This window comes from Crinia signifera, chromosome 1, assembly GCF_055691185.1.
Source record: "Crinia signifera chromosome 1, ASM5569118v1, whole genome shotgun sequence".
NCBI classification, from domain to species: Eukaryota; Metazoa; Chordata; class Amphibia; order Anura; family Myobatrachidae; genus Crinia; species Crinia signifera.
This window is the reverse complement of record NC_139217.1, coordinates 352,547,584-352,619,672: the sequence shown is the minus strand read 5'-3', so window position 1 is coordinate 352,619,672 and position 72,089 is coordinate 352,547,584. Positions and strand designations below refer to the sequence as shown.

General features: G+C 44.2%; 1 protein-coding gene across 1 annotated transcript; it reads right to left on the bottom strand.

Moving 5' to 3' along the window:
* Nucleotides 1–24,213: 24,213 nt before the first annotated feature.
* SPECC1L (sperm antigen with calponin homology and coiled-coil domains 1 like) lies at nucleotides 24,214–65,318 on the bottom strand. Its single transcript, XM_083148088.1, has 16 exons — nucleotides 65,161–65,318; nucleotides 52,079–52,256; nucleotides 50,450–50,597; nucleotides 39,824–41,406; nucleotides 39,492–39,699; nucleotides 35,559–35,632; nucleotides 35,136–35,311; nucleotides 34,885–35,051; nucleotides 34,690–34,799; nucleotides 33,389–33,479; nucleotides 33,172–33,258; nucleotides 30,501–30,660; nucleotides 29,887–29,989; nucleotides 26,686–26,802; nucleotides 26,495–26,554; nucleotides 24,214–26,384 (listed from the first exon to the last, which is right to left on the bottom strand). The coding sequence occupies exons 2-16, from the start codon at nucleotides 52,217–52,219 to the stop codon at nucleotides 26,295–26,297; spliced, it is 3,315 nt and encodes a 1,104-aa protein (XP_083004214.1). The 5' UTR covers nucleotides 52,220–52,256; nucleotides 65,161–65,318; the 3' UTR covers nucleotides 24,214–26,294.
* Between the last annotated feature and the right edge of the window lie 6,771 nt (nucleotides 65,319–72,089).

Genomic DNA, 72,089 nt, shown 5'->3' with positions numbered 1-72,089 from the left:
TTTCTAGCGTACAAGGGAAAACGTTGTGTGGGAAGTGTGAGACTAACACTTCGCCGACGGTGGTGCAGCCCAAAATGATTCAGGATCTCATGGATTGGATGAAGAAATCCTTCGTGTCCAAGGAGGAGTATATAGACTCTAACCAAGGGAACAAGAGATCCAGGGATCAAACTGACTTCAGCGAGGATAATGCCTCATCAGAGGAGTTAGTAGTAGAAGTGGAAGATGCCTCGGCAGAAGAAGGAGAGATCAAGGAAGAGACTAGGGTCTTTAACTTTGACAATGTAGAAAAGATACTAAAAGCCATATATAAGACTATGAATGTGAAAGAGCCAGCTGCCCCAGAAGGGGGAGAAAATATACTGTTTGAGGATAGATCAAAGAAGAATCGGCACTTCCCGGTTCATCAGGTGATGAAAGACCTGATATCAAAAGAATGGTCCAATCTTGACAAAAGGCAGGGGAAACTGGCCAGAGTCGAGCGGATGTATCCTTTGAAAGATGAACTGTTTCTGAAATGGTGTGATCTGCCCAAGGTCGATGCCGCAGTGGCAGAGTTGACTTCAAGAACTACGATTCCACTAGAAGACGGGGCTTCTTTCAAAGATTCTATGGATAGAAGAATGGAGGGGTCCCTTAGGAAGTTACATTTTTCCGCGGCAGTGTCCTTGAAGTCCGGAGTCTCGGTGGCCTCAGTGGCAAGGGCGTTGAGGCTCTGGGGGACGTCCCTACATAGCGATGTTGAAGATAAGATCTCAAGGCAATATCTGCTAAAAAACTTGGAGACGATGCAAAAGGCTATCGAGTTTATCTGCGAGGCCTCGCTGGATACAATATCTTTTTCGGCAAGGGCGATGGCGGCTGGAGTTTCAGCGAGAAGAGCTTTATGGCTGAGATCGTGGGCGGCAGACGCCCATTCTAAAAATCGCTTGGTGTCCCTTCCCTTCGAGGGGTCCCAGTTATTTGGCTCAAAACTGGATGCTTTAATCCACAGGATCACGGGTGGAAAGTCCCTTAGGCTTCCACAAGAAAAGAAGGCAAGATATCAGTCTCAGGACTCCTCCAAGCAACAGTACAGAGCTTCCAGAAGCTACAGACCAGGAAGACCCTATAACCAGAGGCCTTACAATCAAAGAGGTTCCTTTCAGTCGTCTAAACAGTCCTTTCGGCAGAACTTCAGAAGAGGTTATAGGCAATGACAATCACAGCGGTCATTGTGTGGGAGCACGTCTGTCGATATTCATCCTCAGTTGGAGAAACACCATTCGGGACAGATGGGTGCTGAAGATAATTCAGGAAGGTTATGCCATAGAGTTCAGACAAGTTCCAGAAAGAGATTATTTTCGGATATCAAAAAACCCAAAGAATCCATCAGAAAGGAAAGAATTAGAAAGCATTATTTCCCAGTTAAAAGAGATCAAGGCTGTAGAACCAGTAACACCTCATCAGAAGGCGAAGGGGTTCTACTCGAATGTCTTCCTGGTGAAGAAGAACACAGGAGGTTATCGTATGATCTTGGATCTAAGGAGATTGAATTCTCATATAGAAGTAAAAAGATTCAGAATGGAGACTCAGAAGTCCATACTAGCGGGAATAGAGGAAGGGGACTTTCTAGTTTCCCTAGACCTCAAGGATGCATACTACCACATACCAGTCAGGGGTCAGGACAGAAGATTTCTAAGGTTCTGTGTGATGGGAGAGCATCTACAATTTACCTGTCTTCCATTCGGTCTGACCAGTTCGCCACGAGTCTTCACAAAAGTTTTAGTCACACTGATTGCATACATAAGGATGCAGAACATTCGGATTTGGCCATATCTGGACGACCTGTTGATAGCAGCGTCATCAAGAACAAAGCTGTTGCAAGATCTGGCTACCGTGATAAGAATCTTGGAGGAGCACGGCTGGATAGTAAATTATCAAAAAAGTCAACTAGTACCATCAACATTAATCCAGTTCCTGGGATTGCTCATAGATACCGAAAGATTCGAGGTGAGATTGTCAGAGGAAAGGTGTCAAAGGATCCGGTCAAACTCCAGAAGCATAAGACTGGCAAGAGAGGTGCAGTTAAAGGCATGTTTGAAGCTGCTGGGGATGATGATGTCAGCCATTGGGACAGTACCCTGGGCCCACTGGAAACTCAGATCTCTGCAGTGGGCAATTCTACCGTATATAAAGAGATAGACAGATCCAGATATGAAGATCAAGCTTCCCTTCCAAGTGAAAGATTCTCTTACGTGGTGGACGAGTGCAGAGCTACTAGGAAGAGCAACGTCCCTGAGGCTCCCACAGTTTCTGGTAGTCACTACGGATGCAAGTTCGCTGGGCTGGGGAGCCCATATGACCAGCCTGACGGCTCAAGGAGTGTGGTCAAAGAAGGAGAGTTAGAAGTCGTCCAATTGGAGGGAGACAGAAGCTGTCTGGAGGACGATCAATTATTTCCAAGAGAGAATAAAAGGAAATCACTTAAGAATATTCTCAGACAATACCACGGTGGTGGCACATCTCAACCACCAAGGTGGTACAAGGAGCAGAGGCTTAATGACGATAATCAAAAAAATTATGGTATGGGCGGTAGAAAACGTTCCGTCACTAACAGCGGTATTCGTACCCGGAAAGGACAATGTCCTAGCAGACTTCTTGAGCAGAACAGAGATCTCGCCAGGCGAATGGGAACTGAATGTGGCGATATTCCAAGAAATCGTGAGAAGATTCGGCCTTCCAGACATAGACCTGATGGCCACATCTTCCAACAGGAAGGTCGAAACATTCTTCTCAAGATACTATCTTTACCAGACCTCTGCAGTAGACGCGTTTTCAGTACGTTGGACATGTCGACTGGGTTACATATTCCCTCCGTTTCCTCTAATCCACAGGGTCCTGAAGAAAGTCATAGAGGATCAGGTCGAAGTGATTATGATACTCCCCTTTTGGCCGAGGAGATCGTGGTTTCCGACAGTCCTGAAATTGGCCACACAGGAACCCTGGAAGCTACCCATCATCCCGGGGCTCTTACATCAAGGACCAATAGTACATCCAAATCCAGAGATACTATCGCTAAAGGCATGGAGATTGAGAGGGGGATATTGAAGAATCAAGGTTTGTCAGACCAAGTAGTAAGACTACTTCTTAATGCAAGGAAAGAGGTGTCATCGTTAGTCTACTATAGAGTGTGGCAGGCTTTCATTCGATGGAGAGGTTCGGATGTGGACATTACTCTCTCATCTACAGCCCAAGTACTACAATTCCTGTATTTAGGATACGAGTCGGGCTTAGCCAACTCTACGCTGAGAGTCCAAATATCAGCGTTGAGTGTACTGCTAAGTAGGAAGTTGGCAGAAGACGACCTTATAAAGAGATTCTGCAACGCAGTAAAAAGAATGAGACCAACACTCAGGTCGCTGGTAGCTCCGTGGGATCTGAACTTGTTGCTAAAAGCACTGACAAAACACCCATTTGAGCCTTTGAATGAAATCTCTCTGAAATATATGAATTGGAAAATTCTGTTTTTAGTGGCGGTCACTTCCGCAAGAAGGATCAGCGAGCTTCAGGCGTTGTACAGTGAAGAACCATACCTGAAGATATTTCCGGATAAGGTGGTTCTAAGGACTCATCCTGATTTCCTACCGAAAGTCGTCAGTACTTTTCACCTTAATCAGGAGATTACTCTTCCTTCGTTCTATCCAGATCCTAAAGGAGAAGTGGAAGAAGAGTTGCATACTCTGGACTTAGTGAGAGGTATCACTATTTACTTACAGAGACTGGCGGATACAAGAAAATCGAAAAATTTATTTGTGATCTCCGATGGTCCGAGGAAAGGGATGTCACCTTCCAAACAGACGATGGCGAGATGGATTCGTGATCTTATTACTTATGTTTACCAACAGGAAGGTCAGGAGGTCCCAGCTGTTATAAAGGCACACTCCACTAGGGCTATGGCGACGTCGTGGGCGAAAAAGGCTCAAACTCGATTAAAGATATCTGTAATGCAGCTACTTGGAAGTCGATGCACACTTTCTCCAGGTATTATGCGTTGGATGTGTCAAAATCATGTTTTGGAGAGCGAGTTCTTAACAGTGCTCTGATTGATTAAATATATATTTTTTCTGGCATGTATTGTGTCCCTCCCTCTTTCTGCTTTGGTATATTGTCCCAAGGTCTTGGCTGCCATGGGGATCGTAGAAGAAAGGTAGAATTATACTCACCGATAATTCCTTTTCTTCCTAGAGATCCCATGGCAGCCATTAGTTGCCCGCCCCTTGTGTTTTTTTCAGGACCTAAGAAAGGAGACACTCAAAAAGACAAGGAGGAAGGGGTGGAGAGTCCATTTATACAGGAAGGGGGAGGTCCTAGAAAAAAACAACCTGTCTATCTGAAGGGGAGAGGGATGAAATCCCAAGGTCTTGGCTGCCATGGGATCTCTAGGAAGAAAAGGAATTATCGGTGAGTATAATTCTACCTTTTAGGCAAGGGAAGAGAAAAGAAACTCCGGTGGGGTGCACGCTATTCAACAGGAATCTCGGTAATTAATATCTATAAAACATCATTTGATTTATACTAAAATACTCTCTTTCTACATATACATACAGATTAATTGGAAAATGCTCTCTGCTAAACTATTTTACAAAATATGGAATCAGAATCTGGTTGAATTCTGATAAAGCAAATAATTTCTCCGGAAGAGCTTATTTTGAGTCTTTCCTCTTACTCTGTACTCAGAAAAAATGACCATCATATCTCTTAAAGTGTTACTACCAATAATTGGGTACACTTGCCAAATCAGTAGGATTTAATCATAGGTCAGAGGATTTATAACTTAAAGATATTGTGCGGTATCTCGGTATGGTGTTGGGACGTAGTGGTTTGGGATATCCCAAGTCTTAAAAACAAGTAACTCAAGTAATTTGTACATAATGGCAGAACAAATGTGAGCATAAGATCTGGACATATATGCCTAAAACTTCTGCTGTTCACCTGTCTTGTCAAATGGTAAAGGACAGGGAATAAGTGAGTTCCGTGCTGTTCCAGATCGGAAGTTAAAGGAAAGAAGGAGTGCACTTGCAAGCATATGAATCCTCTGTCATAGGCAAACACAGGGGTTGTTCTAGTTGCACAGAAACCCATCCACCTCTTGGCAAGTGCCTTAAATTATGACAATAGCACTGGTATATAATATGATCAATAGAGCTGCCACCAGATCAATGTAAGGGACAAAGCAGAGCTGCTGCACATGCCGTGTGGGAGCAGCTTCTTCTACCAAGTTTGCTGTGCGTGTGTAGATCTGAGCTCTTAAACCTCACAATAGACTAAAGAGTAGCTAGAGGAAGAGACAGGACCCTTAACATGAGGTGGGCGAACGTGAGCTTATTCTGTCAGTGTATTTATTTCTTTATTATGGCATATTTAACCTTTTCCTGACCACTTATCTTATTTAAATGTTTGAAACAGCCTATACTATAGACGATCTGTACTGTTAAATATTAGTACTATATTCCATGCAGTATCCAGTGTATAAAAAGTCTAATTTTCAGGGCTGTTACACCTCCCCCAGACTCCCATACTTACTCCAATGTGCTGCAGAGTGGGAGACTTTGGATTACATCTGGAAACCCCCCTCTAACCATCGTGCGTTTGCCACGGTCTGTATATCTCAGTGATGCTGTATCTGCAGTGCAGGACAAATGTGCTGTGGATACTAAATGTGATTGTGCCCACAAACTAAACAGCAATTCATTTGTATGTGCAGAATCTTTGGAAATGTATAACGTCTTATAATTAGTTTTCACTGTTACAAAAACAAAACCATTGTGTTGTGGGGTTCCTGGGGGGGTTCTAGTTATCTCTATTTTCATGTATCGGTTTTATAGTTCTTTTGGTTCTATTACTTAACTTGTGTTAACTTTAGATGTAGTCGGTCAATTACGCTGATCTTTTTTTACAAACCTTGCTTTTGTGTGAGCATGAGTCTGGCTGTTACTTACACTGCTCGGCTATACATGTCCCTGTATTTGGCTATGTTACAGTTTTATATTATTTTCTGAAATTTATTTGGATGATGTTTCTGCGCTGGATTTGCAGTATTATGCTATGTTCTGATTATGCAATTCATGTATAAAAAAAAAAAACTTTTATTATTTCAGTGTAATAAGAAACACATGGCCACACAACATGAAATTCAGCTATTCGCACATTTAGTGTAAATGTTTGTAGATAGGAGGCAATCTATGGTGCCAGGGAACTGAGAACAGCAAAGAACATGTCTAGTATACATCACATAAAATTAATCTACTTTAATAGGATCGTAATTGCCAAATAGATGACAATTCTGAGATATGAGTCACCACTTTTTTTTCTGCTGTGAGATCCTGGTTATCATATTTGCATCGAATAAACAAAGTTTTTCCATTGTTTAATCTGTAACATTCTCCATTTTATTTTAGATCAATCAACTTAAAAGAATGGAACTCTAAATACCCAGAGGAAACTTCCATTAGTTTCTACATGGAATTATTTAATCTAATTTCATGAGCCGGATGTATTGCAGTGCGAACCGAAATGTTTTTAAAAGTGGCATTCATTTACAATGCGTAGTTTTGCCTCGTAAATGAATGCCACTTTAAAAAAAAAACGACAGAGTTCGGGCAACATCCTGCACGGAGGCAAGACTTGCACCGCATTACATCCCACTCAGTTTAAGTTTCTATGGTAATAGTCATTTGCTTTACATTGTAAATGATTGGAATTTACAAAAAGTCCATCTGAACCACTTACCGCATGTCTCACGGTCTCTCTGGCCTCAGAAGTGTGTCAAAAATGTGTACATTTTTACAAATATAAAAGCTGATCTGACAGTGGCATGCTATAGGGATATCAACCCATTTGATGTCCCAAATCGTGTTGACTTCTTGCCCAAGATTATACTGGAGGTCACGTCCCTGTTAACACTGAGAAATATATATATTTTTACCATTTGTCTGAAATATGAAAATATTTGACATGCTTCTAAGGCCGTGGTTCCCAAACTGTGTGTCGTGGCAGCCTGGGGTCCCCCCGAGACACTTGCAGGGGTGCTCTGGGTTTGTGGCCCAAGACCAATTCAAATTATTTATGATCAATGTAATAGGCAAAACCATTGCTGGTAGCAAATCCTGTCCCTTACCACAGAAATTACCCCAAGGATGACATATAAACACTATTAACGTTGTTTAATATTTTTGTTCTAAATTTCTCAATAATCAATATTTGGCCTAGGGGTGCCGTGAAAACATTTTGATGCTCTAGGGCGCTGTGATTCCGAAAAGGTTTTTTTGCTCAATATAAGATATTGCTTTACCAATGTATTACCATTCTTTTTTTATCTAAAATAAAATGCAGAATATAAAAAATAAGAGCAAGAAGAGACTCTCACAGTGAAGGTGTGTCAAACAGTCAATGGGAATACAACAAAGAAAAGAAAGTGGGGAAATAGGATTTGTAAAAGTGATGTATAATGGCTAGCATGTACATGTACTATTTTATAGATGTACCAGATAACGGGATATAATTGGTTGCAAAGCGGATGGTTTCCAGTCAGCAGATATTTGACAGGTCATAGCAGAAACAATGTGATGAGCAGCTTATATTGGTGCCGGGTGAGGAGAATCAAAGGAAGTAGGAAGTATTTGGGATCAAAAGGTATAGTGATGTCAAACAGTATGAGTAAGGCGATGACCTCTTATCAAATACTAGCAAGTTTCAGACAGAACCACCAGATATGTAAAAAGGTGCTCTCATCCGCGCACCCCCTTCAGAACCAGAGTGTCAGGAAATAGGGCTTTCAGTCAGACAGGCACATGAAACAAGCAATACAGCAATTTGTAAGCATGAGCTTTAATTTTAGAGTGAAAGTGCAGAATTTGTAATAAGGGGAAAAAATCAGTGTATGGGATTGCCATTCCATTATAAATGTAGGAACATTGAGGAATATTAGTATCAGTGGTGATATCATTAAGGTAACATATTTCCTAAAAGCCAAGTGGTAAGAAAAAGGATTTGTAGGATTATGAAATAGAAGATTCATAGGTGAAATAGAAGATTTCCCTTCTGTGTCACCCCTGTCTGTCTAACCCTCCCTTTTTAGAATGTAAGCTCTCACGAGCAGGGCCCTCTCCCCTTATGTGCCTTAGAATATATAAACCTCTGCCACCCTGATGATTGCTTCAGTGTCCTGTCCACTGATGCAACTATCCATATTAACCATGTACTTGTCCTAAACTGTCTTGTGCTGTAATTCGTTATGTGTTTTTGCTAATAACTATGCTCTGTAAAGCGCTGCGGAATATGTATGCGCTATATAAGAAACTGTTAATAAATAAATAAATAAATAAATAGGTGGCGGATTTCGGGCAAGATTAAAAATTTAAGTTAAAAATTTGGGATATTACTGGGTGGGAGAGGGCTGCTCGAGGGTGGTGAATCCTAGGGAGTCGCAACAGAGATGACATCTTAGCTAGTCCCTCTGTCTCTATATTCGCCCAAACCATCCTCGCGCCACCAGAGTTACACCATTGGGCACATGGAGAGAAATGGGCGATGTGATCATATTTTCTAAAGTCAGGGATTCCAAACCACCACCTGTAGAGGGATGGTGCAACAATTTAAGTCTAATCCGTGGATACTTATCTTTACTGAATGTATTCTACTAAGCCAAGGAATTAAATAATTAGATAACTTGAGGAGATCAGATACAGTATAATGCAGTACAAAAGGCAAGGAAAATTCACCTGAAACAGCTGGTGATGATGGTGGGTCAGGAAATAAAGGCCTCCAGATGCTGTCTTAGCGCAACGTAACAATCATTTATAAGCAAAACTGACCTGATAAATGTAACCTATTACGTGATAAATAAATAATATCCTTATTTAAAGCAGTGTACACCAGATTATTTTTTTCTTGGTCGTTACAAGCCAAAGTAAGCTTGTTACCAACAAAATGTTTCAGAAGTGTTAGTGGATTTACCTCTTATCTCTCCAAGCTGATGTAGAATTGACAGGATATGCTTTAAGTGGGAAGCTGCTGGTTGTGCCTCCTACACATTTTTCAGAAAACATTTTAGGGAGGTCATTGTACAGTTAGTTTGTAATTTGTGTGTTGGCATTGTAGTTTTCTTTACATTTTATGCTGTCACAAGTTCATTAGTACCAGGATACACCTGTCAGTGTTTGTAACCAAAGATGGGAGAACTTTGCAGATGGCAAATCTTATTAAGACCCATTTTGGGTTCATACATCAAATTTTTCAGAAACTACTCTTACCTAGTCCACACATGCATCCTCGCATGACAAGTGCCGTAGGTCATTTTAGTCATAAGGATGAGTGCTAGTTAACTTGGACAAATTGGGCTTTGTTCAGGCTCATGGGCAGATGTATTAAGCATGGTCAAGTGATAGAGTGGAAGGTGATAATGCCAATCAGCTCCTAAATGTTGTTTTTCAAACCCAGCTTGTAACTCGACACAAGTTGATTGGCTGATGCAATATCACCTTCCACATTATCACTTCTCCAGGCTTAATACATCTGCCCCACAGTCTGAAACGCGATGTGCAATTATCTTTCAATATCATACGTGATGTAAGACTGTGCAACTTGGTGGTTGAGACCAGGGCTGGAATAGATGTAGAGTTGCTGGAAGTGTGTGTGCAAGCTACAAGCTAGAACACTCATAGTGGAAGAACAGTAGGGATGTGGTGTGGGCATGCAATCACATAGGGCCTTATTCTGGTCTGTGCGGACGGAGCCGAATATGCGGCCAGGACCGTGCGTCCTAAACCCCGCCTTTCGTATGGATCGCTCACTCTGTCCGAATGCGGTAAGAAGCTGTCCGAACGAACCGCAAGTGTATTTCTCATGAATACACCTCCTCCATCTCAGGGAACCTCCCCTGTCATGCAGGACCGAGTGGTCAGGCAGCTCCCGCAAACCTCAGACCACACGGGCATTTCTCCGTGCAAAAGCAGGGATCTGGGCGGGCAGCTGACATCTGGCAATGTCATATGTCCGCCCCCTACACGTGCGTCACGACCGCATTACCATACGTACGCCCAGCGTTTTCATGGGAACGCCCATGAAACGCGGGGTGTAAACATATGGTAATGAGCCCAAACCGCCCTTCACGCCCCTCTCCACCCCCTGTTCGTAGTGTACACATTTCATGCGGAATTTGGACGTGCGTCCCATTCGCATATGCGCAGAGACGCCTCTGCACAAGCGCAGACACAAAACATTGGCGGACCGACCGCACACGGACATTACCGCACCAACCAGAATAAGGTCCATAGTGTGGCTAAAATGGACAGTAAAATAATCAGAAATGCAGTCCTCTGTCCAAATGAGTGTGCTCTGACACTGGTGGAAGTTTAAAGTTGATAGTAATGACTAAATGTGATTTGACACAACCTGTTAAAAAAAAACAACAACATTTATGTAAAGCCTATAAAACAGATGCAGCTGTTCCAGAAGTGGTTTTACACTGCATTATACTCAACTAATGCTTCTTACTTAATTGGATATATAAGTAAGCTCTATTAACCTTTCAGGAAGGTGGCGTTTTGTGGGTACCATTTAATGAAGCTGCCTGTTGAAAACCTATTTCTAACTAAAGACTAATGTACTTCTCTTCTTGCTCAGTTGTACACTGGGGCCTCCCACTTCTCTTTCTACTCTGGTTAGAGCCTGTTTGTGCTGATCTTTGAAGAGAGTAGTACACACCGTTGTAGGAAATGTTCAGTTTATTGGCAATCTCTTACATAGAATAGCCTTATGCCCCTTTTCAGACTGCACCTAAAAACCGGTATTTTGCCGATTTCTAACCTTTTTAAAACGGTAATCTGTACGGTCTGAATGGTGCAGGACCACTTTACCGTTTTACAAAAGCCGATTTTGTAAAACAGTTAAAATGGAGGGTCCTACCCGTTTCAGACCCGGTATTTTGGCATCAAAATCGGGTCTGAAACGGTCTAAATTCAGCGCAGTGAATATTTAATGAGCTCATTAAATATACATTGCACTGGAGCCCCCCGCAGCCGCCGCCAACACCCCCCCCCCCCCCTTCCCGTGCGGGTTAACATCCCCGACCCCCCCCCCCCCGCCCCGCATTGTGTTCAAGAAACCCCCCCGTGCAGCCGGTACCTCCTGAGAATCCTGGCAGTATGGACGGCTGGCTGCGCTTATGATAAAAAAAAGGGACTTTCGTAAAATGGCTGCCCCATAGGGAAACCAGTTTAAAAAAACTGTCTTTCGTATGGAGGCAGCCATTTTCCGATAGTCACTGGGGGGTTTCTTAAACACAATGCAGGGTGGGGGTCGGGGATGTTAACCCGCGCGGGGGGTGGCGGCGGCGGCAGCAGCGGGGGGTGTTCTTAAACACATTGGGGGGTGTTAACCCGCGGGGGGAGCGGTTAACGGGGGGGTGTTGTGTGTTCAGGGGGGGGGGGAGGGCGCGCTGAAGACTGGCTTTGACCCTGTATTTGGAAAGTTTCCAAAAACGGGTCTGCCAGTGTCCAAAAAAACCGCACTTAAACGGTAATATACCGTTTAAGAGATGTGGTGTGAAAGGGGTTTTACCTGGCAGACCCGTTTTTGGAAACGTTTTCAAATACAGGGTCAAAGCCAGTTTTGCGGTCTGAAAGCAGCATTAGTTTCGAAGAACAACAATAAACGGTTGAATTTCACATGAAAGTTCTCTTTTTCTGGCCATTTTAATCGAATCCACAAACGTGATGCTCCAGATACTCAACTAGCTCAAAGGAAGGCCAGTTTTATAGCTTCTATAATAAAAATTTTCAGCTGTGCTAACAAGGGTTTTGTAATCTGATTATGTTATCTTTATAGAAAAAAAACAGTGCTTTTCTTTAAAACATAAGGACATTTCTAAGTGAACCCACACTTTTTAACAGTAGTATGTGTATATTATAACAGCATTGTTATTAAAAAAAAAAAAAAACATGTGGTACTATTACATACCTTTGAGGTCATTTACTATTATTTTATACCTTTTCCGAATGTATACAAAAACTTTGCCACCAGCTGGCTGTAATCTTGTGTCACAAGTCACCTCAGCTACCATCTGGATATTTTTGTATGGACCGAACTGTGAATGGATGGCAAGGATATGAATGAATTTGAAAACACATTTTGTGATTCCAACGTATCCTGATTAAGGCCAGACACAAATCCCAGGAGCCTTATTTCACTACTTTAAATGACAGTTGTGGCTTTAAGCCCTCAGGTCATGGATGTTTGCATAGTGATACATATAAAACTTAAAAAGAGAAACATTTGCCATATAACTGAGAAAGATGCATTACCATCTCCCGTGGGGACGCCACATTACAGCTCGCAGAGCCATTTCCTCTTTTATAATGTGATGCAGAACAGACACAATATTAAAACTACATTTATAACCCTGTGTTATGCTGGGAGAGGGCAGACATTATGACATTTCAGGCAGCTAGTCGCAGAAACATTATCTGCAGCCTGGGACACAGGCGTGCTGTATTACCAAACGAAATGACCCAAGTGCAATAATGTTACGTGGACCCTCTCACCTCTAAAATATGGCGCCTGTGATTGCGCACTGAGCACAGAATATAGCAAAGGCTTGCTCTATTTGCATGACGTCTATGTGTTTTTACAACACTGTAACACTATCTTGTTTCAGCCAACAAACTACACATAACATCATTTTCTGTAAAGGCCCCCATCCACTAGTACGATTTGGCTTGTTTTAATGCCATTGTGACGCTTTGCTGCAATGGATTGCATGAAAATTGGTACATCGCAGGTGCTTTTCATGCGATTGCGATGCCAGGCGCGCTTCCATGTGCCTTGCATCTCAGGGGGCATGGCCAACAGCTCCCAGAGTGCTGGCCATGCCCCCACAGTGGTGAAAATAGGGCATGGCCTCATGGGAGTGTTATAATCATAGGCCACATCATGGTCCTTATTCTAAATCACTCTTTCTGGCAAATTCCTTCTTAGATGGACAAAACCATGTGCACTGCAGGTGGGGTAGATGTAACGTGCAGAGAGAATTGGATTTGGATGAGTTATTTTGTTTCTGTGCAGGGAAAATACTGACTGCTTTATGTTTGCACTGCAATATAGATCTCACTTTGAAGTAAAACCTCACCCAAATGTAACTATCTGCACAAGTAACATCTACCCCACCTGCAGTGCACATGGTTTTGTCCATCTAAGAAGGAATTTTCCAGGAGTGAAATAACCCATGTCTGCAAGTTCACACCCCCTAATTGCAGGCACACACATTACTCCTGCAAGCACACGGTGGAAAATTTGGAGGAACAGTATAATGGGTATGTTTGTACATATGGTTAGGAGATGGCTGTCTGGCAGTATTCACACCTCCAAATGTCAGAGAAAATATTTGTGGCCAATATGCATTAGCAACATAAATAAAACATACCACAATTATGAACTGTCAGTCTTGATTCTGCAACTGCAAGTTGCAAAATGAAGGTAAAAGTCTGATTTATATATGGGTTAAGGCCCATACACACTGGGTGACTTTGAGCTGAAAACAGCTCAGTACTGTCGTTTGAGCTGCTTTCAGTGTGTACGGGGCAAAGACGAGTAGTGATGCATGCTCCCGTATTAATAACAGATGAGCGACGGGGTGTGCGGCTTTCCATAGCGTCCTGCTAAATCATCCACTCCGGTGAAAAATCGCTTAAACTGGCAAAAATTGCTCAGTGTGTATGACTGAGCTATTTTCAGCCTTGCAATATTCCCCATCATCATAACTGTCGATACACGCTGGGCAAAATTGGCCAGTGTGTATGGACCTTTACAGTTGCATTGTGATTGAAAACTAGTATTTTGGTCCCAGCATACACAAGGGCCCTTATTCTGGTTCATTCGCAAAGGCAAATTCCTTCTCAAATTGACAGAACCGTGTGCACTGCAGGTGGGGCAGATGTAACTTGTGCAGAGAAAATTAGATTTGGGTGGGGTTTTACTTCAAAGTGAGATCTATATTGCAGTGTAAAATTAAAGCAGTTAGTATATTCCCTGCACAGAAACAAAATAGCACCCAAATCTAATGCTCTCTGCACAAGTTACATCTACCCCACCTGCAGTGCACATGTTATTGTACATTTGAGAAGGAATTTGCTTTTGCGAGTGAACCAGAATAAGGGCCTAGGTCTCAAGTTATCATGGCCTGCATTGAAGGGTCTCCCATCCCATATTTAATTTCTGCCACCAACCAAACCTACCTTCCATTTACCCTTCCCCATCTCTTACTTCTGTCCTCCTTACCAACTCATGTACCATTAATAAAGGTATTTGAACCTTCTTTCCACTAGTACTCAGAGGGTAAAGGTTTTGATCCCCTAATTTTCGCCGGATTACTCAGAGATTGTTGTTGTATAAAGTATTTGTTGTTTGTTTGCCTCAGATTATCTTAAACTTAAGTTGTATTAAAAGTTATATTTTAAATGAACAATATAACAATAAAGCTGTGTACACACAGGGGAGATAGGGGCTGAAATCACTGGAAATATGGTCGCTGGCGACCATATTGCCTGCGATGGGAGTGTGCACCGGCGATATATTGCCAGGTGCGCGCCCCCTGTTTTTACCCCTGTAGTGATCGCTGGTCGCAGGAACATGCTCCTGCAACCAGCTGATTACCACTGCCGGGCTCCCCCGGCAGTTTCTTTTTCATCAGCGACCATCTCTGGTCGCTGATGAAAATGAGAAACTGAGCAATATATTGCTGAGCAATATATCTCCCCCGTGTGTACGGGGCTTAAGAGTGCCCCAGCAAGGATTTCTATCTTCTGTGCCTTCAGAACTTTTTTTGCTTTTTTTTTGCAACTCATGTCCCTGCAATCTCATCTCAATCCCCTTATTTATTTACAGTGTCTTATATAGCGCAGCATATTCCGTTGTGCTTTACAATTGTAAACAAGTGATTAAACAAACTGGGTAGATAATAACAGACATGGAGGTAGGAGGGCCCTGCTCGCAAGCTTACAATCTATACTTATTCAGCCCTACATTTCTGCACATATGAAGCTAATCTTCCAGCAGATGCCATACAGCAGCTCCCTCCTTAAAATATTGCTCATCTATGGCTGCAGACACAGTCTTTCTTCACCCTGAGCCACCAACATATTTATAATGGGTGCAGTGTATTCCGCGCAAATAGGCCCGAGTCCACGGGTCCCATACCGCACCCGCTACACCCATTTCATTAATACCTCCAGAGTGCCCTGCTGGTGGCAGTAAAAGCACAAATGATCACCCGGATAACGGTGCAGTGCCATTTTCCCAGCATTCGCAGGAGAGAAATTGCCAGGAAAATTACCACCATGCCATTTTTGCAGGGAACCACACATGCATATTAGAGTCGGAGCCCCTAGTGCTTACACTATACCATGCTACCTGCTACAGAAGGACCCAGATGGGCCTCCTGCATTCTTAAAACACCCTGCCCTGAGCTTTGGGAAATCAGGGAAGCTGCATCTTTCCTTCTCTTCCCCTTCTACTGGAGGTGACTGTATTGGGCTGAACTGATGGGGCGGATACTGACTGTAATGAAGAAGCCCCACCTCCCACCCCTCCTATCCAGAAATCATGGGCAATCCTTAGTACCACCTCCAGCTGCTGTCTGATCATCTTCCATGATTTTTTTAAGCTATGTAAATAAAAGCTATTTAACCTTTATCCTATATAATAAAAGGGCATCACTGCTCCTCACCTCTATGAGGGAATTCAAGTTTTTGCTGCCAGCAGTCACTAGTGAGCCATCCAAATGATAGAACAGACCATAACAGTTCTGTACAACCCTGCATGTAGCAACATTTGATGTGCTGCATTCAGGTGTGCACAGCCACTGGCACAGACATTGTTCTGTTATTTTGATGGGTTGGTAACTAGTTCAGTATAATTTTATTAACAAATCTACATATTTATTAATAAGATTATATTAGATCAGGTTTAAATAGCTTAACACAGAGGTTCTCAAACTGTGGGTCCTGACCCCAAAGTGGGTCCCGACCGTCTCAGCATGGGGTCACGACTCCCATGTTGCTGACCATCAGGCTGATGACTTTTCTAATCTCAGTCAGTGATTCAAGGAGTCTGAAAGATCTGTTGAAGTGTCTGTTATGTTAGACTCCTCCCATCACTACGTGCCTCCACAATGCTGCCATGTATGTGCTGTCTGCTGACTACACATGTGATGTGATGACCTTCTGTGGTAACTTGCTGGGGTCCTATAATTAGTTTTATTGTCTGATGGGGTCCCAGAGCAAAATAGTTTGAGGACCCCTGGCTTAACAAAATCAGTTAAATAAATAAAAAGTACTAATTTTTTTTTTTTTTAAGACATATTAGCCAGTGAACAGGTTAACCATGAAGCATGTGGAAGAGGAGTATCAGCCATCACAGTGGTGTGAACTGTGCACCAACATAATAAATGCAGAGAACCACTCACTCCAGTGACTAGCAAACCTTGCCCTTTGCTGTGATGCCTTCTAACCCCACATGATTTGCTAGACCACAGTCCTGGCATCTGTTTCAATCCAAAGCGTCCCATGTCCATCCCTGCAGGATTCCCCTGATTGACACCTTCTTCCACAATCCATTGGCTGTGCTTCTGAGATGGGACGGCTTAGCAGCAACATTGTATATGTATATAGACATACCCATACATACCACAGAGTTCCATGATGACTACGCTCTGTATGACTTATACAGCCATTGTCCAACCACCCTAGCTTTGCCTCTTGGAATGTGACTAGATATGGGTTTCGCAAACAATCAGACCTACCATACTGTATATCGGTACCTCAGATAAAAACCTCTACATAAGTTCCACTTTCATAATAAAAACCGCAATCAACTATTCTGTTTGCAGGGTGTCATGGTCTGTCGCGTGAAGAATATAAAAAAAAAACTAAAGTACAATGTTTATTCCCTTTTAGATAATTTTGTTGAGAAATGGATTTAATTAGAGGGTTGAACAAAACCTGTTTGAACAAGATTGCAAATACAAGCTAGGTTTCCCTTCACCATGAGTGATTTGTTTTTTTAGCACTAGGATACAAATAGGAAGAAAAACATAAACGTCATTTGTTAAATCTCTACAAAACGTTGAGTTACAGATAGGTACTTTGCGCACACAGATAGGTTGGTGGTAGACATTGATGGCAGAGTGCAACCAGGTTTGAGCCTCCAGCAGAATACTGGAGTGATAATAAGCGGTGTTTGGAGACAGAAAAGGATATATGAACACTGATTTATGTGGTAATATGGCAGGAGGAACACTACAGTGCTCAGAGAAACAAACATTTAACAAAACAAACACATTCCACCCAATACTGTATGAGCTAGCATTCACGTCAGTGTGTTCTGAAGATTACTCACCTAATTATTGCCCAATAAATCTATATAGTTTAACAAGAAAACTGCCATATGCCCACCATAAAACTGCATACTTGGCTATCAGACTGTGGGGCTGATGTATCGAGCACATCAATATCGGTGCACTGTGCATGCCTACACAATGCAACATGCACGCGCCAAGTCTGTATTTGCAATACTATAAAGCAGTGGTTCCCAAACTTTTTAAATCATGGCACCCTAAAGTATCAGAATATTTTTCATGGCACCCCTAGGCCAAAAGTCGGTTACTAATTTCAGGAAAAATATTCTAGTTGTGATTTAAATGTTTTCCTTAGGTCCACTTATGAGGTGAGAAACATGATTCACTTCTGTTTACCCACATATTCTTAATTGGAAGCCACAAGCACTGATTTTGCCTATTTCATTGGCCATAAATAACTTGAATTGGTTCTGGATTACCAACCTGAGGTGCACAGTTTGAGAACCACTGCTATAAAGCCATCTGCGACAGCAGGAGCAATCGCATTTCATAATGAAAAAAAGGCGTGATGAAGGTATATTAATGGGATGGGTTCTCAATTTCTGCAGTTTTTCCGTGGGTGTTGCATTCACAAATATTGCAAAGCCAATAGTAGAAAATGCAAATGCATTGGTTGCACAGACTGAGCTACTGCGGACCATGGAAGTATGAGGACTGCTGAAAAATTATACTTCAACTCAGAATTGCAGCCAGCTGATGCTCTTCACACTACAATACGATCCACTGCCATTATCGCTAACGGCAGTAATCCTGGGTGAACGACATCAGTGAGGTCACCCGCCCCTCCACTCCCAGGACAGATTGTTTACGTCAGTGGTAGCCAACTCCAGTCCTCCAGAGCTACCAAAAGTTCACATTTTCCAGACAACCTAGCTGCTGCACAGGTGCTCTCATTACTTAAGCAGCCCATACACGGTCCGAACAGATCCGTTTGGGACTTAAATAGTACACATCGGATCGCATCCCTAGTGCATGCAGTGTGCATGCGATCCGATCCGATGTGTACCTAGTACAAAAAGTATGTGCAGCACATACTTTTTGTACCGTACTATGTGATGCGCGGAAGCGCGCATCGCATAGTACAGAACGGAGCCGTACACAACGGACCGTGTATGGACTCCATTACTCTAGCTGCTGCACAGGTGCACTCATTACTTACTGACATTTTAAAAGATCCACAGGTGGTGCTAATTTCATTGCTTGTGATTCTGTGAGGAGATCTGGAAAACATTACCTGTTGGTAGCTCTCGAGAACTGGAGTTGGCTACCCCAGGTTTACGTCCACATTGAGCATGCAGAACAGATGACGGGGAGGGATTTTTAAAAAAATATATTGCTTAGTGTGTATGGAGCTTCACAGCTGAATGCCAGATTACATTTATTAACGCTTTGCATTGTAAAAAGTATGTTGTCATAGCATTTTATCACAGTCATTTAGATAAAATCACTATTTTAAGTTTGTAGGAATGCCTGCGAGCTTCATTAGTGATGGTCACAGTGATCACAGATTAAATTATAGGGCTGGTTTGAATCGTTTGCAGATTTGCAATTAATGTGCGTTCAGCCAAAGCTGCAGTCTGTACTGAATAAGGTCCTAAATACATATATTCATCCTTCGGCACAGTTGTACGTATCTCTGCGGGTCTCCATACATTATTACTATAATAACACATACCTCCCAACATGACCCTCTCCAGGAGGGACACAATGCTCTGCTCCTGTGCTTCCCTCTTAATGTATGATTGCCATCACCTGTGTTGAACAGGTACACTGAAAAGCATTAGCATATACCGACATACAGGACCTCATACTTATACTATGGTGTGTGTGTGAGAGAGAATGATGCTTAAGCAGGAACATAGTTGCAACTAAACTGAAGCACAGAAAGAAAAGCTCACCCAGGGCCTGATTATAAGGTTCCAGGTGCCCTAGGGTAATACAGACGTAGCTCTCCTTGTAATGCTGCTAAACATACATATATTGGCACTTTATGCTGCCTGGCGGGCGCTGTAGCACAATGAACAAAGTAATGGCTCCATCAGTAAGTCACATTGGGGCAGATGTATTAAGCTTGGCGAAGAGATAAACTGGAGATACAGTGGAGAAAAAGTGGAAGGAGATAATGCCCCAGCCAATCAGCTGTGTTTGAAATATGACAGCTGGAAGTTGATTGGCTGGTACGTTATCTCCTTCCACTTTTTCTCCACTGTATCTCCAGTTTATCTCTTCTCCAGGCTTAATACATCAGCCCCATTGGCACAAGTCTCTGGCAGTATCATTAAGAACTTTACCCCCACAGAACATCAACACAGGTGATAACCAACAAGCATGGAATAAATCAGGGCTTCATTTTATTCCTTGGCTGTTATCTGCATCCAGCCTGTGGAATCACCATTAAGCCAGCCAAAAACAGTATTAAATGTACTGTATATAATTAAAAATATATATTTTTCAGACAAGTCTTGCAGACCCAGTGATAATTAAAACTATCCCAGAGTATAAGGAGACTGACTCGATTGCCACACTTATGTCACTAGCTCAAACGAGTATGTATAGACTGAGATACTACTATGCAGAGGCACTGGTCACCTCAGGTGAAAAAAAATGTAACAGAGCATTAGCGGCCTGGAGAGCCGCGGTACCCTCCACTCCTGAGTGTGCGGTGGTCCTGAAGCATTGCCAACAGACGCTGAAATACCTCCACTTGCCTCATTTCAGGAGGTACACTGGAAGGTTCTAAATAGAGCATATGTGGCGAGAGCACATATGATACCGGGGGAGCCTGATACAGGTGTCAAATGTGGCCAGAGGAGGGCCACTTTCTTTCATAATCTTTGGTGGTGTGGCAGGATCGAGGCATACTGGAACAGGTTAATTGCCTTCATAAACTCAACATTTAAGCTGAAAGTAGTAAAAAATCCTGAGGTTTGTCTGCTGTTGGTGATGGGTGGTTGGGATTGGGGCGGAAAGAAAAAGTCCCTATTGCCGATAGTAACGGTCATTTTGGGTATAGCAAAAAAACTGATCATGAAATATTGGATTAAAAAATCGGTACCTACCATCTTGGAAACCAAACAGTCATATATCGAGAGACAGGCCACGGTGCCTGATGTGGAACAAGGAGTGTTGCAATTCTACAAAAAGTGGGGTCCATACATAGAGACTCTGCCTAGCTCAACCCAGACACAAATTCTACGTTTGTATGAAAATACATCTTGGTATTTGATTAGACAACTCAGCGCTACATAGGAATTGTATGCATACCTACTAGAGACTATAGAGAGTGATAAGCTCGACCCACATTTGGATATTGCGATGTTTAACCTGATCTCGATGTTGCGACACAAATGTCTCACTACCCTTTCCCTTATGTTCTTCCCAATGTCTTGTCTTGTTTGTCTAGGTCTCCCCTATGTCATATCCTTGGATAGAGTTGAATAAGAGGTATGATATGTGTCATAAGTGACAGTTCATGTTACATTAATTAATCAAACACACAGGATAATCGAGATTCTCAATTTTCTAACGTGTCAGTTGATATCCTATAGAATTTTATAGTTGTTATTATATAATTGTATTGCGTTTTGTGTTAATATTATTGTTCTAGAAAAAGTGAAAATTGGTCACCCTGCGAGGTGGTTTTTGTCCAACAAGGTAGAATTGTCACCTTGATTTGTGCCTTTGATTTTTGTGATCTTGTCAATAAAATGTGTTTGAAAAAAAACAAACTATCCCTGATTGAATTTTTTGGCAGAAGATTCCACAATCCTCCTGGCCACTGTGATGCTATTAACTGCACCATAACGTTCCCATTTTACCTTTATCAGGTTCTGGTTGAATCCATGCAGTCTCATACTCTTTCACCATACAAATAAGGAACGAAAAGATCAGAGATGAGCAGTTGTATCTGCGTGGATACAGCTTCTCTCCTATGTGTGCAAGCGGGAGACCTCACGTAGCAAGATGTAGACTTAGGGAAGACCCACAGCAATAGGCCGCTGCACCATGAGTGCTGACAAGCATCGTCAGAGGGGAAGTTTTCACCCCCCTCACCAGCAGCCATTATATTATTACATCTTGGCGTTCGCATTTCCTACTTCTTTTTGGTTAAAAGGCAAATCAGGAAGAGCCACGCTGGTAGGTTATAAGCCAGTTTCATACACTTACCACCAAAATAGAAGCCAATCTGTTACCAGAATCAACAGTTTGTTTCCACTTCTGTGTAGGGAAAGTTAAGGAACATGGATAAATTATTAACCTCCTCAAAGTACCACACAAATATGTCTTTACTACTGTTCACTATGTTAACCAGATCAAATCGGTGGCAAAATGATTGTCAGGAAGAGGGCTTACCAAGTTTGGACTAATAAACATTAAATTATGGCCCCAATTTGAACAAAACCAAGAGCTGTCCAAACCCCATCATCCTTATATGCGCAAGTCTTCCAACTGTTTCCCAGGGAGTTTGAGATTGTGAGTGGTAAAATTACGAACATGGGCGTTCTATTGAAGATGGGGTGTTTCCCACTGCAACCAATCAGATTCTGCTTATTTATATAGCACCTTCTAGAAAATAATATATGGAATCGGATTAGTTATTATGACCAACATCCCATCTTCAATAGAACTCCCATTTTGGTAAATTTACCCCTAAGACTCCCTGACGGCAAGCCTTCGAACAGTTGCTTTGACCATGTTCACATCACCATGTTGACCCAAGGTGAGGCTAAATTGGGTTTCAAAGAAGCATTAGCCATTATTAAATTAATTTATGGTAGTCTTGAATTCTACCATACTTAGGAACTACATTGTTGTAAATAACATTTAACATTACATTTCCTTTGTAAGGGCTAGAACAGTCTGTAACTGGTGTGTACCTGAAACTTACATTCAGTTTGCACCTCGAGCTCTCCCGAGAAATTTCCAGACATGCCACTGATTAATAGGTGTGCGCCAATGGCAGGGGAGGGGGGGGGGGGTGTTCCCCTAGAGCAGGGGTGGGGAACCTTTTTCATTAGAAGGGTCATTTACAATATGTAACAAACCTTTGGGGGCCATATGCATATTATCCCAGGCACCTACTGTCAGCTTCTCCCGTCCCGTCCCATCCTCCGGCTGCTGCTGCTGAAGACTCCTCTCGCGAGATCTCCCAAACTCTCACAATAACTCCCCCTTCCTTTAAGCCCGAGCAAGCCGTCGGGTGGGGTGGCGCCCACTGACGCTGCCTACGGGGGCCATTTATGGACTTCCCCACCGCTGCCCAGAGGTGGTGCACAGCTGGAGGCACAACTGGCGCACACCTATTAATGGTGGCATGGGGGGGGCTGCCCTTAAGTTTTTTGGTGGGTTTGTCCTGCCCCAGAAAAACCAACCACTAAAGGGGTTAATGTCCAATTTTTACACTATATTAGCTTATTCGTTAAAAGGAGTACTCAGAAAGAACAGTTAACCAGACCAACACAGAACTCTTCAGAGGGAAGAGTGCTCTCTTACCCCCCTACAATGGAGGGGGGTAAGAGGCTGCACATACAGTGTATGCAAGTGACCGAGGGCCAGTTCTATCAAGCTTCAAAAAGCAATAAACTGGAGAGAGATAAACAACCAGCCAGTCAGCCCCTAACTGGTATTTTTCAAATCCAGCCTGTGATATGGCAGTTAGGAAATGAGTGGCTGTCTGTTTATCACAATCCATTTTATCACTTTTTGAAGCTTGTTACATCTGGTCCTAAATATGGGATGCTTAACATTAAACAGAAAGTACACAAGTCTAAATTTGCTCATACACAGGTCCGATATGGACTGTTCATCAGATTCCAACTTATTGGCCCGATCTATGGGATGAAAATTGGTTAAATCTGAGTTTTAACATCAGACCGGATCCAAAACGCGTTCCTATGCACATCGAATAGGAGCCTGGAGATCTTATGTGAGAACATAAGATAAATTAAAATCTGACCATCAGCAGCACATTGCAGGTGCTTTTTAGCACCTGCAGTGTATCGCATCAGATTTCCCCTGAATCCCCCCGGCAGCTGCTTGGAAGTCCTTCTAGACACTGCACATAAGATCTTCGGGCTTCGATCCAATGGGCATTGGATCGGGTCTGATGTCAAAACACCTCCGATTTGGCCAGTTTCATCCAATATATCGGGCTGATCTGCCAGAATAGGATAAAACGGACCAAATCAGACTTGTACATGGGCACCATAACAAGCAAAATAGCTTCCACCTCAGTAGGATCTGCAATCGAAACTTCCTTAGTCCCCCTCCCACAAGGCTGTTCAATCTATCAGATGCTGTAACACAGGGCCCCCAGTCACTACCCGAGTCAAGAGTGAAGGGGCCCCCAGAAGATATCCCATAAGAGAAGATGGGTTGTGGGAAGAGGGACTAAGCACGGAACCTACTCAGCACATTGTAAGATCATCTCATCATGTAAACACCACAGCAGTCCCTTGAAATAAACGCGAATTATAATAATGATAATAAGGTTCATCAAACACCAGCCTGTCATGTCAATTACCAATAAAACACACCACTGAGGTTACCTACATGATGAAAATGTTGTATAAGATGGAGGAGAAATTAAAAGTAGAGTGAAAGGCGGCTTTATAGCTCATGGTCCATTGTCCCCCAAGTGGATAATAAAGAAATAGCCCTTTATTATACCTCATCTCTGACTTCTTGGGAGGTATCAGATGCAATCTACCTCGTCATCACAGCCTGTTATAAGCAAGCAGATTTCAGGAACCAGAGGGGAATAAATTAAAAAAAGTTGAATGACTTTATTTGGAAATGCCCTTTCGCATCGCAAAACCAATGCATGTTTAAATATATCATATAATAGATAATATATTAATAAAATAATAAGACTGCCAATAACACCATGCTAGCAGAAAGAGACTTGCAGGAAACAACAGATACATTTTGTTGCTACACCGCTTTATATTGTGTTAAGTGCTCTTCTACCAGGATGTGGTTAAAGCTTCATTGGTATTAATGCAAAGTCTGGCACTGGGAATATTCTGCCAGCATAATAGGTTTAAATATTGTGTACTTAATAACAGAACACATATACTGTGTCATATACATAAATAGGAACTAGTCACATTCGGAGATCCAATTCTAAAAAAAAAAGTTGACATTTTTGGCAAACTGTTTACTTTCCACAGTTGAGCATTTCAGAGAAGTTTAGAAATGTAGCAAAAACAAAATAAATTAGGCCGGAAAATGTACATAATAAAATAATACGCCTATAGAATGGTCAGCCACTGAAAATGTTTTTTTTTTTTAACAATGAATGCCCTACATAATTGACCTTATATATAAACCTATAAATCTGGCATGAGAAGGCATTAAATACAGGCCAGATTAATCCTCACTGCCAAAAGGCAAAAGAACAACATTCAGAAATAGCTGCAGATATGTAACCACAGTGAGGAGAGGCAGGGAATGTGAAAGCAATGAAACTGTTCTATTGAGAAGAAGAGTGCAAGATAAAATTGCAAAATACATTCTTGTACCCTCTTTTTAAGAAGCAATCTCTGCAGGACGACTTCCTGGTGTACCCTAAAAATGTTAATAGAAAAATAGGCATTGCATATGCGATAAGCCAATTCTAGGTTGTTTCCAGTGCCCTGGCAGGTCAAACAGCTGGTTATAGAGTGAAGTTCTGATATCTGCATCTCCTGTGCAGTCTCCCTTCGCCTTTTTCACATGTACAAATATGCGCTGCAACATAACGAAGAATGCCAGCTGCTATGTTTCCTAAATAAAATGGTACTTGTGCTATTGCTATGTATGACATCACTTGGAACCATTTCAATGAGGTTTTACAATTACCCAAAGTGGGATGATTTCTGCAAGATAGTAAGAAGTGAACAGAAGCACCTGTACACTTGTAAATGTTTGGGTTTGTTCTCTCCCCTCTCAAGCTTCTAGAACATAGAGAAAGTTCTTATGCGGAAGAGTCCACCCATAGAATGCAGTTCTCGCAGGTACTTAGAAATCTGGCACGTCATAAATTGGGAATATATGCGAGTCCCTCCTGAGGAAGGAAGAGCGCTTCCAAGTCTGGTTCATGGTTTGTGCAGATTACAGAACAAAGTTCTTTGAAGGAATGTGAAGTAAAATGGGGTGTAAGGTTTAGGCAAACGCCTGAGAGGATGTAGGGAGGCACAGCAGCTTTATACTTCACTGTGGTTACTCTGCAGAAACACTGTACATACAGCATTTTGTTGTGTCAGTTACGGCTCTGATGTACAAAGGCTATCAGCCGAACGTAGCGCAACATTAACCTGTATCGTCACTTAGTGTTCTAGGCACAAGTAGCAAGAGACAATCTGGACTAAGAGACAGCAGCTTAGTTGTTGGCACAATATGTGCTTTAGTGTGCATTATTTCCATTGTCTGTATTTTCTGGAATTGTATAATTATTCTTGATGGCTGGCAAGTGCAGCTGCAAGGTGCACACATTGCTAAGGCACTAGAACATCAGCAAGCCTTCCATCTGTTCGGCCCACCACAATCAAGTTATCATGTTTCCACTGCCTTGGCACAAGCTGCATCCTGAGATACTGTAAGCAGAAATGAAACTGTATAGCGCCTACTCCATGTACAAGGACACTGAAGATGGGGTAACTCTTAGCTCATGTAGCAGGATGTGAGCCATAGTACAAACTGGCGTATCGGTGAGATCTGTAGAAGATGCTGGTCAGTGAGAAAACGCCAACCTCCTCCTCACTGTAAATCGCTTGGAAAGTCTTGTGTCCAAAGTTCCTCATAAAAGAGGGCATGTTTCAAGATGGGGGAGGTTCTGGCAGACATGGGGAATGCCAAATGTTCAGGTTTCAAAGTATTTGTAAATAGATGTAACATAGGTCATGAGGCACTGCCAGTCTGGGCGCTCCGTTCGTACCATTTCATTGATGTCCTGTAAATGACATACCAGAACATGCTCATACAGCCAATACATGATTACATATTATACTATAAGTATTACAAAATATAACCTTTCACTCCTTGGTCTTCCGCACAACTCACCAATGTAGATTTGATGCCCACACTTTCAGCTGCCTGGAAAGCCAGAGTGAAGTTCCTCCTCTACAAACACAAACAAAAACATATGGAGACATCTGACCTGACTGACCAAATTAAACAGTTACCAATGGCACATATTATGTATGGCTGGAAATCTTGTCACATTGTGCTTATTATGCCAAATGCCCACTTACCTTGTCCTGGTTGCTCAGTTCCTGGTATGGAATATGGGCAGGAAGGTAGGTGTGCAGCAAAGCGCAGAATGCGAGGCCGTCATTCCAACTGCTGCTGAAATTTGTGATATCAATATTCTGAAAAGCAAAAAGCACAGAGCTATATGAGTACATTGTGCGGTTGAGAAGAACATCACCTTAAATGTGTGACCTGGGAGATTCTGAAAAAGGATCTTAAGATTTGGAACAATAGTGGTGAAGCACTCAGTAGGTAGTCATTATGCTGACAGTCACTGCAGTATGTCGACATGAGAATGCAGATACCAGTATCCAGACATGGTTGTAATGCTACCTCAAGAATTTAAAACATGTCCTTTTACAAGCAAATTTGCAGGTATAATCCCTACATGGTTAAAATGCTTTACGTAGATTTACAACGGTATCGAGATTCTGATGTCCATTTGGCTGCTCTCGACAGAACGGATGTAACCCAAAGAGTCCTGATCGCTACATTTATGCTGATTTAGGACTTACCAGATTACTGCACCAAAATAATAATGTGGTTATTGAGCCATGTGCCAGATAACTTAAGGGGCCTAGGCACACACTAAGCGACTTAGGGGCATTTCCTACAGCGCTCCATGTGTAGGGGCCATAGCGATGGCAATGCGCGGACCTGCACATCGCTATCGCCCGGCGATATCGAGCATATATTTAATCGGTCTGGCCCAGTGTTCTCACCGGAGATTGCGCAGCACACAGCTCTGGCAAATCGCTGTGTGCTGAGCGATCTGAGCTATGAAGCATCGCTCAGCAGATGTCTATGTGTGTAGGCCCCATTAGGGTTCAAAGGGCTGCTTGTTTCACTTACAATAAACATGTGTATCTTTGTGGACATCTCATTACTGGTAGCTGCTAATTCAGGTAATGCTATCGCTACATATACCAGCTGCTGCATAACGGACGCAATAACCTTTGCTTTAACAGTTCAACAGGGGGAAGTAGATAAGAGCTCTGAAGCAGTTATTTAACTAGAAGAGACAACAGAATGTATATTTATGTATGTAAATCTGCTAAGAGGTTCTGTATCTCCATAAGAATAAATATACACATTTGCATATGGGTTTTTGGAAGAAAAAAAAAAAAGTGCTAATATTTGAGCTTCTACCCTAATACAAAGGAATCTCCTTCTCACACAGGAGCAGGATGTTCCCTCCCGCTGTCCCCGTCTTTTCTTACCCCTGCCTGTCCCTGGGTCAAATTCATTTCTGGGAAGAAACTAAAATAATACCAATAATAATAAAGAATTCATTTCCTGCCTCTTGTACAGCTGTACGTGCTGAGGCGCGCGCGCACACACACACACACACACACACACACACACACACAGTATGCAGCATCGGTTTCTGTGTCAGACATTTTTTTACTAAGGAATTTGTGTATTTATATGAGGGGTCAAATACAAGTTTATCTTTTTTTTACATTCATGAGATCACGGTCAGGTTTACCAAAATTTAAGTTTTCCCAAAAATGTAGTTCTCTTTTTTTCAGTATTTCCAGGTAAGCAGATGTAGTGTAGTCTGATCTATATTTCACTCTGAAACCAGAAAACTGCACTACTGGTATTCTGCACTAACCTTACACTGCCCACTATCCTGGAGAGACAACTGCTCAAAACCGTGTACCAACCACTTACTGTGACAACAGCTGAACAGCGTTCCTGTGAACCCTGGCCATAAGGTCTGAGACCATCCTTCGCAATGTTCTTCAATCAAGAAGACGAATAAATTAGGGAAAGTGACCTCATAGCTAAGGCCATCACTTTCTTTATCACATGTACATGCTCACTTACGGTTACGGTCTAAATGGTTGAGAGTGAATAAGTTGACAGCAAATGGTTTACATATACAGGTTAAAAAAGACAAAAAGGTCAACATGGAAGAGGTCAACGCTCGTTTGTGTGTTTTCATGTCAATTTGTACATTTCATAAGGTGAAACCCGAATTCCAAAGAAACAACAAACAAAACGCATGGCAACTATTTTGTCTATGCTTGAACCTAAAGAACCATCATCTCACAGCACAGAAAAAGCTAAAGAAAACTACTACAATGTCTAATATCACATTGACTTGTCATTGATTTTTGACCACACCTGGTCATTCCCTTCTATATGAATAATACTGTCAAATGTTTTACTGAATTTCGCAACTTCTTCTCTGAATGGGACACTGGACAAGTAAACCACATAACTGGAAAAGCTGCTTGTTTTAGACTAATGGGGCCTCACTAGATAGCTTAGAAAATGCCCCTACATTGCTCTGTGTAGGGGCCATAGCGACACTGGCCCTGACAGAGCTCTCACTGGCACATCGCTATGCATTGCTGTGTGCTGAGTGTTCCGGCATCGTTTAGAACGCTCAGCAGCATATCTCCCCATGTGTAGGCCCCGTTAGACTTTCAAAGCAAATGCCTGATGCCCATTAATTACAATGGTCTTTTGCCATAATGTATCTTCCAAAAGGTAAACACTTAAGCTCCATACATACTACAAAATAAAGTGAAACATATCTTTCAAACAACCCGTTCTGAAAGATTTTTTAATTTATGTATGTTTTATGGCATTAACGATGTGCGGCCCCGCGCACCGTTAATCACCCCTCCCTCGTCCAGTATGCCCAGACTAGGCAACTCCTCGTTAACGACAGCCGTGTTGCCGCTGCTCATCTTGGGAGCCAGCAGCGGCAAATGTGTATGCACTTGCAGATGCCAGCACACCCTTCCACCGATATTGGTCCCTAATGTGTATGGGGCTTTAGAGCCTTGTCAATGACCTATAATAGACACAGGATTATGGTCCAGATCTTCACCTGACAAACCACATAAATGTTACTAGCAAAGACAACCCATCATCAAAACTATTATTTTACCAGAAAAGCAAGGATACAGTAGGAATTACCTACCTGCCATCTGTGAATGCAAAGTGCATTTGTTAATCCCTTCCTGGTTCTAGGCAGATGGAAGTACATGTATCCCAGTAACTATCCTTCATCCGCTCCCAGGATGTCAGAGTGCTGCTTAATAACCCAGTGTCTAATTGCCCAACCTAACAAACGGCCTACGCCTTTTCAGGGTCAGATCTACATATAAATGATAACCCCTGCATTGCCAACTGCACATACATGCACATGAAATGCAAAGGAAATCACACTTCATGATTCTCACCTGGTAGCCCTCGGTCTTCTTCTGGCACCACTTCAGCAAAGCATTCCTCTTGGAGCCTCCATATTCCCTTGCAAGGGCTGATAAGGGGTCCTTCCTCTCCTCTCTGTAGCATACAATGATTGGCAAAGGTGTGAGTGTAAGGAGTGTGAAAGGAGATTAAATAGTAGGAATATTCCACATGCCTATGTCAAGTGCCAAAGAAACAGTCCATATGACCGTCCTGCATTTTTACAAGACAAAATAACTAAAGACCATTAACATGGGACATGTGTATCAGTACATTTAGATATGGATGTCTAAACATTATTGTAGTTTTATAATGAAGATTAAACCACAAATGTCAAAAACTAGTATTGTCAACACAATTCCCAATCAGTTTAGAAAGAATTTGAATCCCAGTCAACAGAAGCCATCCTACAACACTGCACGAATTAATGAAACACTTAGGTCTAGTAACACAGCACAATTTACACACAGTGAAAACAATCTACAAATGATAAAGTACCCAGAGCGCCCTCATAGATGTAATGTTTATGTACAGTGTGGTGAACAATACACAAAACAGTCTAGTGGTATGCAGGAGCATGAGTTTACTACAATACGGAGGCTGCTACCTGATGCGGTTACGGGCAGTTGGTGTCACAGATGCTGTGGGCGAGGAAGAAGTGAGGGAAAGTTGTGGGGAGGGTGAAGTCATTGACATCAGAGGAGAAGCAGAACCTCCATCTGGCACACTGATGTCACGTTTTAGTTCCTCACTGCTGCGGCGAGACACTAAGCAAATGACAAAAACAGCCTTAAAAAGACATATTACCAAAAGGAAACAGCTTTCAGTCTCTGATAAGGCATCAAGGGTACGGAGGACACCATAAAACTTGTCTCAAGCCTCATAATATAGCTCTTTATATGACATTTACATGATAAGATAGAGCAGCAAACAATAAGATACATAGAAAATGAAACAGATCATAAAGCCATGTATTAATAAGTGATTACAGCACTACAATTATTTGCACAAGGCTACAACCTAATCAGCACCCAGTAGGAATCCCAGAATGAGAGACAGGAAGGGCATAGGAAACCCCTGTGGAAGTTCAAGTCAGACACTTCCTCTCAAATATTGTTTCTATTCTGAGCACAGGATGTAAAATCATTACAAAGCAACGTGGGTACAATTTTTTTGTGTGTGTATATATATATGTATATATATATATATATATATATATATATATATATATATATATATATATATATATATATATATATATATATATATATATATATATATATATATATATATATATATATATATATATATATATATATGGTGTGGCACTCAGGTTGAGACATAAATAATCAGCCCACACAACATTTCAGTTGTAATAAACGTTTTCAAATATCTTTATATCTATCACAAACATACATACACACATAATATACAGGTTGAGTATCACTTATCCAAAATGCTCAAGACCAGATATTTTTACTAATATTTTTATATTTCAATGAGGTATCTTGCATTAATGTTGTATAATTACATCAAACACATAAAAAGTAAACAAATATATTTCACTAGTAAGCCCGCTCAAAACAAATGCTACGAAACCTAGTCTGCTACCTTGTGATTGCCTCTGTGTTGTGCATGTGTGAGAGAGAAAGAGACGTAGTTTTACTCACTGCCAACAGATGGCAGTGTTTCAGAGACACACAAACGGACACTAGAGATGAGATATGATGACTTTCCAAATAATGGCGTCACTCACCAGTCTCTCTCTTAGTCAATGATATTTAATCAGGCAGCATGTCAGAGGGCACGACGTTTCGGCCCTCTTCTGGGACCTTTGTCAAGATGTATGTATGTATGTATGTATGTATGTATGTATGTATGTATGTATGTATGTATGTACACACACACACAGTGCTATTTTCCAGCAGGAACTGAGGGCCTTATTCTAGTTCACTCTCTGACAAAATCCTTCTTAGATGGACAAAACCATGTGCACTGCAGGGGGGCAGATTTAAAATGTGCAGAGAGAATTAGATTTGGGTGAGTCAGATTGTTTCTGTGCAGGGTAAATACTGGCTGCTTTATTTTTAGACTGCAATATAGATCTCACTTTGAAGTAAAACCCCACCCAAATCTAATTGTCTCTGCACGTTACATCTGCCCCACCTGCAGTGCACATGGTTTTCTCCATCTAAGAAGGATTTTGTCAGAAAGAGTGAACTAGAATAAGGGCCTCAGTTCCTGCTGGAGCCTGCTGAAAAATAGCACTGTGCACAGGTCCCAGCAGGGATAGGGTTGAATCCAGCGGTGCCCTCCGTAGCTTGAATCCGATGCGGAGACAAGAGTATGCAGCGTGCGGGGGGGGGGGGGGGTGTGGTGGCACTCGCGGTTAAGGAATAAACACACAATAAGGCAGGAGTATCCCAACATTTCGTGGCCGTGTCGCCACTTTATCAAGGTGATATATATATATATATATATATATATATATATATATATACACACACACACACACACACACACACACACACACACACACACACACACACACACAGGATTATAAAAAAGCTGGATATTGGAATAACTGCACATACCAAATGCCACCAAACTTCTTGTAGAAATATTGTGTAATACAGTGGTGTCAAACTCCTGATCCTCCACAGCTGTTGTGGAACTACATGTCCCAGCATGCTCTGCCACAGTTTTAGCAATCCATTCTATACAATCTGTGGCAGGGAATGCAGGGATGTGTAGTTCCACAACAGCTGGAGGGCCTGAGTTTGACACCACTGATGTAATGTGTACGCATTGATTATGCCGCTGAAGGTGCCCGCTCCCACGTATCATCAGTGACATCCTCTGTTGTAGGATATTGCAAGTGAGGGCCATGCTGTGTACGGACTTGCATATGTCGGCTTCACCGCTGCAGAAGTTGCTGGGTACACACATCATATAGTGTGTACCCAGCTTTACTGCGGAGGGTCCAAGGAAAATGTAAAATTGAAAGCAGCTAGAACAAAGTAATTTGTTAAGTAATGAAAACAAACAGAAGGGACCATATTTACAATATCTGATGAAATTTAAAACCCTGAAGCTTCCTTTCCACTCTAATTTATGGTCAACAATGAGGCTGAATATTATCAGATTCAATCTTTCCCCTGAAAACGCTGTTATACTCGAGCTGCTATGCAGCTAAAACCCTGGTATCATGTTAAATATCCAGCTTTGCTCTCATGTTCTCACTCTAGATTTTAATGTAAACAATATTTCTGCTTTACCAGAGATGGATTTTGTGCTGTCCATGGCTGGCACGCGGGGCAAGGAGGAGGCTGTTCTGCCACTGGCTGACGTTCTTAATAGATGTTCTGCAGAAAACAACACGTAATGAGTGCTGATCATTCACAGTTCCCTTCAGGAACTTTACAGTCACATTTTTACTGTATATCTAACATCAAATTAATAGAAGTACTAAAGTAACTTCAATTTTCTAGATACCTTGTACTGGTAATTCAGCATAGCTTGGCCTCTTCTCGGACATGCCTGGTAACGATTTATTAGAGGATATAGGGCCACTGATGGAATGTCTCTGCAAGGACAGTTAGAGGAACATAAGAAGGTATAGCCAATGAGACAATGCACTTCAAAATTAGAATATATTTGTAGAAATGTAGCACAAAGGGGTCAAAAATAAATATTTGACAGATATTAAATTATTTAGATTTCATCTGCTTTTAAAAAGAATGAAAATAAAATATACCCGTTTACCGAATTACATCTCACTATGGAACCACCCACGTCCCGTTACACTCCCCTGCGTTACAGTGGAAAGGCTTGCATATCATGAGTATATTTGCTAGCAACTCATTTACAGGTGTGTGAGGGAGAGATCTGGCCTAACATATACACTTACATTTTATTACATCCACATGGAGACGTTCATTCACAATTTAGATCAAGGAAATTGAAAAGCTGAACTCAAATTGAGAGACTCACTCTCTATAACCCCAAGAGATGGGAACTATCCCCTTGTATGGCACAATACTTCTACATGTATGGTACGACTGCCCAATCATGTTTGGAAATTGGAAGGACACGCAACCAATATACAAATAACCAATATCCAATTTAACCTCGACATACTCAGCGCTCCTGAGAAAAAAAAACTCACAATACATCTAATTCACCATATATGCAATGCAGCTGTATTGCAAACAGCCAAACATTAGAAGAGACCAACACATACAGTTAATAATGTGGTTTGCAAAAGAATTTGGTATATAGCATCTAATTTAAATATTTCCTGGCCTACCTCTCAAATAAATCCCTAAACTCAGCAGCACCAACTATTCATTTTGGATTAAAGGTTCATTGTTATTAGAGCATCTTTAACATCTATTTAATAATAGTGTGATAGTTGTTAAGACTGGTCTTTGAGGTCCCTACACTACAATATGCATCTTACACCTCCCCAGCTGGTATAGTGAAAGGCATCTAGAGGGAGACCGACACCCACTGTGACCCCGCCCTCTTCTCCAGCACATTTGTCTTAACTCCCCCAACCTACCTATGGCTTATTGAGTTACTTCTGTTCCACTGGTGTGTATTTCAATAGCCTTAGTTATATCTGATCTAAATTTGTGCAAAAACCCAAAAATATCCTCAACCCTTAAAAAAAAAATTTTTTTATTTAATGCTTTAGCTATGTGACAAATTCCTCTTCAAAATGAAATATATATTGGGCAACATATTCAAACATTTTCAGAGATAAAAGAACAGATGACAGATGTTTTCATTACCTGCATAGGGGACACAGCTGCAGCCGGTGGAGTTTTCATGGGGCTAGGGCTTAGAGGTGTGCGGGGAATGGAGGTCGCCGCAGCAGCTGCTGCCACTGCTGGATTAGGGGCTATCAGAAAAGGTAAATACATGAGTTATGCCACCGGTTTTGACCTTCATTGCTGTCAGATTTTAAAATTGGTATGTAAGATTACCTGGTGAGGATGCATTGTCAAATGATTTGATAAGGGTCTTGACGGTGGGTGTGGGTTCAGAAGAAGTGGAAGACCTGCGACTAAGACCCATTCCCTGTCTCAAGGCTGCCAAGTCCCTCTCTACAGCATTCATGTAATTATATACACGACCCCGTTCCTCTTCTTGCCTAAAGAAATGAGCAGATATAGATTTAAGCATCGACTGTATATCCACAAGTGATCATTATTTAGCATAATTAATGTGCCCTTACTTTCGCGAGGCAGCATTCTCCAATTCCTTGGTAAGTTTTTCATTTTTCTCCAGGGCCTCTTGGAGCCGCCGTTTCAGCTCACCAATCTCCTCCTGTGCTTCCGACTTGATGTCATTGGCAATAACTACAGCAGTTTGTAAGTCAGCCTGAAACTGGCGCCACTCGGCAGACTCCTCCTGTGATGCCAGCAGAAGCATGGAATCTCACATTAGACTTGACGTGCACACTACACATAGATATCACCACTAATTAATTATATAAAAGCCTGTAAACATTCTTAAAAACAACTAAAATAATTAAATAAGACAAACACTAGCTAGGAAATAACTACAATATTATCCAGAAGCTATTGTGAGAACAGTTCTTGGGCACAAATGTAAAAATATATATAGATAGATAGATAGATAGAAATGGAGCTCTTACCCGTAACTTGCGATTTAATATTTTTATCTCACGCTCCATGTCATGCTTCTGGTCCTGCAGCTTTTTAACGGTGTCTAAAAGATGGAGGGGAAGTTGCTTGAGAGATGTGGGGACAAATACACACACTTGTTCAGGCCTGGCCAACCTGTGGGCTCTCCATCTGTTGTGAAACTACACATCCCAGCATGCTCTGAAACAGGGTTTAGCATAATCTAAAAGCAAAAATCTGTCATTGTATGCTGGGATGTGTAGTTTCACAACAGATGGAGAGCCCAGTTTGGCCAGGCCTGCACTAGTTAATTATGTTCGTAACAAATGATCTAGGCCCATCATTACACGAGATTACACATTATTCTTATGTTAGAACCTGGAGGATAAAATGAATATATAGTCAAAAACGTGCAAAAGGAAATGGGCTAAATATTTACATCTGATCTAATAGCAACAGGAGAGCGGTGTTCTCCTGTAATACAGTGTCGTTACACATCCTCTAAGTAAGTGTCACTAGAGGCAGGCAGACAATGGAACACGTACACGACAGGACAGTTTGTAACCAGGTCATTAAACATATCCTGTCATTATTGTGGAAACACTCATTCGGACAGGTGCTTTGTGTGTTGTCCGAATTCTGCAGATCTGGATTTGCTTTGTATGGTGGAGAAAAGCAAGTGTTCTAAAGTGATTGGTAAAAGAAATGTGCTGAAAATGTGATGCATCAAACATCCAATTATAAGATACAGACACTACAGACTGCAAAAGTCATAAAAATGTTTATATATATATATATATATATATATATATATATATATATATATATATTTATTATTATTTTTTTCTGGTGGTTGGTTGTATTCTAGAGCAACCAGACATTTCCTTTCCTAGTACAGTTTAGAATTGCAGCTCATTTGTGCAGTGCGGCAGTGTTCGTATATCCACCTAGGAGTCTGAGGACTATATGCACTTATGTACAGTTCTGACAAATATATTGGTGTCCTTACATATTTTCTTAAACTAAAGCAACACTACTTAAGATGCCCATACACGGAGCAAGGGTGCGCAGCGAGCCATGCGAGGGGACGCGGTGCTATGTTGACGCTTGAAAAAAAAAATCATGTCGACTTTTTCACTGTCGACCTAATGACCCTGTCGACCTAACTCATGTTGACCTTCAGTCAGGTCAACCTAAATGCAAGTCGACCTAATGCTTGTAGACCTAAATGCAGTCTGACGAATGATCCCATTCCCTGCCAGGTTACCCAAGCTGCTCTCCTGACTGCCAGCCCCTCTCATTATACTTACCAGTCCCTTTCTCTCATCATACAATACATATATACAGGCTGAGTTTCCGCGATCCAAAATGCTTGGGTCCAGAAACATTTTACATGAAACAAGGTTTCAAAACATGAAACAAAGTTTGAGTCTCAGGCACGGAATGTGAATGCTATGCAATCATTTTCTTGCATATATTTAATGCCAGTTGCATATCATGTCCCCAGTAGTGCCAATTACAGATATCTCCAGTAGTGCTATATACAGAGTGGGGGAACATTGCCATTGGCAATATCCCAAAACAGTTTTGAAATGTCTATTTGTGCAACTGTAGTCACAGGAAACTCAATATTGGTCCATGTTCAGTGTGGTGCACATGATTAAAATAAACAGCAGAGTGACTCCATTTAATTAGGCTGAAATTGAAGACGCGTGATGCTTGTTCAAGATGGTATGAAATGTTACTATAATCAAATTGTCTATTATCTGTTCTAATGGGTGCCAACAAATCTGTCCAGAACTTTTTAGACAAAGCAATAATTTATCCTTTGTCCATGTTTTTTTTGCAATTTTACTTGAAATAGCAAAGTCATGCAGGTATAAAATGAGACAATGGGTGAAATTTAATGGGATGAGAGATTTGGTAAGAAATCTACAGGTTTTTTTAAAGCGGCAATCATTTACACTGCAAAATCAATCTGGTTTTGCAGTGTAAATGATTGACACTTAAAAAACCCGGGAGATTTCTTACCAAATCTCTCACTTTCTGATTCGGTCACCCTATTAAATTTCCCCCAATCGCTTTTCATTCCATCACTCTTCAGAAGGAATGCAGGATTCTTTTTCTTCAATGATATGTAAGGTTACCAACAATTAAGACATTAAGAAAATAACATTAACCCTTTGCGTGCCAACATCTGTGCAAGATGTGCAAAACATCCACAAAAAATGCCAGCGTCGCTCACATTTGTTATATAATTTAAAATTAAAAATGTTGTGTAAAAATACATTATATTTCCTATCTAAGGTAAACATTACAGGTCATTATGATGAATACAAAGGCCAATTTTCACACATTCACTTGGCAATCAAAGGGTTAAGACCACTGACAGATGAAGTGAACATTGATTATCATTACAATGGAACCCGTCAAGTGGTTGGATAGATAATGAAGCAGGTGAACACTCTGCTTTTAAAGCAAGACAAAGGGACGTAAGATCTTAGTGACTTTGACTAATGACCGATTGTGATGGCTAGATAATTGGGTCAAGGCATATACAAATCTACAGGTCTTGTGGGGCTTCCCAAATAAATAGTGGTTAGAACCTACCAAAAGTTGTCCAAGGAAAGACAAAGGGGGGTATTCAATGAGCCATTGCTATTCCCGCGGCGGGTCCCTATTCAATACTATCTTTACCGACAGCATTGAAGAGGGATCACGGCAGAACGAGCCCCACTTTAGAAGCGATCGGGCCCGTTCTGTCGATAACGGCTGTGGACTGTCGTGATCGACAATCCACGGCCGTTTTCGACGCTACGCCCCCTTTGCGCCGATCGACATTGAATCCCGCCTGTCGTTCAGCTGTCGATCAAAATGCAAACGGGCCAGAATCACGGCTGTCGGGAGGGATCGACAGCCGTGATCCTGTATTGAATACTCCCCAAAGAGTGAATTGTCAATAGGGTCAAGGGCGCACAAAGTTCACTGATGCATGTGTGGAGTTAAGGCCTACCTGTTTAGTCCTATCCCACAGAAAAATCTACTGCAGCACAAATTGCTGAAAAAGTTAATGCTGATTATTATAATAGAAAAGGCTCCGAACAGACTTTGTCGCAGCTTGCTGAGTAACTGCAGGCCAGTCAGTGCGCCCATGGTGACCCCTGTACACCACCGAATGCACCTAGAGTGGTATATGAGAGTCAAAATGGGAACACTGACAAATGGTCTGGCCTGATAAACCTGGCTTTCTTTCAATCCCTGGAACACTTTCCATAGGTCTGTCAGACTATCATATCTTCAGTACCCTACTATAATATTAGACCTATAGCCGCCATAATACTAACATTTTGGGAATGTTGATAGTTTAGCGGTTATAGAGAAGTTGGGTCACCGAGACCCATCTTTAGCGACAATGTGGTATGATAGGGGTATTTTATGGTGTTTGGTAAGATTACTTTGATTGGTGGCTTTGAACTAATGAAATATTAGAGATTTAGTTATTTGTAAGAACAAAAAGGTTTTTTGTTTGTTTTTTTAATGGTAATACAAGAGGTGGTTCAGCAATAGGTGGATCACAACAGCTGCTAAATAAATTAATCAGAACACAACTAATGGTGATTGTTTTAATTGTATAAACAGGTCCAAATGAGAGTAGATCAGCTCTGTGTGGGAGTGAAACTGGTCACAGTTCTATTGCATTGGGCCCCGTTATTAGACTTACCACCTTGGACACCTTTTCAGGATCTTAAAAGCGACCCAGCATTTGCTACTTATACTTATTAAAGGGAGGCCACTGCTGATTCACTATTTGTTCCACTTACAGCACACGGCCAGCGCCATCAGCCTAATAAGTGAGGAGCTAGAATATATCTATTTCAGGTGCAAAGCAAAAGCTTGGTTGTGTCATAATGACCTCTACTGGAAAACATGTGAAATGCACTTACTTTCAAGATCTGATATGATGAGGTTATCATGTAGTTTCACAGCTCTGTGCTGCTCAACTTCATCCTCCAGTTCAAATATGGTCTCCTTCATATCACTGCGTTCTGTCTCCTTTTCCTCCAGCTCTCTCCTCACCTTATCCAGTGCCAGCGTTAACTCTGACACCTGATTTTCTGCCTCTGCACGGAAAGCCCGGTATTTATCTTCAAGCTGGAAGAAGCAAATGAAAAAGAATGGACCAAAATAACCTTATCCAGCATTCTACCAAACTAAGCTGGAGAGAACTACTCTTTTCTTGCCACATTAGATTGCTTTTTTCTACTATTCATCTCACCTTGTCAAAAGCATCTTGCATGCGTCGAAGATCACTCTGTACGTGCAACAATTCCTCCTGCAGGTTCCCTGCCAAAGTTTCTGCTTTCTCTTTATCAGAACGCACACTATCAAGTAAGTTCTGAATGTGAGAAGCATCTCCGGAGCTATGTATAGAGTACAATTCTGACACTCTTTGCTTCTCCTGCTCTAGCTGGCCTTTCAGACGTGTACATTCTGCTTGCTCAGCATTTAGGGAGGCTTTGTATTCGTCTAGAGTAGCCGCCAATGCCTGTTTCCCATGTTGTTCAGCTTCAGCAATGCGATCCATGTGGTGGTTACGCTCTTTTAGGGCACGAATTACCTCCTGTGCATCCTTATTATCCTGCTCTGCCATCTTTAGAGTATTGCTCAAATGTTGCTGGACACCCAACAATTGCTCTCGCTCAAAACGACCGCTATCTGCCAATTCCATGTATCTCTGCTCCAAATCTAAATAACGGCTGCTCTTCAGGTCATCATCTAGAGAGTACGACACATGATGTTCATCAAGAAGGGCTCTTGCATATTCTAATTGACGACTGAACAACTCCAGCTTATCACTCTGTTGGCAAAGGGAGTCCATCAAGATGACCTTTTCTTCACCCAACCTCTCATTCTCACTATTTAGTTCCTGTGTGATCTGCTGAAGATCAGCCAGTTCTTGTAGCGTGGCTTGTAGCTCTTCTGCTGTGCTATGCTGGTTCTCTTCCATTTGATGAATGCGCTCAGTAAGGCAGGCCACAGACACCTCACTTACATTTCCACTACTCCCTTTGCGGGAACGATCAGTACTTGGAAGACCTTCAGACTCTGAGGATGAAGATGGGGCATCTAGCGCATCATCACTTGAGGTTAGTGGCTGGTAAACTTCACTGCACTCACTATCTAAATTGTCCATGGAACTACTCCTCCTTTCGCCTGTCAGTGTGCTCTCATCTTGGCTCAAGAGGTCCTCCATAGAGCCAGGAGCGGAACCCTCCACAGATGATGCTAAAGTCCCTCCTCCACAGTCACTGTGGCTGCCTGCAGCCATATCCATTGATTGGTAGCCATACAGCTTATCTGTAACATCTAATTGCTGACCCAATGAAAAGCCCAATGCATTCAGTCGATCTTTCAGCATTCGGTTCTCATTCTTCAATTGTTGCAACTCTTCTCGTACCACAGCATTCTGCTCCTGTAATTGCAGTAAAGGTGTTTCCTCAGGACTTTTGTCACAGACTTCCTCTCCAAGTTGCGTCTTGATATCCCTTAACTCAGTACGAAGGAGCAGAATCTCACCATCTTTATTTTTGGCCAAACTTAAAAGGTCCTTCACCTTGGCTTCTAGAGCAGCACGATCACTGATCTGGTTGTCAGATTTGGATTTGCTCATACGGAGAACATCTGACTCTGCACGACCACGACATCGTTTAGTGGGGGCGGATGCCTCTCCTACACCAGCACCTGAACCTTGTGTTTTTTTGCTGGTGTTTAGACGAGATCGATCACGCACTCTCTCTCGAGATGATCCTGCTTCTTTGGCCCCCGAAGAGCCACTCCGCTTAGTGTTGGAACTGCTGCCTGTAAGTAAATTGGAGAGCACAGTAATGGGCAATGAGAAGAGCAAGTAGAAAGCAGTGTTAACTGCAATATAAAGTAAAAAAATGTCCACAAAATTGTCTTTAACGATCATATTATGTAAACAATAGTTTTTATAAACCTGATTCCATATAGTTGTAATACATTTTGCAGGTTTAATAAAATTGCGTCAAACCTGAATTAAATACAATTTACAAACTAAGATTATTATTTTAAGACCATTTTTACAATATTTTTTGTAACAAATATCGCCAAAATGTTAACACCTAAATGGACTGATATTTCATTATTTCAGAAAGCAGCCAGCAGTAGGAGGTCAGTGTGTTTGAAGATTGCCCATGACTGGTGACTTGGATATGTGAAGGTGTTATAGTGGCAGAAGGGGGCACACTAAGGCAAATTCCCCGTATTTTTTCCAAGCAGGTTTTTTTATTTCTCATTTTGCACTGCCACGGAATCTGTTGCTGCAGCGGCATGACTGAAGGCGGAGGAGCTACACCATTTTCTGCTGCGATATGCAGACAGCAGGCTTACCCTGCTGCTTGTTAATGTGAAGCTATCATCTGCCTTACCTGCCAGGGCCAGCCGCAGGGCCTCATCTCCGTTACATAAGTCTGTAGTGTAGAGTATAGAGGGGGGGGTCGGGGTACAGAGGGGTCAGTGGTGTAGAGGCGGGTATGGAGAAGTCAGTAATGTAGTGGGTAAGTAAAGATGCAATTGTGTCCAACTCAGAAATAGGCCCCATGTGGAGTATTCCCCCTCCCCTCGTAATAAACTCCATCCTCTCAAATGACCACGCCTCATTAGGGCTGCTTTCATACACATCCCAATCTGCCCCTGGTCAGCACCATGGGGGGTGGGGTACAGATGAATGCGCCCTGCGCTATGGTCAGCAGCCTGGGGGAGAGGTGTCCTGCTTGGTGGTCAGCACCCTGCCCTAAAATAGTCCTAGAGTGAACACAGCCAGTAGCTGTGGCCATGTGAGGCACTGGATTCATTACTGTGGAGTATAGATGAGTGAATGGGGAGCAGGCACTTTCATGAATTTAGAACTGTGACTTGCTCCTCCCCACTCCTCAGTGGAAAGTCAAGAAATGAGGCCAAGAGAAGACGGAAGGAAAAGCGAACAACAGTCACACCAAGAAAAACAATGTAGCACAGTGTCCCCTTTGGAATCAAAGAACTGAATTTATTGCCCTGTTTTCTTTAAATTCCTCTGGGTACAAAATTCCCCTGGGTACACAGTATTCATTACTGTGGGGACATGCCAAAGCTACACAGACAAAAGGTGTCAAATCTGTAAAACTGCACAAAACTGTGGGTTCCACTCCAACGTTTTAGAGTCTGTCAGCTTGGACACAAGCCAGCCACATTTATTGGTCTTGTAAAGAATGAACAAGGAATCAGATTTTCTTATAGGAGTTGTCCTAGACACACAAATTCACAAAGAACGTATCAGAGGGACCATGTAAAGGGAGAATCCTCCTACATAAACAGCCCATGGTGGTGCTGGTTCCGTATAAGGTGGAAACCACTTATCAGAGAAATGCAAAGTGAGTACACAGCTCTGCCCGATCTTCATGAAAAAGTATGGATATTCACAGGAAAGAGCGCTCTGTTCTGACACCCTCCTGGCAGATGCCAAGGCCAACAGTAACACTATCTTTCAAGGCAAAAATTTTAATTCAACCATTACCAGTGGCTAAAACACTGAAGATCGAAGGAACAAAAAGGAACAAGTTGAGATCCCAAGGTGCTGTGGGAGGCTGAACCCAAAGTATCCTCTGCAAAAAATGTGAAAACAAAACGCAGGCCGACATCCAGGCCTGCCTGCAAGAATAACAATAAGCGGCCTAGACCAAAATAAGTCACAGGAAACCCTCTGGACACAAAAGATTTTCAAATCCTATGATAGTGGACTGAGGTAAGAGGCTGCTGATACCAAAGCGGTCGGAATAATTGCTTGTTGAATGTTTTAGCTCCTTAAAAGTGCGTTTTCAACAGACATGCTGTCAAACGCAGCCGCTGTAAGGCAGGGTGTCGGAGCGGCCCCTGCTGCTGTAGGGTGTAGGTCCGGCCACAGTGGAAGAATAGCAAGGATCATTCACCAGAAGCATCCAGAGATTGGAGTACCAGCTTCTGCAGGGCCACTAGGATGACTGTGATTCTCTCCCTCTTAGGGCCCGATGCATTAAGCTTCAAAAGTGATAAAATGAAGAATGATAACCAACCAACCAATCAGCTCCTGTATGACTTTTTTTTCAAACAGTCTGTGACATGGCAGGTAGGAGCTGATTGGCTGGCTGCTTATCACTCTCCATATTATCACTTTTGAAGCTTAGTGCATCTGGTCCTCTATGAGTTTAAACACCCAAGGAAGGAGAGGAAAAAGGCAGGAATAGATACACAAACTGGAACTGCTATGGGGGAGACCCTTTAAAAGGGGAAAAGACTGAACCAGAGTGTTGTAGACTTCTCTAAATTCAAGAATATTTAAAATTATTAGGATCACTTCCTGACGCAACCAACGGCCCTGAAAATTATGATCCATCACTCTCCAGCCCAGGAGGCTGGCATCCGTAATCAGTAGGACCCAATCACAGAAGGACTCTAGCCACCACAGGAGTGATATGCGTGTCCTGGCAGAACGGCACAAAAGGTGGTGCATTTTGGAGGAGACCCAGTCCACTGAGAGAAGATATCCAATTTCAACATCCTGGAATGAAACTGCCCGAATTCCAGAGCTTCGAAAGACACCATATTCTCTAAAAGATGTATACAGATATGCACGGATACCTTTTGAGGTAGAAGGAATAACCGGACCATCCACTGAAGTGCTGTGACCTTGTCTACTGGAAGGAACACCCGCTGTAGAGTTGTGTCCAGAATCATTACCAGAAACTGGAACCGCTGAGACTTGGGAAAGTTAATGATCCAACCATGCTGTAGGAGCAGGTGATTAGAAATAGACACATCATGCATGAGATGTTCTGGTGACAGTGCCTCGAGAAGCTTATTGTCCAAGTACAGGATAATGGTTATCTCCCTTAAACGCAACATGACTACCATGGTTGCCAGCACATTTTTGAAGACTCTGGATGCTAAAGAAAAGCCAAAAAGGAAGTGCCCAAAACTGGTAATGGGAGTCTCGAATGGCAAACCAATTTGATTTTTACACTGAGAGCTATAATATCAACTCCTTCAGATTTCATATGGGCAGTAAAGAACAGTCTGGTTTCGGAACCACAGATACATTTGAGTAAATTTCCTGCCCGCATTAGCGAGAAGTTACTGGTACCACTATTTCTGCATCCAGTAGCTTGGAAACAGCCTGTAGTAATACCACCCTGTTGGTTTCCAAGGCGAGAAAAAAAAAAATCAATGAGGGGGCTGAAATGCAAGTCTATATGGTATTCCTTGCAGATTAGGTCTCAGACCAATTCGTCTGAACAGGTCCATAGCCAAACATCCTGAAAATAGGATTTTAAATACCTACCGGTAAATCCTTTTCTCTGAGTCCATAAGGGATACTGGGGTTCACTTAGTTGGGGTATAGATGGGATCCAAAAAAAGCCAGTGCTCATAAAACTTCAAACAGGGTGTGCAGCGAGCGCAGCGAGCCCCGCGAGGGGACGCGGATACCTGTGAAGCCCGCGAAGGGACGCGTTTACCTGTGAAGGTATCCGCGTCCCCTCGCGGGGCTCGCTGCGCTCGCCACGCTTCGGGCTCGGTGGCTCGCTGCGCTCGCCACACTATTCTATTCTCACTCCACGCCCTAGTGGATAGTAGGGCATGAAAAGGTCGGAGGACGCGTACCGCTGCGCTCGCCACGCTTCGGGTTGACGTTGATCGTGGGGTGGCGTTAACAATTGTGGGGGTCATTTCACACTTGAGGGTGCCTATTTGGCCTCTGTGGGCCATTTAACATTGTTTCCTATGGAAAAATCGTGTCAATTGAGGCATTGAACAGAAAATCGTGTCCATTGAGAAATTTAACATTGGTCCCTATGGGAAATCGCGGGCATCGCGTCGCACCCGATTTTTAGTGCATTCAATGCCCGCGATGACCGCGATTTCTAGTGGTGCCGTGAAAGTAAAGAAGTACCGATTTTGGAAGTTCAGATTAACGGGACCATGCCGGAACTACAATGGGTTGGTTCAGGTGGTCTCCCCTCACTCTTTCTATAAGAGTTATAACTATCTTAGACTATTTGGAATTAAAAGTTAAGTTTTAACACAATCATTATACATTTCATTTGATTTTCCAAAAGTGTGCCTCCAAAAAGGAATACTTTCTGCGAACGGTTGCCCACGTCTTCTGGATCACCGTCTCTCTATTTTTAAGTATACTGATACTTGATTCCTGGGGGCACCTCCAACAACATACAATTGTTATATCTTATTAACTACATTGTCTTTCAAGTTGGTTTTGCAACTTTTGACCACTACTTTCTTTGTCCTGTGCAGGATACCACCCCCTATTGTCCTGGTCTCCCCTCACACCAAGACACATCGCTTCCAAATCAGATGGTAGTGCCTGGAAGTAACCAGCTTTCTAGCCTGGAGCATAGTCGAAATCACATTGCCCGGAATGCCTTTCCTGGCTAAGATAGTCCGCTCAGCCTCCAAGCCCACAAACAAAGCCTTTGTAAGTTTAGATAAACAAAGGGCCCTTGCTGTACAAATTCCCTCCTCAGCGGCAGAAGCCAAGGGTCATCCACCGACATGGCCAGAAGATCGGCGTACCATGGCCTTCTGGGCCAGTCTGGAGCGATTAGAATCGCCTTCTCCTTCCTGACCTTGGGGAGCACCCGAGACCACAACTGGATCGGAGGGAACAGGTACACCAGCCGATATGGCCAGGGTGTCGACAGTGCATCCACCTCCACGGCTTGAGGGTCCCTGGTTCTGGCACAATACAGCCAAAGCTTCTCCTTGAGCCAAGAGATCTTTTTCTGGACAACCCCAATGGTCCATGTACAGAAGAAACACCCGAGGGTGTAGCCCTCATTATCCCGGGTGAATGTCGTGACGACTGAGGAAGTTGGCTTCGCAGTTTTCCACTCCCGGTATGAAGATGGTCGATATGGACCTTAGGTTTCTTTCTGCACAGACAGGAATATTGGACACCTCTCTCATGCAGGCCCTGTCTTAGTACCCCCTTGAAGATTGATGTTGTCCAACTGCACCTAAACAGCTTGATTCAGAATTAGATGGGAGTATTGAAGAAGGGCTTAGTGAATGGCTCTGACTTTCAAGATTTTTATTGGAAAATTGGACTCGTAGCCTAACAGGCTGCCATGGAACCTCACCCCTTGGGTAACAGCGCCCCAACCTCTCAGACTTGCATATGTTGTAAGCTGGATCCAGTCCTGGATCCCGAACTTTCGGCTCTCCAAGAGGTAGGACGGTTGCAGCCACCACGCCAGATATCCTGGCCGGGGGGGGGGGGGGGGGGGGGACGTACCAACCAATGCATCTGGAGATGCAAACCCGACCACTTGCGCAGGAGGTCCAATTGAAACCCCCTGGCATGGAAGCGCCCGTATTGAATCGCCTCGTAGGACACAACCATCTTGCCTAAGACACTGGTACACAGGTGGACCGAGACCCTGTCCAGTCTCAGAACTTCCCTGACTTTGTCCTGTGGTAGAAAAACCCTTTGGGCCACCGTGTCCAAGACTATTCCCAGAAACCGGAGCCTCTGGGTAGGCACCAGGAGGGACTTCTGATAATTCAGAATCCACACGTGACAGGATAATAGCTGAGTTGTAATATCTATGCTGATCGAAAGCAGTTCCCTGTACCTCGATTTCATCAAGAGAGTGTCCAGATAATAATTGATCCCCTGCGTAAGCAACATCATCTCCGCCATCACCTTTGTGAATACCCGTGGAGCTGTGGACAGTCCAAAGGGCAGAGCCTGAAATTGGAAATTAGATATATTTGATGAGGCGGCCAAAATCGGAATGTGGAGGTACGCATCCTTTATATCCAAATCGGAAATCACTGCTTGCAAAGATTCCATAAGAAACTTGAACACCTTTAAGTAAGGATTCAGTGACTTCAGGTTTAAAATGAGTCTCACTGAACCGTCCGGCTTTGGGACTACAAACAGGCTCAAGTAGTTACCCTGCCCCCTCTGCTGCGAGGGGACCTGGACAATTACTTTTGTTTGAACCAACTTCTGTAACGCTGCCAACAGTGTATCTTGGGTGTCCTGAGATCCCGACAGACCCGATTTGAAAAACCTGTGAGGGGGCCAAGTGCAGAACTCCAGCTTGAACCCCTGGGATATAACATTCCTTACCCAGTTATCCTGGCAAGAATGAGCCCAGACATGGCTGAGGAACTGCAGCCTCATGCCCACCTCTAAACCTTCCATGGAAGGGGGCATGGCATCAGGCTGAGGTCTTAGAAGAGTCTGCGTTGGGGCTCTGCTCCTGTGAGCCAGCTGAGGCGGGCTTACACAATTTACCCCTGGAGCCCCTAAGAGCGTTAGAGGCAACCCAGGGCTTTCCCCAAAAGCGGGTCCCATGAAAAGACTGCAGATGAGGGGTTTGAAAAGAGCGCCTGACAGGCGGGGCAACAGAAGGGAGGAAAGTGGACTTTCCGGCCATAGTCTTTGAAATCCGCGCATCCAATTCCCCGCCACAGCCAGTCTCCCGTAAAGGGAAGGGCTCCAACACCATGCTTTCATTCAGCATCAGCCACAAGGACCTGTGTGCCAAAGCAGCCATGGTAGAGGTCCTAGCGTTAATCACACTCACCTCTTTAATAGTATCTGTGTCCTGAATGTGTTTCACCAACGTGGTCAATTCAACTAGGGACTTATCATCTGACAAGCACCCCATGATTGTATGGCATGCGTCATCCAGCACCCAGCAATGATAGGTCTCTGGGACATCCCTGCAGCAAAATAAATAGCTTAAGGAAGTAGCCTACCAGGACCGGCAAAACCATCTTTTTAGACAGCCGAGACACGGAGGCATCCAGCACTGGTTGGTGCTCCCAGCTCCTTCTGCCCTCTGAGGCAAAGGGAAATGTAGACACTAAACGCTTAGGGATCGGATATTTTTTCTCTGGAGATTCCCAGGCTTGTTTAAACAAATCATCCAAATCTTTAGAATCAGGGAACGTGACACTAGGCCTCTTCTGTGTAAAGAAGAACTGCCGAGTCTCAGTTTCCTCCGCACAGAGTTGTAATATATCCCTAATGGCAACAATAAGGGGTTCAAGGCCCGGTGCAGTAACCCAGCAGGGAGAAAGAAAGTCTGCCCCAGCCCAAACCGTATAGGAGACTCAGAGGGGAAAGAATCTCACCTGAGAACAGAAGGACTTCTACTGCATTCTAGGATTCCACATCCACCTGGCACAATGTGAGCTGCAAAGCCCGGTAAGCTGCAAAGGCCGATGCAGAAATGCAAGCACCAAGCACACTAAAATCTTGGATGTATCACCAAGGTAGATAGCAAAGATCTGCATGGGGCGTACCCTAATGTAAACCCTTCATTAGTTCCTAGCCCAAAGTTGAATTGCCTTGACAACCCACAAGCTCACATAAGCAGGTCTGAGAAGCACTCCCGCTACTGTTTAAAACAGATTTTAGGGTACTCTCTAACATACGATTGAAAGCCTCCTTTAGGGAAGTCACCCTGGGTACTTTTATTAGAAAGTCGAGACTGAGAATTGCCCCAGTGGTGGCGTTTCCCACTGTATCCTAGTCTCTGGTGGGAACAGGTAGGTGTTTAGAAGCCTCTTGGAAACCTGGAACCTCTTGTCCATTCGGGTGAATTTGGAAATGGTGACAGAAGATTTTTGTTTCCTTCCGAACAGGGGTGTCAATTTCCTTGAGGATCTGACTGATAGCAAGAATTAAGGCTTCCAATACAGAGCCCACCTTAGCACCCCGAGTTTCAAAGCCTTCCTTACAGAGGACTCCCTTTATAAATCAGCCTCCTCCTCCCCCATCAGTACATTCACTGTCCCTGAGCCAGGCTAAACGGGATGTGGAGATGGTGGAGCATTGCAGCGTTGCTGATGTTGCTAGCTAGGTACTGCGTCTATCACAGGATCAGCCCATCTGTATGCTGAATGCTGGCCCGAAGGGAGGCGGGATGCTGAAAAGCTGCTTGTGCAGAGCTAACAGGAGCTATAGAATGGGTCTTCAAACTGCGGCCCTCCAGATGTTGTGAAACTACATGTCCGAGCATGCATTGCCACATTTTTTCCTATAAGAGCATGCCAAAACTGTCAGGGCATGCTGGGACATATAGTTCCACAACATCTGGAGGGCCACAGTTTGAAGACCCATGAGCTATAGTGTAAACTCCCCACCCTATAGTGTAAACTCCCCACCCTCCTCAGGCACCATAACAAAGAGAAGGAAAAAATGGAAGGAACCCCAGGTGTCCTTCCTCCCACCTCGTAACTCCACTTTTCCACTGAGCCACTACCCCTTCCTGCCCCCGTAGAAACCACGGAGCAGTCTTCACCTGCTACAGGGAAGACAGCCTATACTCACAGTTGCCGTGCCACAGAGGATGCGGTGTATCAAGGCGGGACCCAGCAGCTAACAGCTATGGCATGTCCCCTTACAGCAGAGGCATGATGGTCAGGTACCTGGGCGTACACCGCAGGAATCGGCGTTTGGGATCTATCTGCAGCTCCCCTGTTGAAGGCAGATAGGGGCTATGGTCTGCCTTTCCTCCATTTGCAAGCCTAGCTTGCCAGCAGCAATAATTTTTGGAGAGAGTGCCCCAGGCTCAGTCTCTCTCCTCACATTTCTAAAAATTGAAGAGTGGATAGAGCCAGTCACAGTTTTACCAGCTTCCCATTCACCCATCCATACCCTACAGTAATGTTTTCTCCTAACTCCTCCTAACTCCTCCTAACCTGAAAACCAAAACGGTATGTTCGATAAATCTCTAATGTGTTATTATTTAAGAGCATATTAGATTTTATGAAGAAAACATAGTGGATTTTAGCCGAGAATAACATTCTGTTGCTATACACAAAGGCATACCTGCGCTGCTCCTGGCTCTCCCGTCTGATCCACTCATTGCTGCCCCAGAACTGGTGTTGGATATGGCACTGGTTTTTTTCACCTTTACACCGTTGCTTGTGGGTGGCCCACCACCCACTCCAGCTAGGAGGTCATCATTGCTCTTGGCCTGGTGGTGATTAATAAAGTGAGTAAAAGATGAGACAATCGGCATACAGAATCTGAGGTGGGAGGGGGCAGGGGACAGCAACTCAGTGTTGGACAGCTGAATGATCTGTCACAGAAATAGGTGGACACCATGCCTATTTCTACTCATGACACGGGCATGCTTTGCTGGGTCAATGTATAAGCACCTTGTTTTAACATGCTAGAAGACAAGTATACCAAATAATGGTTGAATCTGTATCCTCCTTTGAGCACCAGTTCTTTACTTGATCCCCACAAATGGGGAAAGTATCTACTCAAATGCTACCAACTGTCCACTTAGCCCTACACCCTCACAACCAATAAATTGCTGTCTCCCTTATTATACAAGAATGTGCTAATTACTCTTATTCTGACTCAAACTCTCACTCAGTTTACCATTGAAGCTCACAACTCCCATGCCTTCTGGGAGACTTTCCTACACTCCCCTTACACAGCAACTCATAGCACGCAGAGTATACAGTTAAAACTTGTAGTGTCACAGGTTTTCCAGGCATGACCTATCAAATAAATCTAAAGACAATACATGCTCAAGAACTTCATAAGACTGTCCTAGCCTGATTCTCGTGCTCCAACCCTACTTATCAATTCATCATCTTTCAGTGTTAAGCCACGTACACACAGGGCGATGGAGGAAGCCTGTGCTGAGCGTTTTGCTTAGGCAAGATCGCTCAGCACACATCGTGGCACACATGCTGTGCACCTGCGATGTTTTTTGAGCAATCTGTTTTCTATGGGGCTGAGCAGGGTTTTGCCTATACCTATAGGCAAAACTGTGCAATCTTAGGATGAAAGACAGGGCAAGTATGGCCACACAGAATGATTGAGTAAACCCTCTGATCGTTTACTCAATCATTCTGTGTGTGGCCATGATCAGGGGAAATTGGCTAGATGTCAGATTGGATCAAATATCTATTCATGTGTGGGCGCCGTAATGTTGTGTACACACAGTGAGATTCAGGCTAATGGCCAATTTTGACAATCCGATTTTGGCTAACTGCAGTTAAGAATACACTATATTGCTAATTCGGCCTAGGCCAACTATATTCTACAGGTAAGATAGTCAAGATAAACTTGCCTACACAGTCTATTTAGCCATGCAATACCGACGCCACGGGGCCGCACATGGGAATCACATGTGGTTGAACATTGCAATTTTGACTAACTTGCTATGTGATTGTTTGAGGAGGAAGTCACACACCTGTAAAATTAGAACATCCACAAGAAATGCTGAAAAGGGCATTAAACCTGTGCTGGGATCCCAGCACAAGCATTGTGAGGTTGAAATATTGCCCACTGTGTCGACCTCCAAAAACCCAGCCCCCCAAAACTTACTGGCCTGCTATGCACTGTGTGGACATTTCGGCAAAGCTGCAAGTTACATTACAAAAGCAAACTCAGTCTTGGTAGGTTTTAGTTTGCAAACTGCTTCCTTTGTTGTTTTACCTTTGCTAAAGATGATCCCGGACGGGACACCTTGGATGATGTGGGTGCGTTGATCTCGGACTTTGCTCTCTCGTTTCCCTGGGATTTGCTAGCGACAGGTACTTTTGGGACGGAGACTGCACTCCTGTTTGCTTTCCTCATCCTGGGCGGCCTGTTTGTGATGCATTTACAGCTGAACCTGTGAAGCAGAAACAAGATCATCATTACACCTATGTTGAATTTTGAAAGTACATGTTTACTAAGATGGTGAGTGTGTGATATTATAAAACACATTAGTACAAAGGATTTGCAATTTAAATAAAGCAAACAAAAGCACAGATTGCAGAGCTGGGAAAGCTTAGGAGCCAGTTTTACCCTTTAGAATGTAAGCGGTCACAAGCAGGGCCCTCTTCCCTCATGTGCCCTTTCTTCCTTTTACTGAAACCATCTCCGTACTTCCGTCAATGGCATCTAATCCCTTAGTTTTACACCACCCTTATACTTATTTATATCGTCTGCTGATACAGCAATGTTTATTTAACCTGTACTTGTCCTATATTCTCATTATTTACTGGTTTATGAACTCTAAAGGGCCCCCATACATTAGGTCGACTTGTCCAAGGGACAAGTCAGACCCAATTCTCCTGCGTGCCATTTTTTACATGTGATAAATCGCATGCGATTTACCACATGTAAAAAAAAAAAAAACGGGGAGCTTCCGGGCAGTGAGGATCAGGCGGGGGCGGGGGGGGGGGGGGGGGGGGCAGCGGCGGTAATGGGGGCGGGCGGCAGCAGTGGGAGGGATGGTGCCAGTGACAGTGGGGCGGGCGGCGGTGATTTGTCTGCTCTCTGCAGCGGGTGGGCAGCAGCGGGCGGGTGCCAGTGACATGTGTGTGCGCCGCAGCGGGCAAGCGAGCAGCAGCTATTACAACGTTGAAATAACGGGGAAAATTTACTAAAGAAAATTTGTAAAAAAATTGGTGTATTTGTATCCAGAAATACACTTATTTTTGACATTTACTATCCCGAAATTACGGCAATTCGTAGTCGTATTAATGTGCTATCAATACGAATATGAATTGCCGTATTTTCAGGATAGTAAATGTCAAAAATAAGTGTATTTCTGGATACAAATACACCTATTTTTTTTTACAAACTTCCTTTAGTAAATTTCCCCCTACATGTCAAATGACTATCCGGTTTTTGATTGGTTGAGATAGAGCACTCTCAGCCAATCAGCGGCCTCCCTCCCAGCGGAAGCCGGACAGTCATTTCACAATGTTATTTCAATGAAGTTGTAATAGCAGCTGCGGTGCACACACATATCACCGCCGCCCGTCCCCACTGTCACCGACACCCACCCGCTGCGGCGCAAGGGCAAATCCCTGCCGCCCGCCCCACTATTACTGGCACCCGTCCGCTGCGACGCACAGAGACATATCACAGCCGCCCGCCCCACTGTCACCGGTACCCCCCCTCCCCCCCGCGCTGCAGGAGGTCGGACATCATCGTACCTTCTGCACGTCCGACCTCCTGATCTGATCCGATGCGCACGGGACCGCGAATCGGGTCAGATCAAATGTCACACACTTACGATTTTGGGCCTCTTTCTCGCGATTTATCGGCCCAAGTGCCGAAATCGGCCCAAAATCGCATAGTGTATGGGGGCCTTAACTGGGCGCTGCAGATCCCTTGTGGCAATATATAAATATAAAGGAGAATAATAATACAACAGGTGAGGATAGCGGTATATGAACCAGGGTGAAACCAAGAGAAGTAGTTTAAGCACCTGGATTACACCTGTGGTAGTACTAAATTACAATACACATTATACAGAATGCATTAGGACTTGATAATGGGTGACATTAATCAGGATTTTGGATTTTTAGTTAATAAACGGGCCAATTCCAACGCTTCCCGAAAATCGCACATGTAATAGGATGTGAATTGCGGCAAAAAAAAAAAAAAAAAAATCACACCTTTTGCAGTGAAAACCGCATTTTGACCTGTCGATTTTTTCTCACACAAATTTGCATCCAGATGTTTTCCCATTATAAAGTATACAACTCGCCAATTTAATAGAACGCACATTTTGGTAACCGTGACTAAAAACAAAATAAAAAAAAAAATAAATAAACCAAGTTCTGGCAGGTGAGTTTGACAGTATCATGCACAGACCAGTAAGATAGGTGCATGGTTCTGTCCCCCCAAAAGTGTTAAAGTGAAAATTAGGGGGGGGAAAAAAACCGGCATGGTGGTTCCCACCCTGAGTATAACCAGCCCCGGGCTCAAAGAAACAGTCCTGGTTTTAGAAATTCGGGAACAAAATACACAGGGGATCCCCAGAATTTCTAAAACCAGCACCAGGCTCAAGGGCCAATCCAAGCTGCCAAAATACAGGTGACAAAATGAGTAGGGGTCCGCCGTATTTTTGGCAACCAGAACCGGGCCCAACCACCCAGCAGGGTAATCCCACAGCCGGGCGAAACTTCCCCCGGCCAAAGCATAATTCCCTGTGGCAGTTCAGCCCGTGCAGGGGCCCTGAAGGAGTGGGGACCCCCCCAATAAAGGGGTGTCCCCCTCCAGAGTTACCCATGCCTAAAACTCGGGGCTGTCCCCAGGGCCTCTGGGCACCGGGCTGGTTAGTGTGTAAAAATAGGCATAACTATTTTACATTGTTGTGGAACTACAAGTCCCAGCAAACATGCACCGCATGCAGGGACTTGAAGAACCACAAGGCGCAGCATGTGTGGCATTAAAGGGCCTGCTGAGTCTTGTAGTTCTACACCAATGCAAATAGTAACAAAAAAAAAAAACACTTATACAAGAAAAGTTTTATTGCATGATACAATCACACACACACACACACTATACGTGCCTACAGGGTCCACCGTCGGTCGGTCCTCTTCTCCAGTAGTATCCATGTCGAAGTTATTTATATTTACATGTGTTTAGGTCCGCCCACCATCCAATCAGGACTGGGCATTGGCTGGTGGGCAGGCCTAACCCCAGTTTGTGGGAGGAGCAGAGATTGTAAACAAACAATCTCCGCTTGTGCAGCCGGGGGTACATGCAGCCAGAGGAGCGGAGCGGTCGTCACCAGAGGGCATGTGAGTATAATTTCCTTCAACAGGTACCTATGGATAGTACTGGAGAAGAGGACCGGCCGGCGGTGGACCCTATAGGAAAGTATAGTGTGTGTGATTGGAGCATGTAATGAAACTTTACTTTTCTAATATGTGTGTTTTTTTTTTTTTTTTACTATTTGCATTGGTGACTAGACCCAGTGGGCCCTTTAATTCCGCACATGCTGGGTCTTGTGGTTCTCCAATCCCCTGCATGTGGTGCATTCTTGCTGGTACTTGTAGTTCCACAACAATGTAAAATAGTTATGCCTATTTTTATACAACAATCAGCCCAGTGCCCACAGCCCAGGGACAGCCCTCAGCTTCAACCCAGGCAGGGATAACACTGCAGGTGAGACACTCCTTTATTGGGGAGTCCCCACTACTTCAGGGTCCCTGCCCGGACTGAACTGCCACAGGGATGAATGCTTTGGTCTGGGGAACTTGCGTAAAAAGCTTCCCCCTGCTGTGGCATTACCCTGTTGGCTGTTTGGGTCCAGTGTTGGTTGCCAAAATATGGGGGACCCCTACTCATTTTGTCCCCCGTATTTTGGGAACCAGGTTCGGTGCTTGATCCTGGTGCTGGTTTTAGAAATCCGAAATCCTGGGGATCCCATTTGTTTTTTGTCCACTGGATTTCTAAAACCAGGACCGGTTCTTTGAGCCCAGGGGCTGTTTATGCTTAGGAGGGGGACCCCTCCCCATTTTTTTTTTTTTTTTTTTTAAACCCACACATTACCATGTCTGAGGGCAGTATTCAATGAGAAAAATTTGCCCTGTTTTATGGCGAATTTGTGCTTTTTTCGCCTTGGACGGAGCATTTTGCTCTCCAAAAGCGAGCAACCCTATTCAATGTGAAATATTCGCCGTCTTTCTAAGTGATTTTCGCCGTCTCTCTCCGTGTAGCAATTCTCCATCTTTTCATGGAGAGCTGGAATGTGAACTAAGGTTTTTTTTTTTAATTTTGGTGTAAAAAAAAAAATCAGGATTTTTTTTCTGTGAAGGGGCATGTTATTTTTATTCATGTGCTTATAGCACATGAATATATATTTAATTAAAAAAATATATATTTTTTAAATTTTTTTTTTTTTTACACAGAGCAGCCAGCAGGGGGCCGGAGCTCTCGAGACGCTCATTAGATATTCATATATTCACTGCATCCGATCATTACATATGCACGATCGGGTGCAGTGAATACTGGGTCCCCCGCTGGCTATAGGGGGGGCAGCTTGTGCTGCCTGGGTCCCAGGGAGCACACCTCCCCTCCACATATGTTCTGGGGCAACCAGGGAGACTTTAATCTCCCTGGCTGCCACCGTCCCACGGCTCCCTGCCAGCTCCCTGCCGCGGACGCTCGTCCGCTGCAGGGGTTAAGACTCGCCGCGAGTGGCCACATTGAATAGAGGGAGCAGGAGTGGCAGCGAGCCCTCCAGAACAGGGCGAGTGAAAAAATCTCTCGCCATGCATGGTGAATTTTTTTCATTGAATACTGCCCTAACACATGACATTACCATGTCTGCACACAAAATTCACACATTTTCATGACTAAAATTAGCACTTTATCGCATTTTTCATACCTCAATTCGCACCATTAAATTGACTATTTCTTTAAAAAAAAATTGCGATTTGAAAACATGCGATATGGCGCAATATCAGAAACTTCCTAAAAATCGCATCCTATTAAACGTCACACTATATTTGTAATGTAACAGAAGTCCAGACTTGTACAAAAAGCAAAAAGGGGGAGTTGGGAGGAACGCCACTAACTGACTGTGGTTACAGCCTGGGGTTGTCAGCCCCAATTGAAAGATTACAAAAGGAAAAAAGGAAGTACCAGCACTGGCTGTATATAGTGAATAAAGATGAACGGTTTTCTAAATAAATTGTTTTAATACAATATAATACAAAGTAAAATATGTACAAAAGCACCTACATTCGCATGCTTTTGTATGGTGTCTGTTTGGCAACTTCTAACATCTCTAGACAATTAAAAAATAGACTGCATTCTCAGCAAGACTGCAGTCCTGTAACTTTTTTAAAAATGTATTAACAGTTTCTTATATAGCGCACACACATTCCGCAGCCCTTTACAGAGGATATTTGAACATTCACATCAGCCCTGCCCCAGTGGAGCGCACAATCTAAATTAAAATTATTTACACATAATGCAAGTTTGGTACCTGCTGTTACGTTGGTGGCTCCTGGGAGAACACATAAAGCGAACGGATCTGGACTACGTCTGATGACACTCCACTACAACGAGCAGAATATATTTATATACAGTGCCTGCTCTCCACCCTCTCATTTTTCAAAACCAACAGTAAACCAATGGAGTTGCACAGTGCAGGCACCACTTAGCAGGTGTTAACACTTTGTATGTTGCACACCATATTTCCTCCATTCAGCAACGAATGACACTGCACTAGGAGGGTCAATAAGGTAGAAGGATTTAGATTTAAATCCTGCATTTGAAGTGGAGGCTGCGGCTAACATACAGAGGACGTGTCTTCCTTATTTGGAATCTCACATCGCACTGCAGGGTTCTGTGGATTCTGACATTAAACGTTCCTAATATTTGGAATTCTTTGGAAATGACAGGCAAGAGAAGGGCCGTGTCTCCCCCCCCCATCTGCAGCTTTTGTCCAATAGTAAACATTTTATGAACATTTGAATTACAGCAGCGCAGAGTAAATCTGAATCACAGGGGGACAGTGTAAACAAAATATTTTAAAATCTATTTGGTAGAGCACCACGTTACGCTAAGTTGTCAGTGTAGGCCAGGCTACGTTGTCAGCGTAGGCCAATGGCAGCCCAGCATAGTGTCCCCGCGGCAGCCCTGCATAGTCAGTGTATTGTCCCTGTCAGGCAGCGTAGTCACCGCACTATCCTCGCAAGCTGCAGTTTTGTCCCCGGCAAGCCTAGTGAGAGCCTCTCACACAAAGCTGGTAACCAACAGATCCCCTGCGCTGGCGGACGGCGGCGGCGAGGCGCTCCATCTGCCTGGGGCGCACAAGCATCTCATACGCAAGTGCGTCTCAGTAATTTGCTTCAGGGAGACGGTTAGGGGTTCGGTTGCGCGTGCATCTCGTGCACAAAGGGAGGCCTCTAAAATCAGACATTGTAGCTGAATGCTAACTAAAATGCAATATTTACAAGAATATAAAACAAATAACCGTGTTTTCTATTGTAATTAGGTATACAAATACATACAGTATGACCATATATTTGCACTTGCATGCGATGGACGCGATTTTTACATTGGAATCAATGTAAAATGGTCCCTGAGACACAATTTTACATTGGTCCCAATGTAAAAAGCACCCGAAACCCCAATTTTAATTGCATACCCCCCTCATGGGTGAAATGGCCCCCCATTGTTAACGCCACCCCACGATGAACGCCAACCCGAAGAGTGGCGAGCGCAGCGAGGCCGCGAGGGGCGGCGGTACGCGTCCTCCGACCTTTTTTTATACCCCCACTATCCACGTCGGCGTGGAGTTGATTTTATAAAGTGTGGCGAACGCAGCGAGCCACCCAGCCCGAAGCGTGGCGAGCGCGGCAAGCCCCGCGAGGGGACGCGCATAACTTCACAGGTATATGCGTCCGCTCGCCACGCTTCGGGCTCACTTTATAAAAAATCAACTCCACGCCGACGTGGATAGTGGGGTTATGAAAAGGTCAGAGGACGTGTACAGCCGCCCCTCGCGGGCTCGCTGCGATCACCACGCTTCGGGTTGGCGTCAATAGTGGGGTGGCGTAACAATGGGGGGACACTTCACATACTTAAAACCCATGACGGTGCATATACAATCAAAAATTGGGCCCATTGCCCCATTTCCCATTATTCCCTATGTAAAATCATGTTGATCGCGTCGATCTCATCGCATGCCATTATAATGGCATGCTATGGTCGCGATTAACGCGATTTTCTCCTTGCCGGCAATTAAAACACTTAATTGACAGAAACTTGCGTCCATCGCGTCGACCGCATACCTTAACTTAAGGTATGCAATCTACCATGACGGGCGCCGTGCTAGGAAACAAGTACCCACTTAACAATCAGGTTATACCTGAAGAGCCAGTGCAAGCCACCCACTCGAAACCTTGCTTTTCTGCCAACAACCTCTATCGGTTTGTGAAGGGGATAAGACAGCACTACTGTTGCGTAAAGCCCCAATACACACTAAACCAGGGGTACTCATACTATTTTGCTCTGGGACCCAATCTGACAATGAATATAATTTACAGGTCCCAAGCAAGTTACTGCAGAAGGTCATCATATCTCATGTGTAGTCCAGGGTTGCCTACCCTCCCGGATTGGCCGGGAGGGTCCCGGAAATCAGGTCCCCCTCCCGGCACCCTGGAAAGGTGGGCAATCCTCCTGGATTCTGCCTCACCCTCCAGATCTCCCCTGCAGCTTCCCGGCTGCATCCATTGAATTACTGCGATTCACGGCTATTCACCGGGAGGGGTTGGGCTAAATATGCAAATAACACCATTTAGCTCTGCAAATCGAGGGAATTTACAGTGCTACATCAGGCCCCCGCCCCCACACGTGATGCTGACACGTGCAGGGGGCCTGAGGAGAATTTAAAAGTAGGCAAGTATGGTGTAGTCAGCAGACAGCACATACATGGCAGCATTGTGGAGGCACAAAATGATGGGAGGAGACTGAAGTAACAGACAGTTCAGACTCCTTGAATCACTGACTGAGATTAGAAAGTCATCAGCCTGATGGTCAGCAACATGGGGTCATGACTCCATGCTGAGAAGGTGGGGAGCCACAGTCTGGGAACCGCTGCACTAGATGATATAGGAAGTGCTTTCTGAGCAATATATTTAACTTCATCTTCTAGTGTGTACACTAAATATCATTAATGATAAGTTCTCCCACAGATTGTTAACCTCCCTTGTCCTGCATGTACTGACGAGGGAGGACCTAGTTATTGACTGCCATGCTGCAGCATGACCCCTGCTCCGTCCCTCCGCGTGCCGTCTTTCCCTTCTCGGACAACAGCAGTAAGTGTGTATGCACTTTCTGATGCCGGTACCCCGCCACCAATATAAGAGCGGGGATCAGGTAGTGTGTATGAGGCTTAAGCATAGTTTCCCACCTGACCCTCTCCATGAATAAGAAAATGCTCTGTTCCTGAACTACCTGATAATGTAGGATTACCATCACCTGTGGTGAAACACATTTCTTAATAATTACCTAGCTCACCACAGTGACGGCAATTATACATTACCAGGGAAGTCCAGGAATATATCATTTCCTCCGTCATGGAGAGGGTCAGGTAGGCAACCATGGGCTATAGCCTTTCCCCACTGAACGAAAAGAAAAAATATCAGATAATATGCATAAAGTTATACTTCTGTATACAAGTATATTAATAATAATCATTTTTTTACGCCTAACAGCTGCTGATGTTTTCGCGTAGGGTATGTTTTATCCAGCTGGGTGAGACAACACGCATCAGAGAGATTACACAAAGCTCTCTTATACAGTCTCTTCCTATGATGTTTTATGTGGTGTCTTTACTTCCCTGATACAAATTACATGAAGCATGGAGCTCTGTGACACTGTAGGTGTGAATATGACTTTGGATAGTCAACCAGTATGCTATGTTACGTGGGGTACACACCAGGACGATTTGGCCCAAAATGAGCCAATTTAGATACAATCTCGACCGATTGTATGTAAATTGGCCATGTTTTTGGGCCATTTTGCTGCCGTATTGATGCGATCCCGATCTGATGCATGGCCCTTGTAGTGGGTGCGGGCCGCGATCGAATCGGGATTACATCAGGTGCCTTTTCTGTGCCGGTCGGTGGTGGGTCGGCGTCTCCATCAGCTCGTGAGCGAGTCATACGTTCCTGTGACGACCCGTTCACGACCCGTTCATCAGCTGGTCGCACTTGGTACATCTTGTCAGCAATACCAGAAAATTAGAAAAACATCTTATGTTATTGGGCATGTTGGAAAATGTTTGCTCATGGCCAGTATCCTCAGTCCGCTTTTTAACTGTACATGTGGGAGCAAACTAACCAGTGTATCATACAGTCTGATCTGGTCAGTACTGGTCATCTATGGGTGGGGATATCTAGCTGTACTGTAGAATGTGGCAGCTTTCAGCCCAATGCAAACAGTTTCCCTTTCCTGTTAAAAGCAGCTCCATGTAACAAGGAGATGTGTGATCTTCACTTGGAAACAATGGGGCAGATGTATTAAGCTTTAACAAGAGATAAATGTAAGGGTGATAACAAGAGATAAAACATCCAGCCAATCACCTGCCAACTGCCATGTTACAGGCTGTGTTTGAAAAAAGTCAGTAAGGAGCTGATTGGCTGGACGTTTATCTCTCCTTATCACACTTGCATTTATCTCTTGTTAAGGCTTAATACATCTGCCCCATTGTTTGATACAGGGAGCCAGATGGGTATGGGTCATAGGGTCGACATACATTGATGAAAATGACACACTGTCGGGAGAAGAGGCAGGGGATGTCGCTGGTCGGAGGAGCATGCTCCTCCAACCAGCGACCATTCAGGGGCTGAAAACGGGTGCACACTCCAATCGCTGGCAATGTGGTCGCTGCCAGTGATTTTATGCCCATGTGTACCAAGGTGTACAGACAGACAGCAGACATTTTCCCCACAATTATGTAAGCATACCACATCTAAACTGAATGCCTCATTTTAAATTAAACTATGGCGAAACCTAATTCAGAATAAATGAAGATGTAATGTGGCCTTTTGTAATTCAAAATTCTAGCACACTTGCACAGCATTCTACACAAGCTAAAAGACAAAACTTCCAAAATGACATAAATAATGACAAATATTTGTTAGAGATTTTACTTAAAAAAACTGACAAAACACAAAACTTAAAGCAGAAAATAAACTCGCTTGAGCCACCAGCTGGCCCCAGTAGTCAGGTTACTTTGGGCCCGTATGTTCTTAGATAAACATGCTTCTGAATGGAAGATGGATTTTGCATTGTGGGGAGGAAAATCTGATTCTCCTAAACATGCTACTAGGTATCCACTGGGGAGTGAGCAGATAGGAAGTGTGCAGGCCACTAGGCGTTTTGTGTGCGGGATCAGATTGTGAGGGGGAAGGTTTGTTCTCTAGAAGCCACTTCAAAGAGCTTCTAAAATATTGGCAGTAACCTATTGCAAAGCACAAACCTGCACAATTGGAATTGTAAAAATAAAGTAAATAAGCCTAGCAAGTCACAAGCGAGAGATGCCTGTATGCCAGTACTGGTTGGCTAAAAACCAGATGAGACTACAGACATAGGTTTAATATGTGCCTTGTGATTAAAGCCTGCAATGTTGCTTTGAGGGGCCTCCCTTTCATTCGCCTGCTTATTGAAGTCACACAACACAAATATTCCTGTCAACAAATGCCTGTGCTAACAACAAAGGGTGGCATTAAAATGGAGACCAGAGTAGATTTCTCTCTTGTAAACCAGTACATTTACAGTGAGGAAGCGTGACGTGCAGAATATCCAGTATGTATCGTTTACAGCCTGTGTTAACGTATGCATAACTTTCTTCATTATACTTATCATAACCAGAATCTAATAAGAATCCCAGCATTTCCTGTTTATACCATGTACACTAGTCACTTGGGACAGAAAGGGACTGAAGGGAATTTTTTTCTAGCACAATATACACAAAGCTGTATATGGATATTGCTATTGCAAAACTCCTATTTTCCAAGCAGCGGGACAATGGTCACACACAGCCCAGTAGAGGTCATCGCCCATATCCTACAAATAGCGCAGGACACGTGTATGTACGGCATCTACTTATTTAGGAAACAATGTATTGATCAGACTGCTTAAAAACTGCCTTTAGAACAGACTAGATGGGCCAAGTGGTTCTTATTTGCCATCAAATTCTACCAGCCAAGTGTAATATCCTCCGAGTTTGGCGGTCGGTCGTACAGGATACTGAGGTTTTTTTTTTTTTTTTAAAGGTGCAGTCATTTACAAGGCATGGCTTTGCCTTGGAAAGGACCCTCCTCGGACGATGTAATGGGTACACACTGAGAGATTTGTATAATATATTGTTAACGATATATTATCCATATCCTTATATAGATATATTGGCCAGTGTGTACCCAGCTTATGTCTACAGGCCTGCATTAGAAGAACACAAGAACTTTGATGCAGCAAGGCACCATGCCCAAAGCATGGTGAGTGCAGCGAGCCATGTGAGGGGACGCTGTGCACCAATACGGTGTCCATGTCGACATTCGGGACAAAAAACACAAAAATTCCCATGTCCAACTTGTGACTGTCGACCTAATGCTTGTGTTGACTAAAGGACCCTGTTGACCTTCAGTACTTGACTCAATGCATGTCGACCTTACTTGTATCAACCCTATGATCCATATCCTTCATCGCAGCCGTAGCCCTTGCTAGGATCGCATACAATGTATCATATGTGATCTTGTTGCCCGGCAGCTGCTGGGTAAGTTGTCGGACTACTGCATGCGATACCTCACCCTAGTGCAATGGTTCTCAACTTTGGTCCTCAAGTACCCCCAACATTGCACATTTTCCAGGTCTCCACACAGAATCACAGGCAAAATAATAAGCTCATCTGTGGATCTTTTAAAATGTGTCAGTGAATAATGAGTGCACCTGCCCAGGTGACCTCGGAAACATGCACTGTTGGGGGTACTTGAGAACCACTCTCCTAGTGGATGGGGCCTTTAATAGTGACCATAGGGGAGGGGCGGTATCACATTTTGGGTGCAGTTGCCAGATTTAGAACACCATGATAATACCCCAACAATTGAATTCGCTCATTAGTGTTAAAAAGGAAGTGTGAAACATAATTTGGGGGTATTTAAATGCTTTCAATATAAACCAGATGGCTTGTTTTAGTAACCTTTTCTTACATATCACAAATGTATTTCCCCAAGCTGAGTTTTGTGGTACTCCAGTTTTATCTCATTCATACAGACACTACTTCCCATAAAGTACAAATTTAGTAGAACCATGGAGACCTTATTCACCAAACACCCATGGTAGCCAAGACACCAAACCCTGTCTGTGCATACAATGTCTGCTTCTCCAGGAGTAACTACTAAAGCCTGGAAGTGCTGAAAGGGAAAAAGTGGTCAATGCAGCGGCTTGGCCAGCAAGCACAATTGAAATACTTTGGTAATCACCAAAAACAAAAATAATGGGAAAAAGGGAAAACAAAGTGAACGTAGGCTGAAAACACCATTTATAAAGGTGTGACCCAGTGATGGGATGTAATAGTACATATCATGTATCATTAAAATCAAAAGGAATCATCCCATTGAACATCCAGCTCAGCCAACAGACAATTTAACGGTCAATAGCCACAATATTGCATGATATATAACATACTGTGCGCCCAGCTTAAGACATATTTTACATTGCAACGATGCAAGTTTGTGCACAATTATATAATAAATTAAATGGAAAGAAAATATCAGCTTTCATGTTGACAATCAGACACCAGAGGAGGCCAATGAGAGATAAACAATAACCAGAAAGGAATGGGATGAGGCATCTACCATTCCAGTGTATGAAAAGGTCCAAACCACAAATCTCATACATACACATAATTATGTTCCCAGAGTGATCTGTACAACTCTGTACAATACGTCACAGGTCAGCCCAGCAAAAACATCAAAACAAATTAAACTACAGTACCACCGCAGGCAAAACAAAAATCCCCTCTCTTCTCTCCCCCCCCCCCCCCCCCCCCCCCCCCAAAAAAAGAAAAAATGACTCCACATACAAATGATGTGAGACACGAAAGTTGTAACTGTATAAGACACACACACACTCATGTAACTGCATAATAAGACGGGGGGGGGGGGGGGGGCATGCAGTGACAAGGAGGGGAGGGGGTGTCATGGCCCCGGTGATAGCGCACACAGCAGCAGTGGCGGCGGTAGGCAGTATGAGCATGCACGGGATATACACACGTTGCGCATCACGTCTCCTATCTGTGAAGTGTTCTCGGGATTCTCGGTGTAGGAGCTCCCGGGATCATTTCCGTTTCCGGAGCTCCCGGGATGCGACGAGACAGTGGCGAACGGGGCGCTGCGCCCTGCGCACCAGCTGTCGCCTCCTCGCCACGCCCACTGCAACGCCGTAATTAGCTAGCTATTGCGCATGCTCAAAGTAACGGGCTGTAGTATGGACACGCTGTGGTGATGTCGTTAGTGACTTGTTATAGGGCGAGATGCTACTTTGTTTTGCGTGACTTGACACTTGTTGGTATATATACGCAATAACCTGTTGCGACAGGGCCTGCTGCCGGCTGGCACGTGCAATGTGACTATACTCATGGTCGGCCCTATGAAATCGGCGATTGAGATCTATTTTAAAAAAAGTAATAGATGGGGCAGATCAGATGCAGTAACCCTGATAAAGTAAAGTGAAAGGTGATAAGATAACTCACCAGCCAATCACCTCACTGTCATTTTTCAAACACAACTGTTATGTGTATATAGTGTAAATGTGTCTATGTATGTTAAAATGTTTTATATGGAAAATAAAAAAAGAATACTGAAGTAAAAAAAATATTTAATTTAGTTCAATTTAAAGTAATTGGGGTGTGGTATAATACTCCGACAGTCGGGATTCCGAAGTCATTAGTCAGACGTCGGAATCCCGACTGCACAGCGTGGAGAGCGCAATGAAGCCCCTTGCGGGCTAGCTGCACTCGCCACACTGCGGGCTCGGTGGCGAGCTGCGCTCGCCACCTATTTTATTCTCCCTCTATGGGGGTCGTGGACCCCCACGAGGGAGCAGTTGGGATTCCGACGTCGGAGTACTGACTGTCGGAATCCCGACTGTCGGGGAGCCGTCCGGCACCCAAGTAATTGGGGCTGGCTAGCATGTGGCTGTGGAAGAGGGGTTTAGGTTTAAGCACTAGGGTTAGCCTGTTATTATTATAATTTTATTTATAAGGCGCCACAAGTGTTTCGCAGCGCCATACAAAGGAACAGTACAGGGAGACAAAACATATTATTACATTGAATAAATAACAAAAAGAGTACAGGCAGCGGTGTAGCTAGGTGCCATGGTGCCCTGAGCAAGGTCATATTTCGCCCCCCCCCCCCCCCCCCGGTAATGAATTGGGGGCGTGGCTAACATGTGTTGGCATGTTACATTTGAAATATATGACGCTGTGGCAGAATCTGCTGCGCTATATAAGACGCTGTAACGGAATCTGCTGCGCTATATAAGACGCTGTAACGGAATCTGCTGCGCTATATAAGACACTGTAACGTAATCTGCTGCGCTATATAAGACGCTGTAACGGAATCTGCTGCGCTATATGACACTGTAACGGAATCTGCTGCACTATATAAGACACTGTAACGGAATCTGCTGCGCTATATAAGTAACTGTAACAGAATCTGCTGCGCTATATAAGATGCTGTAACGGAATCTGCTGCGCTATATAAGTAACTGTAACAGAATCTGCTGCGCTATATAAGACACTGTAACGGAACCTGCTGTGCTATATAAGACACTGTAACGGAATCTCCTGGAATCTCCTGGGAAGCGGCGGCCACGTCCAGGTCTGTACGCCACTGGCAGGGCAGCCGCCGGCTCAGGCTGCCCCGCGTGTGTGAAATTAATTATTGCAGGGCAGCAGGACTCATTTGCGGAGGGGGGGCGGCGCCCTGCGCCCCAACTGCGCCCGGAGCGTGTGCTCCGGTGGCTCCGCCCTCCCTACGCCTCTGAGTATAGGCAAAGAGTGCCACAGTTCAATACACATTACAGCTTTAATATATGTAGTGAGGGTTCAATCAACGTACTACTAGAGCAGTGGTTCCCAACCCTGGTCCTCAAGTACCCCCAACAGTGCACGTTTTCCAGGTCACCTTGGAGGTGCCCTCCTTATTTAGACACATTTTAATAGATCCACATGTGGAGCTAATTATTTTGCCTGTGATTCTGTGTGGAGACCTGGAAAATGTGAACTGTTGGGGGTACTTGAGGACCAAGGTTGGGAACCACTGTACTAGAGGCTTGTGGCCAATGATGGAGATGAGTATGCGGACAAAGATGGTTACTGAGTGTTTGAGTATGGGAGAGCTGTGAAATGTGAAGAGAGGAGGGCTTTGACAACAGGAGGGAAGAGAGCCCTGCTCTGAGGAGCTTACAATCTAGTAGGAAGGGGAGACAGACCGATTACATGAGGTGCAAGCAAGTGGGCGGTGGCTTGGTAGCAGGATGTAGGCAGGCAGGGGGTTGGAGAATCAGCTTCAGGGATAGTTTATACAGCGGAAGGGTACGCTTTGATGAATAGGTAAGTTTTCCGTGCCCGTTTGAAGCTTTGCAGGGTTGGGGAGAGTCTAATGGAGCGAGGGAGTGCATTCCACTGAAGGGGTGCAGCACGGGCAAAGTCCTGAACTTTAGCATGGGAAGCAGTGATCAGGGTGGAGGAGAGACGACAGTCGTCAGTCGACCGTAGAGGGCGGGAGGGTGTATGAATGGAGATAAGGTTAGAGATATATGGAGCAATGGAATTAGAGATGGCCCTGTATGTGAGTGTGAGGTGTTTGAAGAGGATTCTGTAGGGGAATGGGAGCCAGTGCAGATTTTGTTGAAGGGGTGTGGCAGAAGTAGAGCGTCGGGAGACGAAGATAAGCCTGGCTGCAGAGTTGAGGACAGATAGGAGAGGAGTCAGTTGGGATCGAGCGAGGCCAGTGAGGAGAACATTGCAGTAGTCAAGCCATGAGATGACCAGTGAGTGGATGATAAGCTTGCTGTCATGCCTCGTCCATGCCGCTTACCTGTGCGGGTGGTAAGGCGGGATCCGCTCCGGGCATCTGGCTCCCAACGGCTGGGCAGTGTGGCAGGGAGATCTGGGCAGCCGCCGCTGTATAGTAGAGGCGGTGCCCGCCCTGTCTGTCCGGGTCCAGTCGGCGCGGGGCACCCGGGCGGCAGCCATCTTGCCGCAGCTCTGTCGAGGGAAAAGGCAGGACAGAGGCTGCAGTACCTCCGGCCGCCTGCAGAGGGTGCATGGACACAGGCAGCAGGGAATATGCTGCGTAGCCTGCAGCGTCTTCAGAAAGACGCCATATTGTTGAAGCCTGCTAATAGGAATGCCGGCTCTAACTTTGCAGCCTATCAGAACTCCCCGAAGGGGATAAAAGACTCCTGTGGGTAATAAGCCGGCACCAGTGCTTCGCTTGTCACTCTGAAGTGAAGTTCAGCGTCCTGTGCACTTGACATCACCTGTGCACCCCCAGCGTCCTGCTACGGTGCAATCTGCTGCAAGTCACCTGTGCACCTTCAACGTCCTGCTGCGGTGCAACCTGCTGCAAGTCACCTGTGCACCTCCAGCGTCCTGCTGCGGTGCAATCTGCTGCAAGCCACCTGTGCACCTCCAGCGTCCTGCTGCAGTGCAACCTGCTGCAAACCACCTGTGCATCTCTAGCGTCTTGCTGCGATGCAAACCCTGCTTCAAGCCACCTGTGCACCTCCAGCGTCTTGCTGCGGTGCAACCTGCTGCAAGCCACTTGTGCACCTCCAGCGTCTTGCTGAGGTGCAAACCCTGCTTCAAGCCACTTGTGCACCTCCAGCGTCCTGCTGTGGTACAACCTACTGCAAGCCACCTGTGCACCTCCAGCATCTTGCTGCGGTGCAAAACCTGCTTCAAGTCACCTGCGCACCTCCAGCGTCTTGCTGCGGTGCAACCTGCTGCAAGCCACCTGTGCCCCTCCAGCGTCCTGCTGCGGTGCAACCTGCTGCAAGCAACCTGTGCACCTCCAGCGTCTTGCTGCGGTGCAAACCCTGCTTCAAGCCACCTGTGCACCTCCAGCGTCCTGCTGTGGTACAACCTGCTGCAAGCCACCTGTGCACCTCCAGCGTCTTGCTGCGGTGCAAAACCTGCTTCAAGCCCCTTGTGCACCTCCAGCGTCTTGCTGCGGTGCAAACCCTGCTTCAAGTCACCTGTGCACCTCCAGCGTCTTGCTGCGGTGCAAACCCTGCCTCAAGACACCTGTGCACCTCCAGCGTCCTGCTGTGGTGCAAACCTGCGTCAAGCCACCTGTGCACCTCCAGCGTCTTGCTGCCATGCAACCTGTTTCAAGTCACCTGTGCACCTTCACTGCCCTGCTCTGGTGCAACCTGCTTCGAGCCACCTGTGCACCCCCAGCGACCTGCTGCGGTGCAACCTGCTTCAAGTCACCTGTGTGCCTTCAGCACCCTGCTGCGGTGCAACCTGGTTCAACCACATGTTCCAGACTCCTTCCAAGTCTTCGCATGAGAAGGACCTACATACGTCCTGCAACCTTCCGAGCCTCAACTGATCCTGATCCATGACCTGGCCCACAGAAACTTCAGGTACTGACACTTGCACTCTGTGAGAGAAAAGGCCTGATTCAAGCAATGTTGCATAACTGGAACCGACAAGAATGGGCCAGAGCTTGGATGTAGGGTGCAAAGGAGAGGGAGGAGTCAATAGTGACACCCAGGCAGCGGAGTTGGGGACAGGGGAGATGATGGTGTTGTTAACGGTGATAGAGATATTAGTAGGAGGGTGGATCTGGGTGGGAGAAAGATAATGAATTTAGTTTTGTCCATATTGAGCTTTAGAGAGCGCTCAGACATCCAGGAGGAGATAGCGGAGAGGCAGTTGGAAACCTGAGAGAGAACAGTGGGGGACAGATCAGGAGAAGTAGATTTGTGTGTCATCCGCATAGAGGTGGTATTGGAGGCCAAAGGAGTTAATGAGCGCACCCAGAGAAGAGGTGTACAGGGAGAACAGAAGGGGGCCAAGGACAGAACCCTGAGGGACACTGACAGGAAGGATGGAAGGTAGTGAGGTGTTGCCAGAGGCAGAGACTGAGAAGGAGCAGTTTGTGAGGTAAGAGGAAAACAAGTCGAAGACCGTGCCAGAGAGGCCAATGTTTTGGAGTGTATGGGGGAGGAGAGGGTGATCCACAGTGGCAAAGGCAGCAGAGAGGTCCAAAAGGATAAGCAGAGAGAAGTGGCCCCTGGATTTGGCTGAGAGCAGGTCATTGGTGACTTTCACCAGGGCAGTCTCAATGGAGTGCAGTGGGCGAAAGCCAGATTGAAGGGGATCAAGGATGGAGTGGTCAGAGAGGTAGCTGGTGAGACGCCTGTAAAGCAGCCGTTCAAGTAGTTTAGAGGCGAATGGGAGAAGAGAAATAGGGCGGTAGCTTGTGGGTGATAAAGGGTCCAGGTTGGGTTTTTTAAGAATAGGTGAGACCAGAGCATGTTTGAAAGGTGAGGGGAAGATACCAGTAGAAAGGGATAGGTTAAAAAGAGGTGAGCAAGTTGGGAGCAGCCAGTGGGGGAGAGGAAACGGAGGATGCGGGAGGGGAGGGGGTCCAAGGGACAGATAGTGGGGGGGGGGGGGTAGAGGATGAGATGATGGAGTGGACTTCCTCATCTGTAGTGGGGCTGAAGGAAGACAGAGTTGGGAAGTTGGAGGGGGAGGATGATTGGGGTGGGTATGTCCGTCTGTTTTTTTCTCATTGTTTCTTTAGTTTATCTTTATGTAGTTGTTCAATGTTTGTTCAACTGTTTCTTTTAACTGTTTAGATGTCATCCTTAGCTAATAACCCTTTGTTAAAACAGCAAGCTGCCTGCTTCTAAACCTACAGAAATACTATGCCAAATTAACAGCCAGGCCAGACAATTTGCCCACCTGATTGCTGTTGCTGCGAGTTGGGGGGGTTAGGTACTTGTAAAGGGGGTTAGGCTGCGGGGGGGGGGGGGGGATATCATTAGGTTGCAGAACCCCTACAATTTCTGTTTAAACAATGTGGTCACAAGCCATAGGGCACCCCAAAACTAGGAAAGGTGAGTGCCGATGTTTAGTGCTATATATATATATATATATATATATATATATATAAAGAGAGAGAGAGCAAAATAAAGGCTGGCACTCTGGGGTCTTGAAAAACGTGCTGTATTCAAAGCAAAAGTAAACGACCAACGTTTCGGGGGTGGTCCCCCTTTGTCAAGGTGCTTAGGTGATAACTGGTTGGTGCAGTGGCCTGTGACCACATGGCAACCATCAATGGCAATAGTGCAACTGGCCATCGATAGTGCTATGGATGACCATCGATATTTTTACATATTGATGGTCATCCATTGCTTTTGACCTGTGGGCCAATCAAAAAACGTGGCGGGGCTTCACATGTGTTGGGGCGGAGCTATGCTCATTGTCCCAGCACAAAACAATGCTCATGGTCCCGGCACAAAAAAAAAACACAGCAAAACATCGCTTTGCTGTGCCATCGGTGGAGAGAAACCATCTGGTTCTCCCCCATCGATGGCAAAAGTATTCGACCTCGGCCATAAACCATCAACGATTTGGAGTCATCGATGGTCGATGGCCATCCCTACTAGTAATAGCCCAACACTCCATAATAAACCATCAATGATTTTGAATTATCGATGGTCGATGGCCATCCCTACTAGTAATAGCCCAACACTCCATAATAAGCAAACTCACCTTAATATACACATAATCAAATAAATAAATAATGGGGTTTTAGTTCATGAATTGATCTACGCATTTAAGCTTGCAGCCCATCGTCAAGGGACCCCATTTCACTGCAAGTCCTACACTAACAATTGGTCTCTTAAGAACCTGGCAACTGCTGACACATCGGGGGAAATTTACTAATATGAAAAACCTAGTTTTTCGTATTAGTATTTTCCCTACGACTGCATAGGACTGTTTCAGTCGTATGCAAAGTCGTGTTCCGGAGGGGGATTTACAAAGCAGTCATATACGACTGCTTTGTAACCCTCCGATGTCGTAGGAATTCGTATTAGCAGCCGTATATACGGCCGCTAATACGAATTATTTGTAGCAGTCTGCACGGATCAGTCAGATCCGTGCAGGCTGCAT

What these genes read in the sequence shown, in the direction of transcription:
- SPECC1L (XM_083148088.1), bottom strand. Translation starts at nt 52,219, where the DNA reads ATGAGGAAAGCAAACAGGAGTGCAGTCTCCGTCCCAAAAGTACCTGTC. An exon ending in GAGAGCCAGGAGCAGCGCAG is followed by an intron (nt 41,407 to 50,449) that starts GTATGCCTTTGT and finishes ATTTACTTACAG; the next exon opens with GCAGCAGTTCCAACACTAAG. An exon ending in CATCATATCAGATCTTGAAA is followed by an intron (nt 35,633 to 39,491) that starts GTAAGTGCATTT and finishes TCCATCTTTTAG; the next exon opens with ACACCGTTAAAAAGCTGCAG.